General features: G+C 41.5%; 2 protein-coding genes across 2 annotated transcripts; one reads left to right on the forward strand and one right to left on the reverse strand.

Annotated features, from left to right (window-relative positions):
- Window positions 1–2,779: 2,779 nt before the first annotated feature.
- Window positions 2,780–33,508, forward strand: RASGRP3 (RAS guanyl releasing protein 3). Its single transcript, XM_009980218.2, has 16 exons — window positions 2,780–2,849; window positions 4,382–4,484; window positions 5,120–5,182; window positions 6,346–6,477; window positions 7,767–7,914; window positions 10,302–10,475; window positions 10,897–11,013; window positions 11,318–11,593; window positions 18,418–18,495; window positions 22,537–22,653; window positions 24,928–25,043; window positions 25,832–25,979; window positions 29,463–29,499; window positions 31,955–32,080; window positions 32,618–32,979; window positions 33,500–33,508. Exons 1-16 carry the CDS (start codon window positions 2,780–2,782, stop codon window positions 33,506–33,508), a joined length of 2,076 nt encoding a protein of 691 aa, XP_009978520.1.
- Window positions 33,509–43,061: 9,553 nt separating this feature from the next.
- Window positions 43,062–62,822, reverse strand: TSLIG3A (tRNA splicing ligase complex subunit 3A). Its single transcript, XM_086631643.1, has 9 exons — window positions 62,791–62,822; window positions 62,506–62,584; window positions 59,359–59,507; window positions 57,610–57,744; window positions 54,525–54,709; window positions 52,055–52,135; window positions 50,576–50,692; window positions 47,736–47,903; window positions 43,062–44,970 (listed from the first exon to the last, which is right to left on the reverse strand). Exons 2-9 carry the CDS (start codon window positions 62,556–62,558, stop codon window positions 44,188–44,190), a joined length of 1,671 nt encoding a protein of 556 aa, XP_086487769.1. The 5' UTR covers window positions 62,559–62,584; window positions 62,791–62,822; the 3' UTR covers window positions 43,062–44,187.
- Between the last annotated feature and the right edge of the window lie 8,705 nt (window positions 62,823–71,527).

Consider the following 71,527-nt stretch of genomic DNA (forward strand, 5'->3'; position numbering starts at 1 on the left):
CTTAGCAATTTTCAAGGGTTAGGCAGAAAATGCAGTAGCTTTTCTCAAGTCTATTTTTTTGAAGAACTGGCTAAAAAGATTTTGAAATAGCCAGTGTAAAATGTATTTTATTTTTCTCCTCTTGAAAAAAAAAAAAACTAAGTCAGATGAAGTTGGAAGAGCTATATATCTGGCTCTGTGAAAATTAAGCCAGTAATTTAAGCACTTAGAGAAGGATTTTGGGATGGTCTAAAAGGACAAACATGCTCAAAGTGGGATTCTAGCAAAAGTTAGGTGCCAAAGTACAAACTTGTGATCTTGAAAAACGCTGCTCAGCTGCTGGCTAAATACATAAACAGTCTTGGGAAGAAAAAGTCAACCTAGGGTAACCCTGGCTCCTGTGTGGCCTGACCAGCAGGTTAGAGAGCCATGTATCTCCCTGTGTTCTCTCTCTGGTCCACTTCAGACAACTCTGGTTTTTGCATGATGGCACAGCTCTAGCAGGAAGGGTTGAGGCCGCCCAGCCCATCCCCAGAGCTGCCTGTTAGAACACCTTCTGCTACAATGCCAAGCATGTGTTCAAAGCCAAGGAGCACTGTGGACCTATCTTCTCTCTTTTTGTAGGTGAGTGCTCTGACTGCTTACTGCTGTGTGAGAGGAATAGTTTTCCCCTGACTTGTTACAAATAGATGCTCTGTGCAATTCCTGGAAAAACAGACGTGTGTTCATTCAAGAGGCGGTTCTGCAGCAGCAAATTCAAACAGAGGAAAGTGCTTTCTTCTGGCTGGGAGGAAGGCACCGATGGGGCAGGATTGAGTGCTTACACCTCTCTGCTCACGTTTCCGGTTGGCTGACCTGGGCTGCAGCATCGTGTGTGCACTGACTTGTGGAAACTCCTTGCTTTGTGAGCTGTGCTTATTTCCTGCAGGGTCCTTCGCTCAGCTTCAGGGAAAAGTGTGTCATGTCTAAATCCATTGTTGGATGTGACCACAAAGAACCTGGCTGTAGGAACCCATCTAAAAATAATAGTATCTTTGGCTGAATGGTATGTTTTGAAGGCCTTCCAAGCAAAACACTGCTGCATGCTCAGAGCAGTTTGAGCCCCTCAGGACTCTGAAGCTGAGTCTACAGAGAAGTATCCAATGCAGGACACTTTTCCAGGTGCTGGGATGCAATGTGCTGTGCTTCTAGAGGGTCCTTCACCAGTCAATGGATCTCCTAAGTGGATCTGAGGTGCAGGTGGGAGTTAGGCCTGCAACAAGCAGCTTGCATGTGCCAACTCTGGGAGTCTTCACTGATGTAGATACACGCCAGCCTCTGCTGGCTGGCATCAGCACCTGGGAGGTCTGGGCATTTTCACTTCTTTCTGGGAAGTGAGAGTTGTGTCAGTATATATTGGCCTTGCCTTTTCCTGAGGAAGAAGCATACCTGCCCACACCATGAGTGTCAGCTGGCTGCCTGAGGTGGCACCAGCACTGCCTGGCGTCCTTTGGGTGGCTGGACCGCAGTGATGTCTGCAGGGCTGCAAGCTCACAGGGACCGAGCTCAGAGCACTCTGTGCTCGTTGTAACTGTGGGTTTTGGGAGGAGGTCGGGGTGAGTTAGTAAAAAGGATGAACAATGCCAGTCCTACCAGGACTGTGTTTGCAGTAAGAGGTCTGTGATATGGTAGGTTTGAAAAACTTGGTATTCGTGGGTGAGTTAAAGCAGGTGTATAGTACATCAGTGCTTTGCATGACCAACGTTAAAAAGTAATGTTACGTGCAACAACTTCTGAAAAGAAATTACCTAAATTCCTGCCTTGTTTCGCTTCAAAGACTGTTTTAGCTCTACTCTTTTTTTTTTCTAGAAGAGTTGCTGAATGTACTTTTTTATTGTTTGTCACATTTCAAACACTTGTTATACTCAAGTAGTAGTGGGGCTGAGTCAAAGATAGACAATAAAATCCTGATTTCTTCTTTAAATATAACCTGTAAAATTATTTCTGAAAACTTAGCGTATTTTGTTCATCTTTCAGGTAAATGAATGATTGATAATTACATGTATAGTAGATGTATGGTACAATTTAGAAGTTTCTGTAGGAGTTCAGCTTTCGGTGACTGTTCAGCTACCACGGGAAGATTTATTTTAAAAAGCTGTAGGGACTGATCTTAAGGTCGTTTGAAAAATTGCCTCTTAGTTTAATGTTTGCTGTGAACTTCATTAAACATTTTATGCAGTCTGTGCCAATTAAGACCATTAGCATTACTGTGAACCAGTAACCTTAGGAAAAAAAAGGTTATGCTTAAAAACATAAAAGCAGGGTTATTAACAAAAAGTGACTTATCAAGTGTAAATAAAATTATCTGAACAAAATGTGCGTCATTGTACATGCATGCCCTCATTTACCATCTGGTTTCTGTTTTATGACCCGAGCTATGGATTTATTTTGTGCTAGTGGACGAACAATTGGACAACCGCTTAAAAAAAAAAAAAAAAAAAACAAAAAAAACCAAAACACAAAACCAAAACCAACCAAACCCAAGCTGGAATGTAGGGAAATCTTACAGCAGTCTTTCACATGCTCTATATTGTGTGGGGAAAAAACAGTTTCTAGAAAAGATGAGTGGTACTATAAACACTGCATCCTGATAAGTCTTCTGTATAGTCATAGAATTACGATTTCTTTTACTTTCTTTAGATTTTCCTTGAAGTTCAGCTAAGAATGCAACCAACAATAAAGTGAAAAAGCTGTGCAGCTGAAGAAGCATCCTTCTACTTGGTGAAAATGTCTCTTATTTTTTGACAACGATTAAAAGACAATGGGGTCTAACACACTTGGGAAGGCTGCAACGTTAGATGAGCTTTTGAACACTTGTATTGAAATGTTTGGTATGCTTTTTCAGTACTTTACTTTGCTGTTCTTGAAATTAATCTTATATTATAACCCCTGCTGTTCTCTGTTTTAGCCAATCTCTTTCCCTTGGCAAACAACATTTCTGTTCTGTAAAGTTTTCCATGTTTTGTTTTGGCCCAGAATCACATAGGCCAGAATTTTAATCACATGCATACTGTATTAAACTTTCTTAATACAGATAATGCACAATGGTGGGTATAGTGGTTTTTAAAATGCTGGCTTTCACCAAGAAAGGTTTTTAGTTGAATTATTCAAGGAGTTATTTCTGGCATTGATCCTTGTCTTGAGTGGTTACACAGCTGCATTTCTGACCAGTCATTTTTTTGAAAGGTTTTCCGAATCATCATGCAATAATTGGCAAGAATATGACTTAAGGCTCATATAATCTTTAGTCTTATTAAAGTGTGATGTACCAGGTCTGAGGAAAAGAAGTGATGAAATAGACCTTGATCCATAACACCATTAATCATGACATATGTCACATTGCAGTCAGATGAGTTCATGGATGGGCTTAAATGCTTTGAAATGGGGCCTTAATTCACCAAGCTGCATTTAGATTCTCTTGAAATGTGGGACAGCTTTTGATTGGAATGAGGTATTAATTTTTTTTTCCCTTGTAGAGAGAAACAAGTATCTGAAGGTAAGAGACATTAAATAACTGAGGGATGGACAGATCTTGTGCTGACTGTAGTGAATCCCCATATATCCATTTTTGTAGACCACTATCAAATCTGTCATTCTAAAACCTAATGAAAGTATTAGCAGAGCTCATATACTTGCTGTCTGTTGGATTCCTTTTGTATGCACGCTCTCTTGTCAAGTGTAGTCCATGTGTGGTTCCTATTTCAATCATGAGTATCATCTACTGTCTTTTAAAAGAGTGACAGAGAATAATCTTAAGATTGCAGATGTTGAGGAAGACTGATGGTCAGACAGCCTGCCAGGGAATAACTCTTTCTGTAGTTCCAGCAGCTACATTGCAAAGACACAAGGGTCTGTAAGGCAGCTGGGGATGGGACCCGGGGCATAGATGTGAGGTGCTACTTTGACACTGAATTCCCTGAGGCAGATCCCATTTTTAACAATCTAATTGTTAACATAAAGCTGTAAAGCTTCAATAAAACAAATATTGGAAGTGGTTGTACATAAATCATCTCACCACCCTTTTGATGGACTAATTTTAGTTTTGTTCTTCAGATCACTGGCAGTCTCTTTGTATAACCTTTAGCATTGTGCTGTCCATGCACTATTTTTTTTTTTTTTAGGTATGGCCTGTTATCTACACTGGTTTGAGGGTTTTTTTTTCCCTTTAAATACCTAGCACTACAATCTAGCAATAAATATCATTAGAGGAGCATTTTTGGGCTTTGGTTTTGTTTCCTACCTATTTGGTATATAACAAGCCAACATTTCCACTTTTGATCCTTTCTGTCTCACTCCACTTGAAGAATAAAAGCTCCTCTGTGTCCATGAGTAATGTGGTTAACTCACTGTTTCTGTTTCGCAGATGACAAAGGAAATCAGTGCTCCAGCCATTTGCCAAGAACTTTTCTTTTAATGCACCGGTGGTATCTGCCTTCCACAGAGCTAGCTGGCAAGCTTCTGTCCACATATCTTTTCACAAAGTCTTGCAAATCAACTTTACAATGTCAAAAGCAGATCGTTTCTGTCTCTGTGTGTAAAAATGTGTCAATTAGTGACAAACAAGATTTAGAGGTAAATTTTCTTCAACCTAAAAGATAGAAATCTGTGAGCTTATTTGTGCCACTGCTTGTGGACTTTTTCCATGTATGCAGGCATACTGAGGCATACTTTGCATTTATTTTGAATAAGTGGAAATATGTGGCCAAGCTAACTTTTCAAATGTATCATGGCAGGCTAGCCTTTGACTGCTATGAACTCTCAGTGGTAGCTAAGCACCTACTTGTCATTTATACATCTTAAAGAATTCAGTTATCATAAGTATTTGGCTAGCTAGAGCTGGCAAGAAACTGTTGAGCAGAATATTCAGAATAGTATAGTAGAAGCATTTTTGCTAGGGCAAAAACCAAAGTGGCAGCCAGAAAATGGTCTTTGTTCCCTAAGATGGCGTGAAAGTGAACTAAGTATCAGAGCATACTGTGGTTATTTCTAGAAGAAAAGTTTGATACTGTTTTTTATTCAGCTGGTCTAGTGTTAAAGTCTTCTGTGGATAAAACCAACATTACCAAACCAAGGCACACAAAGCTTTCTTTAACTAGCACACGTATAGAGAAGCCAATGGTGAGGACTGCAATGAATTCAGATTAAAAATCTGCTATTTCATGAGGTAAGCATGCTTCTGGTCCTCTAGCATTTTGGTTTTATGCTTCTGTGAATACTATCAGTGTAACTTCTTTTTGTAAAGATTAAAACTAAACCGTGGGAAATATATAAAGCTTTTTTTTGTTTTTTGAAGAGTGGATTTCTGTGCTTTGAAAACAATTGTTTATGTTGAGTCATCCAGCCTTTAAGACACTTAACTGCATTGAGCTAAAAAGCTGATTGAAAACTTGTGTTATGATTTACCTGGTGTTTGAGTGAGACACTTCTTAGAGGGAGACTGGGTCAGTGCCACACAGAGGAGAGACACATTTTGCTTCAAGATGTAATTTAGTGTGGTAGAGGAAGATTGTCTCTGGGCTATTGACTTCAGTTCACGAAATCCCTACGTAATTCATGATGACAGGAGTGTGTTAGTGATGCCAAAGCTATTATTACAGGTCGGATATGTTCTGATCCCTGCACCGAGTGTCTCTGACCTTGTTTCTATGGGAAAGCTTTCACATGTTAGGCTCTGCTTGTGTAGGAACATTTCTCTGTAAAAGAGAGAGCATGAATTTTTAAGTTAACTCAATATAACTTGCTTCCTTCAAACAAATGTGTTTTTTTTTCTCCTTCCTCTGGGCTGTTACATCATTGTGAAGAAAGGCAAGAGGGGTTACTGAAAGCAGGACTGATAAAGCCTTTTCCATACCCCCTTAAATAGCAGAGGAGACATCTCATTTATGTGGTTATCATGGTAGAACTGCCACTCAATTTTATGTTTTCATTGAAAAATCTTTTCTGAGCAGACGAAGTGTCTCACTTGGACGAGGGCCAAGTGCAAGTGTCATTTGGGTGTCCTGACAGCAGTGAGTCAGGACACTGTGTGTGTGCCTTTTGTGTGTCACCTGAGGCATCACTGTAATTTTGCATTTCAATAGAGTGCTTCTGTGTTGTGCTGTGGTGAATTAATCAAAGGAAATTATATGATAAAGTGGCTTGCCCCTTCAGTGTCACAGATAGTTACAGAAGCAACAGGTTGAGGTAGTCCACACTCTCTGCCCAAAGACCAGTGGATCTGAAATGTTTGTTAGGTCCTAAAGAATAAAATGTGTTGACATATATGCAGCCACTGACTATTACACCTGAATCCTTGGGCATCTCTTAACCACGGTCTGGGGATTTCAGATACTGGATTTTGGAATTTCCTGCGGAGTTTAACTTGGATCTTGGGCTGATTCGTCTGACTGAAGAGTTTCGAGAAGTAGCCAGCCAGCTCGGATATGAGGATCACATCCATCTCATTGATATCTCCAGCATGTAAGGATTTCATGAGCTTCGACATCTTTGTCTCTGTCACAGCAGAATTCTAGTTCTGTGCAAATTTAAAAATATTAAGGGCCATCTTGATCCAGAGAAAGCAAAAAAGCAGTTACAAAAAGCTTATATTGTCTTCTAGATTCGAAGTTACTAAAAATTTGAAATTCTAGTTGTAGTGTCACACTAAAGAGAATATTCTTATCTGTATGTAAGTTTTCAATATAAACGGAAAAGAAATAATCTTCCTGACAAAGCTAGTGCCAATTAAGTGATTAATATTACTTTTTTCCTATAATTTTTCTTACAGAATGACAAGCAGTGACTGGCACGTTGTGTAAATCTTGCATTTTCTCAAGGAAACTTTTTGGTTCTCCCATCAGTAACCTGTTAATTTTTTCTAATGGCTTTTTGTGTACTTCTTGTCTATGATTTAACTGGATAATCTTTAACATGCACACTGGTACTTTTATTGCATCAAAATGATTACACTACTATTTCCTTGACACACTGAAATGAAAGTTACCTTTTAAACATCATCACACAGGCTCTTGTATCTCATCTGATATTGTAGATTTTCTTTTAAAATATGGCGTATGCATAGTGATTTTTTTCCTCATTTAAAAATGGCATAGTAACCTGGAAGGACAGCACTACTAATTTCAATTAAAGTTGCAAGACTTCTTCCTGCAAGAAGAAATGCAGTGAAATGACACGAATATTGCCTCTTAAATCCTCATTTTAAAATATTGTTAGCAACCTCTTTCTGCTCTCTGAAGTGCTTTTTCTGTATAGGAGTAGGAATTATTCCATTGCTTTCAAGCAAATGATTTGCCTTTCTTTCCACCCACTTCTTATTGTTAGCTGTTTGACTGACTGTTTCTGTTGTTCCGTTATTTCACGGACCTGTGGTCTTACAGAGTAAAAAATAAACCTTGATGTTATTCAAGTCTTCTTTTATTCTGTATCAGAATTTGGTGTAACCTGTTCTTCTTGTATTTCCAAAGCATTCTTTAATTATGGCTTCCTGTATTGTAGGGAATAATACGCTGTCCTCTTGTTCTGATAGAAACCAGCTATTATTTATCATTTGCAGTAGCACCTCCGAAGCTCTTATCTTCTGTTATGCACCTGAACAGGTCTTACTCTGAGTGTTTGTTATGTGCTGGATGTTGCAGGTCAGAAAGCTCATGGTCTGTCTCTTGGTAATTTTATATTATGTGTGGAAACTGTGTGCTGCGCTCGTCTATACCCAAATAGAATTTAGAATTATATGTATTTTTTTGTTGCAGTCCTTCCTATGACTGGATGAGAAGAGTTACACAGAGGAAGAAGATTTCCAAGAAAGGAAAAGCCTGCCTGCTGTTTGATCATCTGGAGCCCATTGAGCTAGCTGAACATCTCACTTTTCTGGAGCATAAATCTTTTAGGCGAATTTCTGTAAGAAGTCTACAGCTTTGTCATTTGCAGTTAGGAGCTTGTCCTTAAAGAGCATTCACATGGCTTAACATTTATGACGTTTTACCCTTGGCATTTCAGTGTAGTAAATCTTCGTAATCCTTCATATGATGTACATAGCCATGGCTGCACCAGCATTTCCTTGATCTTTTTCATGACTGATTCTTTTAGTATCAGAAGTTAATTTTATGGAGAAGTTCTGGGCAAAAATTACTGCTAAAAGCTAGCAGTCATGTGTTGCAGCAATTGATTAAACTAATAATCTTCAGATGTTTGGGCTTTTTTCCTCTGGGGAAAATAGTTATACATTTCAGAAAACATCAGAGTCTTTGCAATGAACAATTTTTGAAATTATTGAAATATGTATAGTCCTTCTGTAGTCTCCATTTGCTCCCAACCACTTCTTCAGAAACTGTCCTTTCATTTGCCAACTTAGGATCAGAAGATAATTCAGGTTGGAAGAGATCTCAGGAGGCCTCTAGGCTAACTCCCTGCCCAAAGCAGGGTCAGCTCTGAGATCAATCGTGCTCCTCAGGGACTTAGACAGTTGAGTCTTGAAAACCTGCAAGAATAGAGACTGCACAACTTCTTTCCTCCTTCTCCCATATTGGCACTGAGAAAAATTAAGAGATACAGTTGCTTCTTTTCACACAGGATTGTACATGAACAAGAGGCAAAAATGGATGAAAATGAAAGTAGAAACTAAAGCAAAACAAATGAGTAACCCAAATGCCAAAAGTAATGCTGATTTCTGTGGGCATATATCCGTATGAAAAAGTCACATGATGCCACTGTATCTGATGGCAAATGGAAGCAGCAAGTTTTCAAGATGACAAGTTCTCTTCAGAAAAAAAATTGAGACTTTTTTAAAGTGTTTTGGAGCATAAAAGAAATCAAACTCCAAAACTAAGAAAAATATAGGAATTTTTTTGCTTGTTTCAAGAGAGGAAGGAAAAAGAGATCAATGAGGACCTGAGATCAGTCTAAATAGAATTGCTTTTGATGTAATTTAACAATGTTCAAAGGCTTATTACTCTAGACTTCAAATCATGGGAAAACACCCTACCGTGATCTGTGCAATGCTAACCTCAAAGAAGGAGGGAAGGACAAGAAAAAAGGCATGGATTTGTAACTACTTAAGTTAGTTACAATCTTAATCTTAAGTCAAAAGACTTAAGATATATTTTAATTCCTCTGGGAATTCCAGAAAGGAAACTCAGACCTGCAGTGAATTTTCTTTTTTCTTTGTTGATTCTAATTTACCTGTTAATTCTTCGGCTTGACTTTTGCAATCTCAGATCTTTCTCTGCAACAAATTAGAGTTAATTAATCTTGTTATCTCAAAGCTATATAATTGTAGAAGATCATTAGTCTGAATCCTGTCTTTGCTTATACCTATTTAAAAAAAAAATCTAGGAGCGAAGGAAGGGCAGTGTTAACTATAACAGAAAACATTTAAAAGTGTCTGAATGCTGAAATACAGTTTATCTGCAGCTCTGAGACGAGCATCTGCTGTGTAAGAGTATATGCCATCGTATGGCCTGCTAGCAGGCAATTTTTGATCAGCTAAGACCAAGAAACTAGTGTTGGCTGGCATTGCTAGCAACTCCCTAAACAAGCTAAACTTATGTCATAAGCTTCTGAAAATCTGTCTTTAAAGGACAGCTGACAAATGTTTTCTAAGCATTTAGGAAAAATCTAATTCTTGGGAGATGTAGCTTTCCCATGTAGAACCATATCCATGAACACACAAGGATTGAACAGTAACGTAAAAAGGAGCAAGATGTATCAGAAGTAGCTCCTTGTGCAACACAATTTTTTTTGACATAGGAGGAAGAAAACGAGTGTGTAGTTAGCATCTTGGGATGCAGTTCAAGCTCCCGTGAAGAGTGACAGAGCTCCTATTGATTTCAGTGGGGCCAAGATTTCCCTCTTTACATCAACAATGGAGTTGGTCAGGATATTGGAGTGGGATGAAAGCTCTTATTTATATGCTTCTTGCTTGTAGCACTAGATAATTCCTATAGAGTATCAGGCCATGAGAATGTCAAGTAAAACTACATGTAATAAAATCTTGTAAGTGTTGAGTAAATTATGGGAAAGATAATTCCATGGAAGTAGTAATTATGCTCATCATGCAGGCTCCTGTATTACCTGACACACAAACACCAAAGCTTTAACTTGACATCCAAGTTTAAAAAAAACCCCAGAACTTTAAAGAAAGAATTGATGTGCAGCAGGGTCTGTTGACCCTGTGTGTCTTGGTCGCTTCCTAAACCAGAGGAGCTTTAAAAAGAAAAAATGATCCAAGTTTCAACTTGATTCTTAACTTGCCCACTGTTTTACTGAAAATGTTTTTCTTCTGTTAGTTCACAGACTACCAAAGCTATGTGATCCATGGCTGCTTGGAGAACAATCCTACTTTGGAGAGATCTATTGCCTTATTTAATGGTATCTCCAAATGGGTCCAGCTCATGGTTCTCAGCAAACCAACACCCCAGCAAAGGGCAGAAGTAATCACAAAGTTTATCAATGTTGCGCAGGTAAGTCTTGCAAATGAGTCTTTTTCTTCCAGTATAAAGCAATAATACAAATAAAGAATCTAGTAAACAAATGAAGTGGATGCTCTTTGTGCTATTTCCTCAGTGAATAACCTGTTCAACATCACTGCAGGTTATTTGTTCAGGTGTGGTTTGTCTGCATTTTTTAGCTAGCAGACATAACTATAAAATAAGTTTTCTTTGTTTTATTCTAGCTGACAACTGTCACTATTGTTTGTTTCTTGTGGGGCTAAGCTAGTTTAAAAAAAGAAATGCTGAAGCGTTCTGTTATGTCCCCTGGTTTAGTGATTGCTGCTTTAGCAGTGATAGATTGTTTCCTTTAGCTTGTCCAGTATATGACACTGGATAGCTGCCACATGTATTTCCTTGATTTTTAATTATGCATGATCAATCTCTCCTGCAGAAGCTCCTTCACCTCCAGAACTTCAACACACTGATGGCAGTTGTGGGAGGTCTAAGCCACAGCTCTATTTCTCGCCTGAAAGAAACTCATTCTCATCTGTCTTCAGAAGTCACAAAGGTATGATGGACTCCAGAATATAGACGTGCTGAGCAGAACATCACTTCTTTGAGGTCTAATGGGTTCTGCAGTGCAGGTGTTTCACCAGCACTATACTTGGATCGTGGCAGGGCATCCTAAAAGGCACTTTGGTTGCATTCCTCTCAATGGAGAAGGATTAGCTTATGGAGATCCTCTGCTTGATTGCCTGTGCCAGAGAGGAGATTAACACTGTCAACACCCTCACATGAGTTGTGCTCCTTTAAAACAGATTAAGGAAATGCTATGAATGCTTTCACAGACTTGCTTCTCTGGCTATTTGTAGGACTGGAATGAAATGACAGAGCTGGTCTCTTCTAATGGAAACTACTGCAACTACCGCAAGGCTTTTGCTGACTGTATTGGCTTCAAAATCCCTATTTTAGGAGTTCATTTGAAAGACTTGATTGCTGTCCATGTCATTTTTCCTGACTGGATAGATGAGAACAAAGTTAACATAGTGAAAATGCAGCAGCTTTCCATCACCTTGAGTGAACTGGTTTCCCTGCAAACTGCCTCTCACCATTTAGAGCCTAATATGGATTTAATTAACCTGCTAACTGTAAGTACTGAGCATGTTTCAATTCACTTCCATTATTCAGATGTTGAATGCCAATAGGAATATTCATATCTATAGAGATAAGTGCACATCGTTATCCCAGTTTTGTAAAAGAAAAGGGAGAGAATATAAAACTGAAACAAGTTCACGTGAAGTGTGAATAAAGTCAGAGGGTTTCATTACTGTGGTATGTGATGGCTGGAAGCAGCAACAGGATTGTTATTTATTAATTATTTTAAGGATGACAGAAAGAGGGGTCTATCTGTGTTAGGAGAACCAAAAATGGAGTTCTGACTACTTAAAATTGATGCTTACATCTCCAGCACAAAGATCAGGTGACACGTTGACATGGACACAGAAGTGAAATTCCAACTTGGGCATCACTCTGTTCTCGCTCCCCTTTGCTTTGTGTGCAACACAGTACCCTTCCTGTCCAGTAAATAAAAATACTCTTGAATGTCATTAAACAGCCTCTGCAAACTCTGCTCCTTCCTTCTCCTTTCCTCTTGGCAGTGGCTACATTTGGGGAGGTTTGAAACTTACACACACAAATTGCAGATAAGGATTTGAATGTCCCATTTAAAACAAAGGAAAGTAAGATTTCAAAAAGACTAAATAAAACATTTATTTTTTTAAAAAGCTGCAACTGACAATGCTAAAACGAATTTGTTTTCAGTCCCCTTTTTGACATGTAGACAATTAATGTCATTTTAATAAATACTATACTTTATTTCAAAACATACTGAAGCATGGGGCCTGAACCATCAGGCCAAATCCTGTTTCTGTTGAAATGTAGTCATTTTAGCACTGATCTCAACTGCAGCAGTGTTTGACCCAGCACCACAGTTTGTTCAGGTCATGGGCAAAACCCAGTGTCTTGGAATTAGAGATAGAACCTGTGAAACTTGAGGGGAAAAAAAGCATATTGTTTGTTATAAAACAGTTGGTGTTGCAAGCAAATAAAAGTCACCTACTCGCCTGGGAGTAGGCTGAAACATGTCATGTTAGGTGAAGGGCTCTCTTGATATGTAATCATTTTATGCTTTTTCTGTTCTTGTTATTTAACTTTGTCTTTCAGATCTCTAATCCAGCTGAAAGAGAACCTCTTTGCTCTCCTTAAATCAATAGAGTTATTTTAAAAATAAACTTAGAACTAAACAAGACCTGTGTGTAAATAGGACAAATTTGGTAATTTTTCCAGTGTTTGTTTTGTTAGGTAGCAAGAACTTCTTGATGTTTTTCTCAAAATCTCTTTTTTTTTTTTTTTTTAATTTAGATGACAGTAAAAATCTAGATCAAAAGCCAGGGAGATAACGTGGCTATCTCCAAATAGCTGTGTCCAGAACAGGCAATGTCTCAACATTGTCCCTCACTCCCTGGGGAGGTGGGAATCAAATTCCAGTTTTTCCTCAGTCAGGTCACAGACTTGAGGTAACGCTCATAACCTACCTTGTTCTAGGTAAATACTTGAACTGGAGGGCTGTTGGGCAGGAGCCTTGGATTTTTTTTCCTTACATGCTTTACTTTAAAATGCTCAAAAATGTGCATATCTAGAAAGTAAGCAGAGGTTGTAGTTTGTGATGGATTTATGCTAGGACTGATCAGGTGCAGAGCTTTACACTACAAAGGCTGACAGCTATGAGCCTGAGCTTGGAGCTACCAAGCTGGTGTGAATATACCTGTGGCTTCATTGTAATGAGGAATGGGAAAGATTGGGGAAATAGGAAAACCTTCTGCTGTTATACCTTGCATGGAACAATCTGGGAACAAGTCCTAATCCTGGATAGTGGAACAGGGAAGAGAAGGGACTATGTGTTGCCCACTGCAACACCCCTTTAATTTAAAAATGAGACTATAAAGGCAGATATTTATTATCTTGTTTTGGTTTTGTAGGGATTGGGAGTTGCTTTCTTACCTCATGCTACTCCTTCCCTCCCTGGCGGTTTCTGAAAGTTCAGTTTCTTACAAGCTTGGCTGTGAGTAGGGGGAAGTGGAACCTCAGGCTTTAGGGAACTGAGCAATAAGAATCTGAGCACAAAAGTGCAGAAATTAGACAATGTGAAGTGAGAGATGGAAGCTGAACTGCCGCTGACGTTTTCATTAGCTGTTCTTCTCTCTTTTGGGTCACAGCCTGCTTTCCAAAAGGAGTAGAACACTTCAGATTTTTCTAAGACCTTGTAGGTTCATATCCATCATTGTATTGACCTGAGTTTATAGTGTGCCTGTTTTTCCTTTAAAAAAAATAAATCCTAGTTTTGTTTGTTTTCAGCAAAATGATACAGATTTTATTTATATTTTTGTATTTAATTTGGTATATTTCATTCACCAGGAGAAGTAATTGAGTACATGATGGGTACTGTTTACTTATGCTGCTCTGATGTATTCATTCCTAATATAATTCTGCTGACTTTGGTTATAGTTGAGCCAATCTGATTGCAAATAAATGAAGTTACACGCTTGATTCCAGACCTGATGACAGGTTAAAATTAGCTTATGCTGCTTTTTACCTGTTGGCATGATCCCATGGTAGTACTTTTTAGTAATGATGGAGACAGCCATGGGCATCCTAGATAGACAGCTGTAGGTATCCTAAAACCTTTCCAGGGTAATTCTGTCTTCGTAATAGTCACTGGAAGTGTAGTTGTGGTTCAAGTACATTAGATAGTGTGGGAGTCTTGATTTAAGACAGTGACACCTGGAAAGAAAAATACAAACATTTCTACAAAAAGTTCCTGGACCAGAATTTTGGTACATATTGTAATATGAATATTCTCACTTTTCTTCCAGTACATAGGTTTTGTCCTCATCTCTACATATGAATACAATACTTTTTAACGATGTTAAATAGTAATAATGAACCTATATAGTACGTGAAATGTTTCTGTCAATCTTTTTGTTAGTAAGAAAGTTTTAAATTATAGGCTATGGTCAGAGAAAGAGGAGAAGAAAAGCTGGGATTGCAGCCCAAAGCTGACAAGAACTGCTAACTAAAAATAGTTGACCTTGCTACGTGCAAATGGTCTTTTAGCAGATTTAGCCTCCCTTGCTGCCAAAGTATTCCTCAGTTTTCAGACCCTGACGAAATAACTATTCTATTTATTGCTAGGTCTTCCCTCACAACTGTAAACTGTAAACATTTTTCTCATCTTTAACTTACTTAGAGAAAGTCCCTTTCAAAACTAGTACACTTGCATAAATATGTAAAGTTCTTTTCATTTGCTTATTAACCAGCTGACGCAACTATTTGTTCACTTCTGTTTTCCCATTAAGCCACTTCTATCCAGGCAAGCTTTTAGTAGGTGCTTTGTCCTGATAAGCAATGTGTAAATCTCTTGCCTGGCCTCCATACCTTGTAGTGTCGCCTTTTACGCTACACTTAGCAAGCGCTAACAGCCTGGCCTGTGCTTCCTTGACAAATGAATCACGGGATGCTGGTTTGCTAGTCCAACAACTTGCACAGAAATATAAAATGGGTAATTCATGGGCATGTGGGAATTTGCCCTGCTTTTTCTTTTCCTCGGTGGTGGAGCCCTGTCTGCTCTGGGGTAACTGATAACTTTCAAGTGGTATGGAAATGGTGACTTTGGGGAGACCGTGTTAAGAGCTATGAAGTGAGAGCTTGGTTTAAAAGCTGGGGCGAGGGCTTGGTAGTAAGCTTCAGGCTACCTGGTCAAGGGTCTTACAGGCGTTTTTCAGATGCTGTTGTGCGTATAGACCGAAAGAGTGGGTGGGAAACAAGAGAACTTAAATCTCTCTGGCTTCAGTGGTAGCTGCTGAACCATCAGCATTTTGGAAAGTTGGTCTCGCTCTTGCTTTGAATGTCTGCACACAAACTTAGAAGTCTGCTTTCCCCTCCATCTTATTGTCAGCATAAAACATCAGTTTTTAGCTCACAGAATTTTAGCTTTGAACAAGTACCTTCCATTTTGTATGGAAGTTAGCAAACCACAAATGAGGAAAAGGTTTGCTGTATGGAGGCCAGTGAGACAAAAGCCAAGTTTACCTGCATAGGACACTGCCAAAGCTGAGAGGGAACTCTAGTGATGCAAGTCCTCTCATCATGTGTAAATGAGTCTGAGTTATATAGGCAAGAGAAGTAAATGTGCCACGACTCAGCTGCAGGTGAGCCAGAGTGTGTTACACTAAGATGGACTCACTTCTTAGCGCATGCTTGTTCAGTCTGCGTGGTTTTTCCTCCTTTCCTGCCTTATTGGCCACGCTCACTCCATCTGCACTGACTCTGTACCCAGTTCTGTACCCTGGCATCTGGAACCTGGAGCTAAGAAGTAGAAGTAATAAAAGAGGACCGAAGTACAAGCTTGGCAATGCACCAAAGAGGAATAATAGCTCTAATAACATTTTCGTCTTTAGAAAACTTACATTTGGTAAGGATCCTTAAGGGATTTCCTTACCTGCTGTGCACTATTTCCACATTGTTCTTATTTCACAATGTGAATAAAAGCCTATGGGTAAACGTTTCATCACTTTCTGCGGATTGGAAGTGGATCTCGGTCTCTCAACTAGACTACAGTGCATTTATACTAACTGCGTTAGAACTTATTTGGTGCCACCATTTTTCCCCCGCTATTTTTAGGTCTCAACAGCTATTTATCTAACCTGTTCTGAGACTATATGCAAATGACTGGAAAGTCCCAGTCATTTGTACAGTCTAGTGAAGAGAATGAGAAATATCTAAACAATCAAATTGAAAGTTACCCTCCCTAACTTATGTTCAGTGAGTTCCACTTAGCAACAAAAAAAAAAAAGTCACTCCCCACTCTCCTCAGTCCCCTCAAAATTGCTTGGAAAAATAGGACAGCAATGAAAGTCAAATTAGAATGGAAACTGCTACTTGCTGTAAAGATCGTCCTAGGAAAACTCTTATTACACTTTATCTGTAACAACAAAACTGTGAATAAAATAAAAAAAATAGGGTTTATGTAACTGCATAGTCATCATGCTTGTCATTTTTTGCTAGTATTTGAAACTTCTGTACTAGACAATACCTTACGCACTGTATGCTTAACACATTGCGCCTAATGAAGTTATAACTGCTGCTTATGATAAGGTCAGATAATTCAGAGAGGGGAAGATAGAAACTTGCTCAGTAAAGGCTAATGCATTTCCATCACCGAATCCACACCCTGCTCATCTGGCCTGCTGAGAAAATCATGCTCTTCAGTAGGAACAGGGCAAGGCTCTTCGAACTAGCAGATCTGCTATCAGTCCCAGCCTGACCTGATAATATGATATGCTCCAGCTGAGTTCTACTTATTTTATACTACCAAGGAACCTAAGAGTACAGTCACTGAATAACTAAGTACATGAACAATATTTGTTACAGCGGTTACTAGATCTACGTTATTTTTAGGACAGGTCCTTGCATTCCTGTGTGACAGCAGCATGCTGGCTGGGTGAAGGAACCTGCAGAATGCTCAAGCTTTCACTGGTGCCCATAACCAAGTTACAAAGCACAAAAATCAGCACAGTGTTACAGCTAGACAAAATTAATAATGCAGTATTGGGGCATATATAAAGCTATGTGTTCATTTTGGAATGTGTACCTGTCTTGGGAAAGGTACAACTTCTGTCTTACTCATGGCACAAAATTCTGCCTAAAAGAAGGTGGTTCCTAGAGGTGGTTCTGCAGTATGGTGTAGCTTGTCCTGCTTGTTACTAATTCAGCATTTCAGGTTCTCTAAAAATAACCTTCTGTCACAGTCATTTAATCAGTAGTAATTCTGTCTGCCTGCTGGGAAACATCCGTTTAACTCAATCTTAGCTTAATTGGGGATTTGCACAGTAGATAACTTCAAATCATGTCAACTACTCCAAAGCCAATTAATGTAGGGATATGATCACAGGAAACATGCAATGTTCATTTCCTCTCATTGCAAAATATTAGCGACAACATTGATTACTTTTCTCCTTCATCACTCGAAAAGAGGAGGAATTTACTGCAGATCTGCATCAGTGCAAGACCCCAGATGCCAAAGTAAAAACAAACAGACTCCTCTTACTTTAAACGTATTTATGCCCCTCCTTTTTCCTCAATAAATCCTCTAGGGAAAAGAATGAGAACTTCGAAGAAAAATCTTTCATTTATCTAAAAACAGAAGCTGAAAGGGAATTTGCCTTACTTGCTGAAAGGGGATTGAGAACAGGCCAAGCTGAGCTAAAGTAGCTGGGATTGCTCCTCGTGGCTTGCTTTGCTGCATCAACAGCGGTGCCAAGCCTGGCCTGTGTCTCCTGGGCCCGTGTCAGTGCCCAGGGCTATCCACAAAGGCTTTTGCTGCACAAGCTGATCTCTGAAGAAGAGCTGCAGTACTCTGACCCTTCTTCAGGAACAAAATTTGACCAAAACGCAATCTGAAGTCCTTCTAGCCTAGCCCCTTTACAACTTCTTTCCTGCAGTTTTTGTATTCACCAGGTTATTTTTCTGTGATCTCTCATGACCATTGAGGTGCTAGAAGAAAGTGTTTTGCATAAGGGTGGTCTTCAGTGCCAATGTCCCTCTTTGGAGAAGGTCAGCACGCAGCCCCTCACATTGAGTGAGCTGGGATGCAGGTTGTGACAGCCCTCGAGTACAGCGCCTGTTCAGCTCAGTACAGGTGCGAACAGCAATGTGTGCTCACCAGCGTGGGTTATGTTGGCTCCATAAAAAGCTGCTTTCCCAGCAGCTGCACACAGCTTTGGCGTGTATCCTGAGCTCTGAGTCGCAAAACTTTTTGTTTAGCCTCAGTGGGAGGTATATCTCTGCTTACAAGCCTGTCATATCCAACTCAGTCTAATAAATATTACTGGTTTTCCCTCTTTCTTACATATAGCTGTCCCTGGACCTTTATCACACTGAGGATGATATCTACAAGCTCTCGCTGGTGCTGGAACCAAGGAACTCCAAATCTGTAGGTCACCTTTTACTGCATTTTGACATATTGCTTATTTTGTCTGCGTGCAGTTGATTAAATTACTAAATGACAGTTAATGTGTTTCCTTATTTGTATTCACATAAAGCTTTTTAGTGTTATGCTTGTGTAGTAAACACAGTCACTAATTATAGTTTTCAGTGCATGTTGGGAGAAGTAAATAGTGAAACATACCAGACTTCATTATTAATTATTTTTCAACAAAACCTCTTCAAGTACTGGAAAACGCAGTTCTGCTTTATATGAAGATGTCCTTTGTAAGTGATCATTACTTCATTTTCTGGATGCTGTTGCAGTTATATAAAAACAATTCTGAGTCCAAAGATCTGTTTTAGGTAAGGCACAGCATTAGCCGTGGTGTTTTAGAAACTGTTTATTCATATAGAATTGGCTGTATCTTGGGCTCTCAAGCAATGTTTAAACACTTCAGAGCAGTTACTACTTTTTTTAGGATGTGCAACTAAATATAATGCTGCATTGATGCATTTTTCGTTATGCTTCGCGAGTCTGAGGACACAGATAAATCTCCTAATTAATAATTGAATTTCCTTTAAAGTATTACTCTCTTTTCTGTCACCAAAGTTTGAGGACTCCTTTTCCCTCTGAGCATTTCATCAATGCATTAACATTCTTATTACCTGTCATATCCAACACTTGATGCTCTCAGGCTGAGCCCTCTCAAGCCTGACACCAGCAGAAACTAATGGTCGCTGGAAATGCATAGCAGGGTGTGAGAGCAGAGTTCAGTAGTCTGAGGTAATTCATTCCAGTACTTTCGATGTCTATGAAGTATTCTTAAAAGCAACCAAAGAAGCAGAACCCCTTAATTTCCAAGTATAGGGCTTCTTTGGGTTTTAAGATAGTTTATCACTCTTGGAGTCTGAGGACTATATGTGTGTGCTTTCAATGATAGATAACGAGCAATAGTGAGGAAGCTATTGAATACTTCCATCAACACTAACTCAGTTCAAACACCTAGAATTTCATTACTGACTCTCCAGTCCTTGCTGGATATGATTTGACCACAACAGCTCCCATTCATCGCAGTCATTCTGGCTCCCTCACGCTCCCATTACTTCCAGGAAAGTTGAACTGTTACAGCTCTGTGCTGTGGAAGGACTAATGGACCACTACTGTAAATGAAGAAAATTATCACATTGCTGCTGTGATCTCCAGCCTGAGCATTAAGAAGGGCAAAAGCAATATAAACAGTGCTGTGCACTTTAATGGTGCCTTGCAATTGTGGGAGGCCTCTGCATAACGATCAATGAATGAATAACCAGTGACATTGAGCCGTGGCAGCACCCTGATGGGTAAAAAGCTACAGCTGAATCGACAGAAGCTGGACTATTTGAAACATACTTCTCTTTGATGAAGTGCCAAAGCACACACGCAATATTAGAGGGGAAAGAATCTGTAGAGCTTTTGTAAGTGGAAAAACTTGTCAAAGGCAGTGTGGCAACCTAGTTACATCATTCCAACTGCTCTTTGATTTATTGTTGTATGGATACAACTCCCATGCAGGTGCACTGCAGAGGAAGTGCCTCACGCTGCTGCAGTCGTTTTCGAGGCAAAAGTGGAGCTGATCTGTTAGCATACGAGCCTGCTGTTAACAGGGACTGGAGCAAGACTTTCATTCTGCCAAAACTGGGAGGAGACTCTTCAGTCAGTGTAGCAGCCTAAAAAAATACTAAAGACTGACTGCCAGTATAGCATCTCCCTGTCACACTGTCCTTCTTTGACCTGTGTGTTAGTTATCTCCTTGTCGAGAGTTTTTACTACTCTAGCTATTGGCTAGAAGACAACTCTGCCTGGTGCAGTTATGCTACTGAAGACACACTTACATAAATTTGAGTAGAATTTATTTCAATGCCAAAAATACGCAGATGTTTGCATCCGTCTGAAAGTGCTTTTTCAGTTTACAATACTGTTATCCCTGTGCTGGTGAAACAGACTGGAGATACAGGCTGAATCACAAACAGCAGGACCAAGTACAGTGTTCCTGAATGTTCAATAAATTCAGCTAGGTAGTCTCTGGGCATTGGTTAGCACCTTTCCTCATAGCCCGCATTTCAAATACATAAATAAAATTATGGTTGTTCATAAGAGTTATGAGTGAAATAGAATGAACCAACATTTCCCTTTGGCTAGTGGGCAGTAACATGAAGGTTTTGCTGCAACTTGCCAAAAAAAAAACATAAAAATTGAATGAGGCTTCAGATGAAATAGTCCAGAAGAAAGATGAAGGCTCCAGTGGATTCAGTCTCTTCCTGCCATTGTGCACTTGGACCAGCAGAAATTAAAAGCTCTTTGTGAGGATTTGGTGGTCTAGCACCACTCTGATACTTTGATACTGATGCTTTGAGTCCCTTTAGTCTAAGATCTTTCTTTTTAAGGGAAGACACATTTCAAATTTCTTCTCTGACTACAGCTGTAAGAACATCACAATACTGGCAGGTTCCATGTTATCATGTAACATGTCATCTTTAAGATTGCTGTATTTCTGCGTATTTTTAGATCAAAAACACTTGCCAGCATGTTGGTCCATCACTGCGTGGTGACAATTTTTAGGATTAAAACATTCTCTAAAGTGCTTTTGGCATACAAAGCTGGGATGTCCAGGTTCACTGTATTGTTGAAATTGAATTCTGTGGGTATAGGGATTTTTTTCTTCCTAAACTGACTTATGCAGATTTGTATGATGAGTCAAGAGCCATTGAGGGACTAATAAAAGCTCTTCTGACAATTGAATAAGGAAAGGCCAAATTAATAAAGCAACCCACTAACACATCCTTCTTTTTTTTTTTTCTTTCTCCTACCAAACACGGTAGAATATGACCTTGTGACTATTTTTCATCTCAATGTCAAAGTCTATACTACCTTTGTTATACACAATAATAACTGTAACATTTTTACATGGCATAATTATCTCCCCCTCAACTCGCACCAGCTTAAAGGGAGACAGAGAAGACCCAGGTTTCTTGCTCATCAGCTAATACAGGGATGTTATGAGACTGTGGGTCATCTTCCTTCTGATACAAACCACGCTGAATTTTTTTCTGCTCAACACTTTTTCACCTGCTTGCAGTCCAGTGGCAGATGCAGGAGAAGGCCCATACGCCTTGCAGAATTTTGCATACTAACTGGTGATTTTTGAAGACTCACCTGAAACTCTGTTCAGGTTTGTCCTATATTTTCTACTTGAACAAGCTGAGCTGAGTGCCAGAGCTTCTCCCAAAGCACCGTAGTGGCGTGGAGGGAGTTGGGCTGCATGTTCTGTGCATCAGGTGAGCTGTCAGCTACTGTTTTGTCAAGACTGAGCTGTTTTCAAAACAAAATAGTCTGGCTGGTGTTATCTACATAGCAAGTCAAAGGCCAGCCCCTTTCTGCTCAGGCTGCCTAGATGAGTTAAGCTGTTCATCCTGGCACATCTCAGCTGTAAACCAGTGAGTGGGATTGCTGAGCGCAGTTCTGCCCTTGCTTCTGCATCCTGCTCTCTTCCTGGTGCTGTATGGAGTAGGAACGTCTACTTCTTCAGGCTGCTGCAGTCCCTCCTGTGGCTCCTGGGCACAGTCCCTCTGGCAGGGAGTTGGAGCCAGGCTGTGTTGTGGTGGAGAGTTCCTCGAGTCTTTACCGGAAAGGAGAAAAGCAGATTTCTGGGTTTACCTGTTTCTGATGTCCCCTGTGTCCAGAGACCCTCCTTCCTTCCCTCTTCCTCTGAGTCTCGTTGCTGTTGAACCCTCTGGAGATGGCAGTGAGGAAAGTCTGCCTGGTTTTGCTTCTGAGCTCGCTGGATGCTGCCGGCATAGCTACGAGGTGCTGCAAAGAGCCCAACTGAAGCTATGAGCGGAGGCAAGCAAACCTTCAAAACCTTGCCTGATGTTTTGCTAAGCACATTTTTATAGCACGGGGAATCCAGGACTTTCTGCTTGTAGCTCTGACATATAGAGCTGCTTTTAATGGGAGATTCAACTTCATAATTCAGATTTGAAAATCTTTGTGTTTTGATCCATCTTTCAGCAGCCTACCTCCCCGACGACCCCTAACAAGCCAGTAGTACCACTGGAGTGGGCATCTGGAGTGGTACCAAAACCTGACCCTACTGTCATTAACAAGCACATACGAAAGTTGGTGGACGTGAGTGTTTGGAAGAATATACTGGTCAAAGAGAATGATAGCTTTGATTGTCATAATTATAACTAATTTCAAGCTTTTCCATAGATTGTTATGGTTGGGATGAGTTTCAGCGGTAACAAAGTTGAGCCTTTACTGGTAGGTAGAGAAATAATTATTTTATTCTTGCCATCAGTGATGGGATCAGTAAGCAGGTTTCTGGATGCAAAGGAGCAAACTTTCAGGAACATCCAAAGCCTGGCTGCTATTCAATAGGTTTGATGAGCAAATCTGAATTCAGAAGGCAAAGTTGCATTTTTGCAGCTCTAGCCACCCAGTTGATGTCTGGTAACAGACAGCTGGAAACAAAAATACTCAGAAACAAGGACTCGCGCATTATTAGGTCCAGAGAAGTTTTCTGGAAACCCTATTTCTGTTTTTCAACTTGCTGTCATTTGACTGTCTAGAGCATATTATGTATCATAGACTGTTTTGATATCACTTTTTAAGAACGTGGGCATGAGTTCATGGAGAATTATAGCTGGGATCTTCCATCTTCAGTTTGGAAGGTGATATGTTGGATAATGCAAAAAAAAACAAACACTACCAGGTGTCTTTGGAGAGACTGAGCCCTGTTGTGCTGGTGTGTAGGGGACTTTTAGTGATGTGAGCAGAGTGCAGAGGAACCAGGAATGTGTTGTAGATAATGAAGTAAGATTTCCTTCTGCATTTTACAAATTAATAACTAAGCCTGGGAGGAACTATTAAATTCTGACCTTGTCTATGTTACAGTCATTAATTGGGGTTATGTTGTTAAGATAACTTAAACAGCCTTCAGTTCTCTCACTCAGGCTTCAAATACATCTTGTGGTTTAGTTTTTGTACATGCTCTTTTTTCAAAAAAGTTTCATTTTTCTTTTAATGTGGGATGCCAGAACTGCACATGCTGTTCCTGTATTGCTTTTGTCAGTGCCATATGTGTTGATAAAAATCACTCCACATCCAAAACTCTCTTTGATAGTTTGTTTAAATAGGAAGTCTGTCACAACTCCTTAATCTTTCCAGAATGTGCTGGTGGTGAGTTGTTCTTGTTTCTGCGGGTGGGGGAGATGCAATTCCCAATTCTGTGATTTTGGCCTGGCTCAGGATATATGATCTTGAGTTTGACAGGATTAAAACATGGTTTGGGGCTGTTATGGGTACAGCTTACCAAGAGACCCACACCACTCTGCACAGCTGTCTTTGTTTTGCCAGCCTTTGTCATTTACTAGTTGCTTTGAGCTGTGCTTTAAGGCATTGTTTTTATTGCTGAAAGCATTGGATACTACTTGGGTTTGCATCTTGGTTCCTTCTTGATGATTCATTTTTGAGGTCTGCCGGTAATCAATTACAGATCGTTTGACAGGTGCTCAGAAATTGGCTTCATCGCATTTTCATTAAAGTAAGGACAATGCAAACACCTTTCAGAGGTCTCAGTATATTAAATTCTTGTCTTTATCAACCAAATCTCAATCGAATGAGAGAGTTTGTGCTTGTCTATCAGATAATCAGGTTGACTTTGACACTCATGTTTTTCCCATCAGCATCACACACGGTTGCAACATCCTTTGCATATCTCTGCAACCAGTAAGACAGAATGTAGTAAATCCTTAGCAGCTAAGGAGAGCTTCCATCACTTTATGTGACCTTTTAAATTTGACCCCATGTATGTTTTTACTTAGTGGTGAGTTGGGGTGGGTTAGTGAGAGGGAACCATTGTTACATACAAAGTGCTTGTGATTTGGATGTCAAAGTATTAGTAAACTAATCAGTTTGAAACAGTACTATGGCAGAGCAGAAGTGACCAACTAAAAGAGAAGTGAAGCCAAAAATATCCAAAATATTCATGGGAAAGCTGCTGTTGAGTTGTTTTTGGTTTATTTCCTTTTTTTTTTGTGATTAAAAAACATACTTAATGAAGCAAAGGGAATATGTCACACTGGACAGAATTTTAGTGATGCTTCCAGTAAAGAAGAAGAATAAAGCAAGAATAATTATGTCTGAAGAGGTGTGGAGGACCCTTGCTAGATAAATACTGAGGTCAAGTTTTCTTTAAAAATTAGCCATTTTTTCCCTTACAGTCCAATAAATATGCATATTGAAGTACCAAGTAAGACTAGAAGGAATAAAACAAGGCAGCAGAGCATCTGGTTAGTAAGGTTGAATATTAAGTTACCTGTAATTATAAGATTGAACAGCTGGTATAGATTCAGAATAGGCTAGATATTAGGACAATAATTTTTTTTTTTTTTTTCCCAGTCTGTCTTTAGGAATTACGATCATGACCATGATGGCTATATTTCTCAGGAAGACTTCGAAAGTATAGCTGCCAACTTCCCCTTTTTGGACTCTTTCTGTGTGCTGGATAAAGACCAGTAAGTTTGCAGATTTCTTTGTGGTGGTGGGTTTTTTTTCTTTTCCTCAATTTAAAAACTCGTGAAAACCAAATATTGAAGAAACAGTGTCTCAATCTTCTTGTGTCTGACATTTCACTTAAGGAACTGAAGATCACTGAAGGCTGAATTCTGTTCTCATTTAACTTCTTATGCTGTAGCTGGTTCTATAAGCCCACCTAGACTGGAGTCCTGCTTTACCTGGTACTTTAAAAATCAGTTATGTAATAGCTTAATGAGGAATTCCTGCCAGGACTGAGTCAAAACCCTTAGAGTACCGTCAAATTACAGTGGAGATGCTGTATCCAGACCAGGCATCAGACTGATGAAACAAATAAGTTGTGTACAGGACAGGGGAAATCAGTGTATGTAGCAGAGAGAGAGTAACAAATATTCTAGGAGGTATATATATTTCCTAGCCAGTTGGGCTCAATATTTCTTGTTGTCCAGAATCTCTTTAGCTGCTAAGGCTGACAGTCAGCCAAGAGCAAAACCGCTTGGTCTGCGTGAGCAGTAAGTCAGGATCCTTCACTTAATGGCCTGGCCTGTGCTCTGATACCATGAACCGGTGAGAAACCCAGGTCGATGCTGTGAGTTCAGTGCTTGCTGTTTAATGAGGGATAAGAACCACAAAGTCTCTAAGGGTTTTTTTTTCTGCCAGGACTCTTGCAGCTCTTTCGAAGAACGTGCTTTTCGCAATGAGAAAATTGAATTGTTCAGTGCTGTGAGCAGTGAGAGATCTACTCTACTTTTTTTTTTTTCTCTAATAGAGATGGTCTTATAAGCAAAGAAGAAATGATGGCTTACTTTCTGAGAGCTAAATCACAGTTCCAGTGTAAAATGGGACCAGGGTTTATTCATAACTTTCAGGAGATGACCTATCTTAAACCAACTTTCTGCGAGCACTGTGCAGGATTTGTAAGTATGTTTTTAATAATAGTATATCTTAAACACAGTTTTTTACCCTTTAAGATAGACAGGGTGAAACTGGCTCCACACATTGCTAAAGTCTCTTTGCCAAATATCTCATTGCATTCAGAAGCACAGAACATTTACTTGTGTTGTAGCTGTGCTATCCAGTTTTCTTAGTAGTTCCTGAATACTAGCATTTGTAGGAATTACTGCTACAGGGGGAAAAAAAATAAAATTGTGCTAGCGTAAGGATATTAGAGACTATATGAATGGCTTTACTTGGTTTATCTTAAGTTCTTTAATTTGGCTTGATTTCCCATGTAAACAAGCTCAAGGGAAAATGGGTGTCTGGAACAGAGGATGTAGATGAAGCAAAAGCTGTTCTTTCTCAGGAAATTGCACATGGTAACATAGCTATGTTCATAATTCTCTGAATGGCCATAACAGCCGTAATCCTTTCTCTATTGAATTAACAGATCTTCTCATTTGGTCAAGAAATCAAAAGTGCTTCCAGCAGTTCTGTACAATAAGAATTTTTTTTATTTATTTGTTGGTCTTTTTTAATTTGCTTTTTCTCTCAGCCATAACTTAGCAGATGCCACTTATTAGAGTGCTCTGTACATAGCTGGGAAATGATTGGTTTTGTGAACATTTGTGTTGCTTGTAAACCTCTAACTTCTCCACTTCAAACCAAGTATAGTAAAGAAAAAGGAATTACTATGATTTAAAATTTACTTTAATGCACACACTCCGCTGAAATCAAACGTCCACATTTAGACAAGTAAAGGAATAAGGGCAGAGGGTCATGTCCTCTGCTTACGTGTGGCCTATGTACAGAGTGTAAACTCAGACCGTCGTCCGTGCTCGCCAGCAGAGATCTGCCTCTTCTGTTGGCAGAAAAATCTCCAGCTTGTACTACGTGAACTTTTCCCCTAAGTAACATTTCTTTGTGGTTGAAAGTAACTAACAGCACTGCTAAGTGCAAAAACGTGCCTGTTTTCAGACCAGCTCTGGTGTTCCTGCTCTTGTCCATGCTCCCATCTTCCACCTGCCTCTTTGGCGACACGTTGGTCTTGTTCAGATGCTTGTGGTCCTAATCACAACCGCTGACCAAGGCCACGGGGAAGAAGGAATTCCACCTATTTCCGCTAGAACTGCAAAAACCTCAGCGACGACATGGTCAGTGCTGATTCAGGAGCGTGCTGGCAGGCTCTTGAGCTGACAGCTCCAGCAGACTGATGGGGCAGGGACGGTCACTGGCCTGAGCCTATTGTTTCAGGCTGTCTGCAGCCTCAGGAAGACATCATTGCATTTGTGACACTCAGTTCGTGTTTGGAAGGCTTCCATAGCAAAGCAAGGCCTGAGGGCTGCCCTGCAATGTCCTCTCCACCAGATATTTTTCTCCTGCATCAATTTGCTAATTGGCCATTGTTGGATTTTTCACATCTCCCTGATTACATCCAGTGCAGGAGTACAGATGAGTAAGGGGTTGTACAGGAAATGGAATTAAGGTCATTTTTCCTCTTAACTCACTGAAGGCATTGGCATTGTCCTGTGGATGAGTTGGGCTGATAGGACAGGAACCAACTACAAAATCTGCTGCGTATTTGTTCTGCCTTTCAGTGCTGCTCGTCAACGGGTGGAAACCTAATTTCAAGCTGATGCACTGATTCACAGTCAAAATAATGTGCTCTGACAGTGCAGCAGGATGAATTGACATGACAGTGCAATGCACACAGTATTCAATAAAATAACTATTATTAAAACGATACAAACTTTAAAGATCAAGCTAAAACCTAATGCCGTTAAGCAGCATGAAATTGGTATGCCCATGGCCGGCCACGATTCCGTCCCACAGCTTGACTTGCACTGCGTGGCAGGGTAGGAGACCAGCCATCCTGCAGAGCTTTGTAATCTGAATTTGCACAGATCCTCTTACCTTGGAGCGGGCTCAAACCAGCTTTGCAGCAAAGCCGTGTCGGACAGATTCAAAGCTTTAGGTCAGAATTCGTGGCATGGCACTTCAGCTAAGCTTTCACTGCTGAGTGTTACCACAACAGTGCTGTCAAATTTGAGTAGGAGGAAGGTTCTAAGCTAAGAAGCTGAGGAGAAAGCTCTGCAGTGGGAACAAGCTAGAGCTTAAATGAAAGAAATAAAAATCCATGTCGCTTACAGTGATCCTGGCAAAAAGACCTGGGGGAAAAAAAAAGTCATTGCTGCTTTTCTGAGAGGGAATGGGGGGCTCCACTGTCACTGCCTGACCACAGCAACTGCGTTCACTGTGCATATATACAACAGTAGCAGAAAAAGAGCAAGCAGCAGGCTTTCTATGGACCCTTCTTGTCCCTTCTGTTCTTTTATTCACTGTTCTTCCACCTTGTCTAATCTATTTTGCTTCCTCCAAGCCCCCATTTTTCCTTGCAAATTCTTTTGTGCAGTGTATAGGATTTTTTTTCCCCCAGAATCTTCCTATTCTTTTTATTTTACTCTTTGTTTTGTATTCTGAATGTTTTCCAGCTCTTCCTTTTGAACGTTTCTTTAATGACTATATTCATTCCCTGCACACTGTGCATGGATTCTTATAAATAGGGTGAGGAGCCACATGCAGTTTCAACTGTCTGGATGTGCTCACCCTCCTTGATAATGTTTCAGATGAATTCAGGATAAATAAACACTGAAGTCACTGATTTTTTTCTGTTAATGCTAGAGCTAGAAAAACTGCCCCTTCCTCTCTCTGCCTTTCAGAGTGAAAATGCTTGGTTTTATAATGCCATGTCTGAGTGTATAGACAACAATTTGCTAGGGAATTTTCCTACTTTCAAGCAATCCTGCTCACGTTGCAGTGAAAGCTTCCCAAAAGTGGGCCTGTGCACGCTGCCTCCTGGAAGCTGAGCATTTGATTGTTATGTACGTCACAAGGACAGCTTCTGAGAGGAGGCAAAGATGGAATTTAGTGACTTTTCTGCCTGTTTTGTTCTTCAGCTTTTTTTTTTAAGGGAAAAAGTTAGGTGAACAAATCAGCTTGCTGTGACTAGATGTGCTGGGGACAAGTATGGGAACCAAGAACATAATATTTATCCCCAGTGGTGTTTTCTGCTGCGTTTAAACGGCATGGATCATTCATGTGTCTGGAGAATGGCTGTACATTGGAAAATCCCCCGCAGATAACATTAAGTGAGCCTAGAAGCAGAATGTGCTCTGCTGGTGTCAGTAAGCTTGATATGATGGCAATTTTTCACCCGTTCCTGGAAGCAAATGTCATCTGCATCTCCCCTTCTCTAGTAGTCCCACTGTAAGTAGCAGAAATAAGGGGGAAGCCACACAAGCCTTATCACAATTAGAGGGGGAGGTCTGCCTAACAGGAAGGGTGTTAAGAGCAGTTGTATCCTGTTTGTGCTTTTGTAGCCATTGGTACTTCCTCATTGTGACCTTGTTTTCCTTCCGGCTTTCTTTTCTGATTCCTTGACGTTCTTTTGTCTTTCTTTGCAGCTCTGGGGTATAATCAAACAAGGCTACAAATGCAAAGGTAAATAAATGTTGCATGTATTTTTCAAGCTGTACGTGTTGGGTTTTAGCACAAGTAGGTCAATTGTATTTTTTTGCTAAAATGACATCCGTTCATCCAAATTTTGCTTTTACACTTGGTGCTGTTCTCAAACAGTGACTGCTGGTACACTATGAAGTCTCACTGTGTTAGAAGAGGGAGCGTCTGGTAGGAGCCCACAGGTTCTGTGAGCTAAAGGTCCAAAGCAGCCACTGACTCCATGAGGTATTACTTTCTACCAGCAAAGACCTTGCATCTTGGGCAACCAAGTGTCCTCATCCTAACACCAAGACATCCTGAAATGTATCTCCTGAGACTTGGGGTCAGGAAAAGGTCTGCTGGCAATGCCATCTGTCATGTACATCAACATGCCTGTAGTGAAGCCTAACTGGCCTTGCAATGCAATAGTGGCTAAGCTGGAAATAGAGAAATATTTAATTCCTAGACTGCTCAGCAGATGTCATTGCCAAATCTGCAGACATTCAACTTAACTTAAAAAAAAAAAATCCTAGAGCTCTTACAGCCCTCTCTGTTGCTTTCATAAAAATGTTTAATTTCTTATGCAATACTTGCACCATATTGAGCAGGTTAGACCAAGAATGACATTATAGTGGTCCTCATTGGCTTTAAAGTCCTGGACCTGTTTATTTCTCAAGCAGCCCTGGCTGAAGGGCACTGTTGATTTTCACAGTTGTAGTTGCATCTCAGTTATTCATAGGGAAACATTCATGCTGGGGCTTCATAGTTGTATTTATATGCACTCTTTTCCCTTAATCTTACAATGGCTTCCAGGAGAAGAGCGAAGAATTGGCAGGATTGGTTTTTAGGATAGTTCGTATTCCTGTCTCCCTCTCCACCCATGAACACCTCGTGCTCAGAAAGGGGTGGGGAAAATGTCCATGGCTAAAGCAATGTATGTAATTTAGCTATTCCTGATTACTGTCATCTGAGCAGCTGCAAAAGGGCTATTTGTAGTCTATATTTTTAATGGTAGGATGAGGGAAGGAAGACAGGGTTTTGTTACAGCAGCCCTGTAAACTCGAGATCTGAAAGCTGAGCTCTGTCCTGCATCGTTGCTTGTAACAGTGGCCCAGGAGAGAGAGAGAGCAAAAGGGGTTGTGTAGAGTAAAAATTATAGGCAACGGAGCATCAGAGTAAGAGAGCAGAGCTGCTTGCTCAGACCTTAAAGTGGTCAACAAGTGTAATTATTGCCTGCCCTTTGTCACAGCAGCTGCCATATGGCTGGCATCGCTAGAGTCCTGCACCTATTATGGATGATCTCCGCCTTTGAGCACAGAGCTGTCATCTTGTTGTGAACCTCTGACACTGCCCTAGAAGGGGGAGGGAGGGATGTCATCTGTACAGGTCTGCTGCTTACCCCAGCAATGTGGATAATGAGATAAAGCTAGAGTGTGTGGTCTGCAAGTGATGAAAGAGGTTCTCCCCTTTCATCTTTATGTCAAGACAGATCTCTATTGTGTTGGGGAGGAGGGGGGGAGCATGTTACCCTTAGGGCAGCCAAAACCACAGCTGGGCAGGTACTTCTGTATTATTAGTCATATGAACAAGGTGATGGGAGAAACCAGAACTCTCACCTGTCATGCTAGATGTGCTGCCCTACACAGAATGGTTCTTTTAGCAGAGAGTTATAAAAACAGCACTTTGGCAATGGCTCACCTCGAACAAAACGTTAGGTCATGGAGCAGCAACAGAGAAACAAGGGAGATGGATATTTTCAAATGAGAGTAAGGGACACAGAGGAGAGAGAGCCTGTATTGGGGGCACACATCCTCCACCTTTTAGCCCTTTCTTGCAGACAAGATCCCTGCTGCAGTCACACTTGAGATACACTAATCACTAGGTACATTTGTTTGCAGTGAGATGCAAAGCTCAACAGAGGCTAGGTGTGCAGGCACTCAGCCAGTTTCATCCAGGTGGATGATACACATCCACAGAGCTTACTGTGTGCCGATGTTGCTTGCTGAGCTATTTAGACTACAGTGGTCTATGTTAACCCCTAGCTGTTCTTCTAGAGGCTCAGAGTATGGATGCTTCAGTGTCTTCTGACCAAGTGTGTTTACTATAATGGGCCCTGCTGGGTCAAATAAAAAAAAAGTCAACACCTTTTTTTTGGAGACGCTTACCGTGGAGCAGAAGCTTCATGTATGGCATATGCAGGTTCATACCAGTAATTTCAGTTCTCTTCCTTGAGACCAATTTCTGATGATAGTATCATCCCCCTCTTCCCTTCTGCTGCCAGATTTCTATTAATGGCTGCCATGAAAAGTATCCATTTTTTTGTAACTCCCTTCACACCTCTGTCAAAATATTTGTTCCTTCAGAGTACCTCCTGGTATCTGTCTGCTTATAGCCCTGAGGGGATTACCAGGTAGTTGTGGCTTTCCATTTGGTGACTTGACAATTCCTTTCTTCACAGATTGCGGTGCCAACTGTCACAAGCAATGCAGAGACCTGCTTGTGCTGGCATGCAGGAAATTTTCCAGAGGAACCTCAGTAGGCAGCAACCATGGCTCTCTGCCTAGCAGTCCATCTCTGCCTCCAGGTGAGAGCACTTTTGTTCCTATTTTACACCATCTCTGGAATCCTCTTTAACAGCCAGTGTCCTTGCTGCCATTTTTAATTTTTCCTTTGTACCAGCAAACAGAGCAGCACGTGTACTTTCCAATGCACTGTGGCTTGTACTTAGTGCTTGGATTACAACATTCCTTTCTGCAGCAATGGCGTTAATCTCCTGCCTGAGGCTCCCTGTCCTCTGTACTGGCACCCCTAGCCCAGCTGAGAAGAAATAAAATTATAATTTAGGAAATTGTACTTCTCCTTATAAGGCACATATGGGCAGGGACTGGGAGAGATAGGGCACAATTTTAGCTCACCTTATCCCCTGAGCATGCAGATGGAGGGAGAAGGAAATGTGCACACACAAGGCCAGACTCAGTTTCCAAGCAGCACATGGATATTGCTAATTATACCACTGCTTCATATAGGAGGTTACCTCCTCCCCACCCCAGGCTTAAGTCATCTTTTTGTAAAGACCGTGAAGTAGAATATTTAAAATAAACAATTCCACCCTCTCTTTCAGTCCAAAATGAAGTATTTGAATTTCCCAGTGTTGCTGCAGAACACCAGGACCTTGATGGCAGAGCTATCACTCTCGTCACTGGTTCTTCACGGAAAATTTCAGTGCGGCTGCAGAGGGCGACCACCAGCCAAGCAACACAGACAGAACCACTGTGGCACGAGCCGGGCTGGAATGATTCAGGTTCCCATACTTTTCCCAAAATGAAGTCCAAGTTCCATGGTAAAGCTGGGAAGAACAAAGGCTTTGCAAAGTGGGAGAATGAAAAGCCCAACATGCAGGCTGATATAGAGCTAGAAGCTGAGGCCCAACACCTACAGGATCACAACGGAATAGAAACCCTCCTAGAAAGACAAGAATCTGAGGTGAGTTGCAGAAGAAGGCAAGACAGTTCAAAACCTGCTACAATCTGAGGTTATGTACCCGCTACAATAAGGTTATTTTATGAATTTCAATATGCTTTTCCATTCAGATTTGTCATTGCTTCTTGCACAAGAGCTACTTTCAGAAGCATGCCAAATCATCCACAGATACCGATTTTCTACACTGCAGTGTGCATTTACTGTAATGCTGTAACTGGGGGTTTGGCTTTTGGTGTCAGTACGTGCTTTTAGGAGTTGGGCACTTTTCTTTTTGAAAGCCACTGAAATAGCCTGGTGGATATCTGACCAAATTCGGTGCTGTTGTACCCTTGCAAGGCGCACAGCTCAGTGCTCCATGTTAGATTCACAAGAACTACCATTCTGATAAATATGCGAGTCCAGGCTAGGGCAGGATATTGGTCTGATTTTTGATGCTGTCATACAAAGTTTATATTTCCAAAGCTGCATGCTTTTATTCACCATCTTTGCTAGCATATAAGTGCCTTTTTTCTTTTGGTTACAGGACAGCTGATTGCTCACCCTGAAACACAGGAAAAATGAAGATGACAACTGTAATATAGCAAGCATTCATGGACTGTCACAGACCACATTTGGCCACGAGACATTTTCCTGTACCTCATACTTTTAAATTCAACCATTGCCCTCTTTTCTTAGATAAAAGGTGTTAGAAAGCACTATTTATTTTCTCATGAGTAAGCCATTTGAATGAACATTGCACAGACACAGCAGAACGGATCTCTGTGCTCAGTGTATTCTCCTGTGTGACTTTTGTGGAAACATCCTCTACATGGCAGTGAGGATATATTTGGCCTCCTTTAAACATACTGCATCATTTCAGTATGTCTGCCAGCAACAACAATGGTGAGGACAGAAGCCAAGCATCTAAGTTTGTTCAGTAACACTCCTTTTCCAGAGGCTCGTAACAATGTTTTAAGGAAAGAAGTAGGTGTGTATGTTGATTAAATCTCAAACAAAAACCTTTCACGAAGTCATCTATGCTGAAATTCTTTGCACACCTGGGGTTTTGAATTTTGGCCGTGTTTATATTGCTACAGTGAGAGCATTGGTGTTCACACAGTGATACCAGTTCCCTGACGGGGGATCCTTCAAATAGGCAGCACGTGGCTGAGACTGAAGGAATTCCAAGACACTATGCATATGTCTGGTTACACTGCAATGGAGAGGGTCCTCTCTGCCAGCACTGATTATGGTAAAATTAGCATGTAATAAACACCTTAGTTTTATGTGTACGTGATATGTTTTTCTCTGGTTAGCAGCCTGCGCATGTTAAGACTAAACGTACTGAAAAGCAACCTCCAAATTAGCAGTTTGCTAATGTAGGATACAGCACCTGAGTCTGTAATGGCCTGAGAAGCAGGTTTGAAGTGGCATTTCTCAGCAGCATTAAGTTACTTAAGGAGCACAGCCCTCATCTGGAAAAAAGAGGAAAAACAAAACAGCACAAAGCTCAAACCTGAAAGGTGTGTTCCAAATCGGCATACATGTATTATTCTTCTTACCCCATCTCCCCACAAAAATAGGTGTGTATAGAGAGCACACACACTGAATTAAAGCAACTCGATTGTAAGATTTCCTACAAAATTCAAGTTATTGCACTCTTCTTCACCAAGTTATAAACCCTGAAGACCAGAGAGTACTTTCATGGACTTCCCTAACCAAAACTGACAGCTGCACTGCTCTGTGGTAACTCTGCTGTAGCCTGCACTGTGACTACATGATGACTGCTCAGGTTTGCATCTTGAATCCTGCAGGTTTCCTTTGTTTTCCAACACAACTAGTAACAATGGTAAATCTGGGGAGGAAAAAAAAAAAGAGCATGCTCTTATTGTTTTAAACTCAGAGAAATAAGCACTGCAGGGAGCGCTGATTTCTAAGCTAGGATAAGGGCCAGAAGCACCCTTCTCTTACTGCTGTGGGCAAAGCACAGGCATTAGCAAAAATACCGTCTTTATTTCCTGTGGTGGGTCAGGTGACAGGTCACAACAGGCTGACCACACAGCTACCGTTACAGCACACAGCTTGCACACAATGAAAATGATGTGGTAGAGAATTTGAATAGAGAAATTTGGTTATGATCCAGGCTGTTGATGGATCTGTTGAGATAAGCCTTTTAACGCTTTATAATGAAATGCTCACATGCAACTTCATTCTTAACATCTTGTAAGTTTTAAACAGGGTTTAATCTGCAGACTTCAGCCTATTTCTTGCAGGCTTTTAAAAGTTGTTTGTAACTCTTGCTTTGAAAGGTACCTGCTTTCCTATTTCTATCAGGCCCACAACCCATACCCATCTTCGTTACATTGTTGGATAAGACTGTTTCTCGTACGTAATCTTATCTTCTGACTTACCTACTCCCCAAGATACTTGCAAACTTCTTGCCTAAACTGTTTAAAAGGGTAGCTGCTCTATGTTCTTCAGAGGAAAGCCTTTTCTAGGACACATTTTTTCACATGTATACTGTCATGAAGGCATAGACTCACATTTAAGCAAGAAAAATAACAGAAATATCTACAGAAGCAGCTCCCACTTTCTGGGGGACCATTCTACTAGCAATCAGGCTGCTTCAGTTTCAACCCACTCTAGAGATTTCATCAACACATCTCTTGCAAACCTGGTAGCTTTAGTCAGTTAAGTGCTTACCTCAGTAGCAGCAGATCAAGCATAGACTGCAGGCTCACATGGCAGATCCTTCTAAGCAAAATGTTGCAGCATCCAAGGAGGACGCATACTAGGTGAAAATTTCAAGCGCTTGCTCTTACTGGAAACCCTTTACTTTAGGCATTTCAAGAAGAGGAACACTGAGAGCATGTCGTTGGCAGTATGTGTTCATGGCCCGTGGAAAACTTGAGAAAAAGACACTGGGTAGAAATACAGCCTTTTTTTCACTCCCCCACCCCCCAAAAAGGAATAGACTCATGATAGAAAATGTAATAATTAAAAAAAAAAAAAAAAGCATTAACAGGCTGTTTGCAGCTTGCTATTTCCACAGCAAGCATCTGAGTGGGGAGAGCTGACAGGGCATGAACAACCATTTTAAGACGTTGGTATAAGATTGGATCTTTACCTTGGAGGAGGCCTGAATACATGAAATTAAAAAGTCTTTTCCTCTGTTTACTTCAATTTGATATCTTTTTCTGAACAGGGGCAAGACTTTTCCTCACCTCAAGAAATCAATTTAATTTTAGTTCCCCAATCTGGGCAAAGCAACAAAGAATTTCTTCTTCGCCTCACCTGACTGAACAAAAGGCAGAACCTATCAGCCATCAGTTCCTGATTGAGCTACGTGCCTCTGCTGGTCTTGGTGAAATCTGCCTGCTAAAAGTTGAGCAATTCCAGGAGAATGTTCAGGAGAAAGAGTCATAACGACAAGAGTACTGGATTAATGAAGTAGCTAGTGAGATATAATCCCAGATGATGCTGCATATTTTCATCACATCCATTCTTCCCTGTCTCAGGATCTTTTTAAGAAACTGGGAGGAGAAAGAGAGGTGTTTAAAAAAAAATACACAAAAACACACCGCACAGTGGAAAGAAGGAGATTATATTAAACCCTATTTACAGCCTGATCTGCAAATGCCAAAGAATACAAGCAACAAGAGTTGGTGAAAAATGCAAGTGCTTGGATAGACCCTGTAAGACATGACTTGGCTGTTTGAGCTAAAGCCACTAGGACTTTCTGTGCTTGAGTAAAACCCCTGCAAAGCCTCGTGTTGCAAATGAGTGAGCTTCAGCCTAACTGTCAACTTTACAGAGTAGCCCCGAGCGGTACGCAAGGAGTCAAGGGGACATCTGGCTCCCTCAGAGTGAAATGCAAAACCAGGTTTGAACTGCAGCTCTCTCCTTCACTCTAGATCTCCGCAGAGTCTTACCCAGCTTTTGGGCTTGAAAAGAGTAATTCCAGCTCTACAAAGAAACTTTTTCCAAGACACAAGCTATCATCTCAGAGGAGCCTTCCTCAGGCAGGTGAAGCCTGACACAGGGGAAGTGGGGTGGATAGACGACAGTAACATGCTTGCTGATCAGAGCTAGTCTGAAGCATGGATTTTACCCAGCTGAGAAAGGTAAGCCTTTCTCTTTTTAATGCAGAAGAATATAAAGAGCTGAGCTGCAGAGCAAGTTTAGGGGCAGCTGCTGCCTAAAATTATACATTTTCCAAAACGGAATGCAATGGCTGCTGTCACCTCTATGGGCTGCTGCTCAGGGACTCCTCTGTGGAAGCCAAAGTGAAAGCATGCCCTAAAACAGTTCCCAAAGTCTTCCTAATGGGGAGCCTGGAAGCCTTTGGCTAAACAGCCTGAGCAGCCGCAGGAGGGTCCTCGCAGCCTGGGACACTAGTCCCAGAAGCTTTAGGCATCCATATGGGAAATAGGTGCATGTAAAGGATCCTGGACACAGCAGGGGAACAACAAAAAACAACAAACAAAAAACCCCAACCAAACCACAAAAAAAAAAAAACCACACACACAAAAAAACATAGAATAAATAACAGACAGATGGGGAGTAAGCGTGGGAAGAAGCATGCTAAGAGAGCTCTCCCTTTCTATGTGACACCAAGAATGGAAGGGGATCCCAGTGGAGACTGAGCAGAGGGAGAAGGAAGGAAGGAAGGAAGGAGATCTGAATGCAGATTTTGTGGAGACACAAGAGGCAGGAGAAACAAGGGCTTGTTTTATGATCATCATAGCCAAAAAAAATCTAACCAAGGTTTGCTTCGTTTAGCATGAGCCTGCTAACTGATGGGCCTCTGTACAGCACAAAAAATAGCTCCAAGTACTTTTTAAGAGAGGCTTGACAACAGAGTTGGCCCACCTAGGGACAGTGAAGAAATAGATGTAACTTTGGAACAAGTTTTTGAGTTATCAGCACTGATCTGAACTGGACTTTCAAAATAAGCACTGCAGCCAAGAGGGTAAACTCATTGGAAAATTCGTGTGCTGAACTCTAAAGTGCTGTTTACAGCTGCTGACAATCTAGTCCTAGGAGACAGAGAAGTCATCAGCAAAAGGCTACCACTGGGGCAGCATGAAATTTAGCCAAAAAGTCTGCTTTTTCCATGAGTTAAGCCAATGCCGGAAAGTTTAGAGAGTCCTTATCATCTTCATCTCTGCTTCATGTGTGAAAACGAGTTATGACCTTCCACCTGCCCACAGCAGAGGCAGACTCCCTCTTTCTTTGGTTTTACAATAGTGTTTTTCTACTTTTTGTACTTGTTTTTCTCTCCTCTGTTGTGGGAAAGACCCACGTGGACAAGAGGGGAAATTACTGGACAATAAAGGGGAAACAATGACACTGACAGCACTCAGAGCTGTAAAAAGCATGAAGTAAACACAAGAGAAAAATATTTTTTCCCTTCTAGCCTTGTTTGCTAAGCCATTAGAGGTGCAACTTATTTTCAGTCAAAGAAGGGAGAAGGCAATGTTTACAGCTGGTAATAGCACTTGCTTTTCAGTTTGTGTCCCTTTGAAAAGGCATAACCTGAAACAAACAAGCACATGAGTATTTTGAGAGCCTACACAGGGAAGAGAGAACTTCACATCCACCTCGGTGTACTGCTCGCCCCAATCACAACACTGGTGTGATTCTAACCTAAGGGTATGCGAGGAGGCTGATAAAGCAAGCTTGCCCTTTAGCATTGGCCAGTTTGTTTGGGGCTGCTAAATCACGCTCAACACTTTATTAAACACCTACTTACTTCTGTAGCATCCCTGTCAGAAATTCAGAGAGGAAGCAGGATCACAAGCCTGATGGTCTTTAGCAGCAACAACACTGAGACTCTCTCTTGCACTGTTAAATATGGAAGAATTAAGAATAAACCATGTGTGATGAGCAGACAGTTGAGGGCTTTTGTGTGCTGGCCTTCATTAACCTAACAGAGAGCTGAATTAACTCCCAGTACTCTAAGAATCCACACGAGCCTTTTGGACACCCAAAAGAGTCACTAGATCTTAGCGAGAATCCTCTTACTATTCAACTCTTCCCACTTCAGCACAGTTTAATTTTCATTTCCCAGATGCATAACCCATTACAGGGAATACTCTCATGCCACAGTACTTTTCCAGCTCCAGCCACTTCTCATAACTATCTATTGACATGAATCGTGCTTCCCCTCTTCCCAGTTCTATCTTAAGTATTTGACTGGTAAGTGTCTAGTTTCTAATTAGGCCAGAGGTTGGTTGAGGCACTTGTCACTTTCATTAATTCAGATGCAAACAGCAGTTTAATGGAGACACATACCCAAAGACCCCACTATGTTAAAGCAGGTTATCCACAATGCTCTGGCCGAGAAGTCTAACCCGTAGCTAGAGGAGCCTCTCTGGGGGCCACCAGCTGTAATGGCATGTCATCATGAAGCTGCACACTTCAGGGGTTTGACTAGAGAAGCAGAGTAATCTCATCAAGCAAGCTAGGCATTACCAGCCAACAGCAATCCTGAAGCTGGTAAACCACTCAGAGAACAGCTACAAGCAAAAAGGCTTCCTGGGCTGAGTGACACATGGTAAAAGCTCAGCTTGATGCCCTTTCCCTTGTTGCATTACTGGTTTGCAGCCAGTAAAGAATCCTTATCCATTCCTTAGAGCCGCAAGAAAAACCCAACAGTGACCACAGTGCATACAGATCATGGTATTCTAAGTCACAACTAACGTGCCTGATACAGGAAGCAAGTGCGTGTCCTACTCCCCATAGTTCTTTTACTGCACAATGACGACACTTCAGAGAGGGTTATTCTCATGGATGGAACGGAAGGGCAATGCAAGTGAAGCCTTTAGGAAACAGAAGCTGTTAGAGAAAGAAAAGCAGAGGGGAAAACAGAACAAGATGCCGAAAGCTTGTGGGAGAAGAGTGGCAAGAACAACTGCGGTTAAGAGGAGGAACACTTTGTTCCCCTGTATAAATGCTTGCTTGCTTAATTGCCTTCTTGATCTGGTACAGTTCTGCTTTCCATCATGATGCACGATGAAATCGAGCACATATATCCAATCCACCACAACCTTAACAATCTCCACAACCCATGTCTCCTTTCCCAGCTTCTAGTTTAGAGAATCCTTCCAGTGCAGAATGAATCATGTTTGGAAAACAGCAAGTATCAGAGCATCATACAGAAAAGAACAAAGCAATGACTGTTTGCTTTCATTAATCAAAGCTGCTCTCTCCACATATACAAAGCTTGTTTTCTCTGGAGAACAAAGAAGTCACAGCACACTAGGAGGAAACAATAGAGTAAGGAAAAACAACAACAGCTGGCAGAAGCAAAGCGTTTTCTTTCCTGTTGGAAGAGTAAAGCCTCCTGTTTTGCCTTCTGATTATTTGAAAAAAAACCCAAACACAACAACTTTCCCCCTCAAACAGCAATAAAGTAGAACTCATCTTACCCTTAGTCCTGGAAGAGGGAGGAGGAGAAGCAACATATTTTGAGGAGAAAACACTAGTTGGAATAAGGAGGAAGGGGAAGCTCTGTGCTCCTACCCCACTCCAGTATCATTTCACCATGTCATAGTGTGCAAAAATGAGACTATCCACTGCAGCAAAAGTCAGAGCTTTGAAGAGAAACTGGCAGCTCCAGCACAGAAAGAAGTCTCTGACGATGCTGATGCAACTCAATCAGAGGCTCCCTGAAGAGCCTCCTGGGTTCCCCCTTGCTAGGAGCAAGTCTGCAGCACTCTAATGCACTGACAGAAACCACCAACCTCTTTACAGTGAGGAGTGGTGCGAAATAAAGCAGAAGCTGTCAACTTGAAGATACTACATTCCCAGCAAAAGGTTCTTGAACTCTGTCCATCTCTCTACCTTTACCAGTTCAGCACTGACCCAGTTGTAGGAATCTGTTAGTTGTGGAAAAAAAAACCTACTAATTATTTTTGCATGAATGCAACTAGTCACCAGCTAATGCTCACAACAAGGTATTACTCTCCCACAAGGGAGAGAGATCTCTGGAGCATCCCACTGCAACAAACTATCAATACCTTTGTGAAGCAGCAACATTCATTGAATATCAGATGTTCGTAATTTTAACTGTATTACGCTGAGATAGCTCTGTATCTGTGACCCTCAAAGACATGGATTCAATATGGAAACTTTTCCCTCGTTAGGCTTGTTAAATTTGTTTGAAACACTAAAAAACAAGACGAGACATGAAGTCACGTTCCCAAGTGCCTTTCAGAGACCTTCGCTTCCGATCTGTGAATCACCAGCAGCACCTAGTGGCCACAATAAATTAAACAGGAGATTTTCAGGTTGGTGATGGAAGGAAATACAGGGAAATCAGTCCTAAACAATGTTTATCAGGTTATTTATATGATTAGCTTCAATTACAGCAACACCGGTGTTACGCAGATTCTCTCAAATGCTCGTGTTATTTCCATAATCCAAGGAACTCCTCCTGCTTGAATCAACCTGGATTCAGCCTCAATGGCACTTCAGGTACCCAGAGATTCTGCCATCAGCACAGCCTCTGCTACAGCAATCTGAGCACAGTAGCAGGAGCTCACATTTTCCACAAGGCGGGTGTCGTGGTTTTAGGCTGATCCAGCAACTAAAACTCACACAGTCTCTCCTTCTCCAGTAAAGTAGACAGGAGAGAAAAAAACCAAAGGGACTGAGGGTTGAGACAAGAACAGAGGGAGCACCCACCAACCATGGTCCCGGGCAAAACAGGCAGAGCTTTTCTCAAAGCAAAACAGTTTATTAATGATTACTTAGAAGGACAAAGGGAAACAAAAACCGATTACTTGAGAGGACAGAAAGAAAAAAAACCAGATCTTAAAACCGACACCTTCCCCCTCCCCCTTCCTTTTCCTCCCAGCTCTACCTCCTCCCCCCAGCAGCACAGGGGGCAGGGACTGGGGGAGTGCAGGTCAGTTCATTCTGTGCTGTTACCGCTGCTTCTTTCTTAAAGGAGAAGGAGTCCTTACACCCTTTTCCCCTGCTCCAATGGATCCCCTACCCACGAGGAAAAATCCACAAACTTCTCCAGCGTGAGTCCAGCCCACTGGAAACAATCCTTCCCCACAGATTGCTCCGGTGTGGGCTTTACCACAGTCTCGGGTACTTAGGGAGCTGTAGCCACTCACTCCGGCGTGGGTCGTCACGCAGACTCCAGATGCCTCTCTGCCTTGTCGTGCACCCCAACACGACCATCCTCAGGCTCAGGCATCTTCTCCCCACGGGCTGCGAGTGGGTCTCTGCTCCACCGAGGCCGTCCTGGTTGCAGGGGGGCCGCCTGCTATCTCACCATCAGCCGCAGGGGAAACTCGGCTCCAGCACACCTCCTCCCGCTCCATCCTCACTGACCTGCTGTCGATGCGGCTGTTTCTCTCAGATCTCAGTCCTCTCCAGGTGAACTCAGCCCAGTGGGCACCCCGGGAGTGGGGTGCCCCCGAGTTCCCCAGCTGGCTCCGCCGCCACCATTCTCCGTGGGCGGCGCCGGCCCGATGCAGGCAGCTGCCCGGCCGGGAGCCAGGGAGCGGGGGCAGTGCCCTCCTCCCTTCTCTGCTCGATCCTGGACGAAGCACCTTTTCCGGTTCCTTTGTCCTGACTTAAATAGGGCAATTCGCAGAGGCGCCCTATTGGCTCAACCCCGAGGGGGATGGCAGTCTGATCTGGTGGCCAGAACTAAGCCTAACCCGGTTCCAAAACCGGGGAGGTCGCAGGGAGCAAAACCCCTCTCCTGCCACCAGAACCACCCCCCCTCCACATCAAACCATGACAGCGGGAGAGCATCAGGAGAGTTCCCAGAAGCAGCATACCATGTTCATATGCTCACATAGCTCAAAAATAACTTTACACCTGAGAGACTGACCGTGCTGCTACATCAGTTCAGAGGGAGGAATAGAACAAAACTCTGAGCAACTGAAGATTAATTCCTCCCATCCGCTCCTGTTCTGACAGCTTCTCAGGGGGTAGAATGCATGGTATGGCTGAGACAACTAGAATATATAAAGTAGATTAAAATGTAAAATAGATGAAGCAGAAATCCCCATGAATTCCCAGCTAGTGTAGCAACTGCTTTTTACTACCAAGAAGGAAAAAAAAGCCTAAAGCAAAGGGAACATACAGATACTTTTATTGCTCACCTTTTATACAACAGCACACCTTCAGCCATTTTCTTTCACAGCTTGACAATGTTTATGTACACAAAAAACCCAGCAAGAAGCATTATGTGGCTTTCAGTAAAGGAAAAAACAAAACAAAACAAAACACATTAGAACATCAAACTCAGCCAGGCTTTGTTTTCTGCAGCAATAATAAAAGGGCTTCCTCCAGGCAGGAACTAATCTTCCCAGGCCGTAGTGCATTTCTTTAAAAAGGCAACCCCCAAAACAAATTGCCCTAGATTTGCTGAGCCAGTGGTATCAACTTGAAAATAAAATAAATTTCAGTTTGTCATTTCTTCTAGCTGATTTCAAGTAAAAATCAGGTTTGGAGGAAGAGCAACTTGTTTTGGATGGATGCAAGTCAGTTTGAATTGCTACACCTAACTACAGGCCTACATACACTATCAGTTCACAATTTAGCTTAGTTTTAAATGATCTTTGCAGATTTTGGCGGCAGTCAGTCTTCAGAGTTGAGCAGGTGGAAAAACTTTGTTTAGCGGGAGATAAGGCTACGGAACATGGCATCCACAGTAGAGCTCATATAACAGACGAAAAACCTGTCTGTCAGAGGGAGTTCACTGTTCGTTTGCAACATCTTCATGACCAAAACGAGAGGCCAGCAAGCCTAAAAGCAATACTCAGAACTGATTTTAGAACGTGTAACTGAACAATGATAAGGGGGAAAAATACGGAAGTTCTGGTGTGTACTATAATAGACAAATTTCACCAGTCAGGTCTTGATAATTCTCTAAGTCAAAGCAGAAGGCAAACAGAGCAGGTAGCTTCAGAACAAAAGTGTTTTGAGCAGAGGGAACCAGTCCAACATTTAATAAGCATGGCTACTAGTTAATGTTTAGGGTGCAGCGAGTAATGATGATGTGTTTAATTCAGACAGGTTGGGGGTGGGCAGAAGAGACGTCTACAGAAAGTTGTACTTTGTTCCCTCCAAGTCATCCCACCCAAAGAGATTCTACCTGCCACGTACAATCCTGTACTAATTCAAGCAGCAATTAAGCCAGGCCTCTGAAACCAGGTTTCTATTACGTGAGCTCTGCTGAAGCAGAAGTTTTTATCAGCCTCAGCTTGTGAAGTGTCTTCCTTGTCCAAAGCCAGATTGATTATACTGATAACCCCCATGCTGGAAGTGCTGCTCAAACTGCCCCCCTTGATTAAAGTTCTGTCCACCTCTGCCCCCCCAGCCTCCTCCTTGACCTCCGCGGCCACCACGCCCACCACGCCCACCCCTCCCTCCTCCACGCCCACCCCCTCGGTCACTGTGGGACCCACCATCTTGGTATCTGTTGTCTTGCTGGTAGCCACCCCCACCACCCCCTTGGTAGCCACTTCCTGAATATGAAGACGACTGATAGCCACCATAGCCTCCTCCTTGGTAGCCACCACCGCCACCACCACCGTGGTAGCCACCCGTTTGAAAACCTGCATCTCTGTAGTTGCTCTCCCTGTAGCTGCCATCCTGGTAGCCACCACCTCCACCATCTGTCCAACCTCCTTGAAGCTTGTTTCCTCTTCCACCTCCTCTGCCACCATGATCATAGCCACCACGATCATAGCCACCACGTCCTCCACGTCCTCCTCGTCCCCCTTGATCATGGCTTCCTTGTTCATGACCTCCTCGTCCTCCATATGATGAGTCATAGCCTCCTCTTCCTCCTCGGTCATGACCCCCATGGTCATAACCTCCTCGCCCTCCATATGAGGATTCGTAGCCACCTCTTCCTCCTCTGCCACCGCCTTGTTGCGGACCAGCCTCTGGTCTTTTCTGCCACGGTGGCATCTCAGGAGGTGGCGGTTCAATTTCATTGGGCCTTCCTCCCCTGTCAGGCACTCTGCCCATTAGCACCTGCAAAGGGAGAGGGAGAACTGTCATAGTTGTTGTCACATCTCACACAAGAGTCACATTTACTGATACACACCACAAACAGCAGCTGCTCAAGCGTTGTTACATCCAGATGATTTCATCAAGGCAAACTTTTTTCTGTTTGAATGTGACAGACTTTTGTCTCCAGTTAATAAAAATTAAACAAGGATTACCCAGTACTCCAAACACTGCTAACAAGACAAGTCAGGAGGCCTGGGTGTTTTGTTCAAACAGCAGACACACCAGTAAAGGCAATATCAATAGAGTCTTTCACTAAAATGTTTACTAGTGCAAACTGCTAATCTCAAACAACCACAAGTACAGTGCAACACAGTGTCTCTCCTAACTAGTGCTCTGAATTGCTGCAAAAGCCATTGGCTTGGTAAACGAAGCACAAAGATTTTTACTTTTCAGTAAACGCACGCGAAAACACACCGACAAAAAGGTGTCCACGCTGATCAGAGCTGAGCACGACTAGAGGTCTTCAGTTGTTTACGGATGCTGTGACATTAAGAATTTAGCAAGACTTAAAATGGGACAGGATATTTGCATTGCTTCAAGTTTTAAAACGGTATAACAGAAAAACTTCAGTGGAAGCAGGTTACTTTGTTACTTTATGTTACTGTCTTGGAAAACATTTAATATTATAATGGAGATAAGTTAACAGAATACGGATCAGCAGTAGGGCAGTATTGGATTCCTAGTAAAACATATATACAGTCTGACGATATAGTCACACCTGTCTTCCCACTTAATTTCTTACATTCCACTCTCCAACTACACTAAAAAGGTGCAAAGTTACTTGGGGTGGAGGGGGTGTGGTCAAATCAGCAGACCACCATTCTACTCTAAATTAATTAGAACTTTACCTGAAATACAGTTGGTACCCAGAAGGCAGAAAAGCATGCATGTACACCCACAAATTTTAAAGTACCAGGCGCACTGCTCTACATAGCTACTGAGCTTCAAAGTTCAGCACATGTACTTTTACTATTACTCCTGTAAAATCATAGTTTTTGAAACAAGGTAAATCGCTTAGTATAAATCATAGAATCATAGAATGGTTAGGGCTGGAAGGGACCTTCAAAGGTCATCTAGTCCAACCCCCCTGCAAGGAACAGGGATATCTCCAACTAGATCAGGTTGCTCAGGGCCTCGTCCAACCTGGCCTTGAACATCTCCAGGGATGGAGCATCCACCACCTCTCTGGGCAACCTGTTCCAGTGTTCTACAACTCTCATGGTAAAAAATTTTTTCCTAATATCTAATCTGAATCTACCTCCCTCTATTTTAAAACCATTACCCCTTGTCCTATCACAACAGGCCCTCCTGAACAGCCTCTCCCCATCTTTCCTGTAGGCCCCCTTGAGGTACTGGAAGACCGCTATAAGGTCACCCCGGAGCCTCCTCTTCTCCAGGCTGAACAGCCCCAACTCTTTCAGCCTGTCCTCATAGGAAAGGTGCTCCAGCCCTCTTATCATCTTCGTGGCCCTCCTCTGGACCCTCTCCAACTGGTCCATGTCCTTCTTATGTTGAGGGCTCCAGAACTGGATGCAGTACTCCAGGTGAGGTCTCACGAGGGCAGAGTAGAGGGGAAGAATCACCTCTCTCGACCTGCTGGCCACGCTCCTCTTGATGCAGCCCAGGACGCGGTTGGCCTTCTGGGCCGCAAGAGCACATTGCCGGCTCATATTGAGCTTCTCGTCCACCAGTACTCCCAAGTCCTTCTCCTCAGGGCTGCTCTCGATCCATTCACCACCCAGTCTGTATTTGTGCCTGGGATTGCCACGACCCAGATGTAGGACCTTGCATTTGGCCTGGTTGAACTTCATGAGGTTGACACGGGCCCACCTCTCCAGCCTGTTGAGGTCCCTCTGGATGGCATCCCTCCCTTCCAGCGCGTCGACGGCACCACACAGCTTGGTGTCATCGGCGAACTTGCTGAGGGTGCACTCCATGCCACTGTCCACGTCACCGACAAAGATGTTGAAGAGGGCCGGGCCCAACACAGACCCCTGAGGGACGCCACTCGTGACCGGTCTCCACTTGGGCATGGAGCCGTTGACCACTACTCTCCGAGTGCGGCCATTGAGCCAATTCCTTATCCACCGAGTGGTCCACCCATCAAACCCATGCCTCTCTAGTTTAGAGAGAAGAATGTCGTGCAGGACAGTGTCAAAAGCTTTGCACAAGTCCAGGTAGATGATATCCATTGGTCGACCCTTGTCCACCGACGCTGTCACCCCATCATAAAATCATGTTCCTGCTATGTCATTACTAAAACCACACACTTGACTATAACCTCCTTTATTTGTGTACACAGGGGAATCTAACCTGTGAGATTCTTGCTTTGTGAACTTAATAGATTAATAGATTCTATGTACATAGACCAGAAACACCTACGGTTACTGTGTAGGTGTTATTATAGACACGGTGACAGAATTAGGTAGCAGCAGTGTAATGACATCAGTAATTCTAGTAAGACAGAGCAGACCTACTCCCACTGAAAGTAATCAAAGATATTTCAGCAATTTTTTACTGGCCCTAAGAAGAGGCTCTACGAACCTAAGCAGGTGAAACTGCAGTTCCCATAATGCACTCACGCATAATCGGGAGTACATAAACACCAAGTTTCTTATTCTATATTTCCAAATTCCACTTACAATCCTAAAAAAAGTAGGATTCATTACTACACTCAAATTACTGAACTATTTACAACAGAACAAGCCATTTGTCACCAAAGGTACCTTATTAATGGCACATGCAGTCTTCTCTCGGATGGACCCACTGCTTGTTCTCATAATCTTTGACAGATCCTGCCGAGCTGCCAAGAGATTTGCAACGGAAATAGTGCACTTAGTAGACAAGAGGGCACGTTTTGGCTGGTAGACTTTAGCCAGTTTTTCTGTTTGACTCTGTTGGAGAAAAGAAACACAAAATCCAGTCAGCTAAAGTAATAGGAAAGCAATGGGGCACCTCACCAAAAGAATCAAATCAACACTGAAGAACAAGACACTAATGCAAGTAGAACAAATATTAATATAGAAACACTTTGTAACTAAGAATCACTGCAACAGAGCCAGCATTTGTCAAATGAATATATCTTAAGCAATATAGGAAATGCTACTCTGACTGAACTGACAAGACACTGGAACTGGTCTTCTGACAATTTTAAGATTAATAATATATACACGCAGACCATTTACTTTCAAGCAGTCAAACACGGAACAGAAGGGTGTCATATAGTTATACAAATTACTGCTAATGTCTAAAAGATACTGAAACGTGTCTGTGTCCAGCCTCCAGACCTCCTTCTGCAGCTGCACCCTGACCCATGCGCATTCCAGTTAGGCTAGCATCACCTCTCTCCAACACCGTGTCAGCAGAAAAAGGCTGTTAACTCTTTCACACTCTTCATTCCAGTCAGCTTCTTCACAAAGGCAAGCCATCAAGAGCTACTGGCAGAACTAACACACTCAAGTGCTTGTTCTAATTCAGTCCTTTGTAAGCCAGAAATGAGATCCCACCTGTCATCAACTTTGCCTTGTATGAAATCTCTCGTCCTCTACTGCCTTTTGGCATTAACCATACTGGCTTTTTTGAACACCTCAAAAGTAAGACAGCAGTTTTCCGACTGACAGACACAACAGAAATCTGTGCTAACAACCATGAGTTAACACACGAGTTAGATATAACCCAGTTATCAGCAGAGGATAATGTGTGATGCGGTTAGGATAAACCAGATTGCAATCTGCACACAGACAAAAGGGCTGCTTTCTGTCTGGACCCCACATGGCAGCAGTGGGGACAGGCAAACCAGGTTTTCCAACAAATCTCTTGACAGGCCAAGAACTTAAGAGCAAATTTGAAAATTTTTAAATCCTATTTTCCATCTAAAGGCAGAAAACTGGAACTGGGAAGAACTGAGAGTATGTATTTCCAAGAGACTCAGTGATAAGTTTTCAGAACCAAAAGCTTCTATTTTTATATCACAAGTTGAACAGGTTTTATTCAAAATGAAGGAAAACATGCACATCATTTACCTGACACTAGCTAAAGACAGGAGACTCAACAGTATTCACCAGAGCAGTAGCATGTTTCCCCCTGGTGAGTTTGACTGAGCTCTGAGAACAGTATTTTGGTGCTGCGATGTTATTCTTTTAGGTGAAACTTGACGTTTTTGAACTTAAAATTCCCTAATAATAAAGTTTTTACCGATGTTTTTGTAGGAGAAATAACTACTTAGTTACATTGCTGTATTCTGGTACTTTTTGAATTTTAAAATAAATAAAAAAATAAATCGCCATCACACATTGTTAAAAGTTACTGTTAAAACAAACTGTATCACATGCCTGGAATACTATAGCCACATTCTCCAATTTCCTATTGTTATGGTCCTAAAAAATTTAGATTTGCATTTCAATAGACAGAAAAGCGTATAAATGATTTGTGTCTTTTGTGAAAGGATTTCATGTAGCTATTCAAGTTCAAAAACATCTGAGAATTCTAGAAAAAAACCACACACACATGGATTTGAATGTCAAAGCTATAACACCATTAGAAGTCCTTGGTTTTTAATCTAATTCGCACTGTTGCGCATTTTCATTCACTATTAACGTATTCAAACAATCAGATAGTTCCTCAATCATCTACCAAAAAATCTGAAGAATACAAGGTTTAAGAGATAGGACAACAGTAGAAGTCCCGCTCAGGTGATGAAACAGAAAAGAGGAGAGGTCACAACTTATTACTAAAATACACTTGCTTTTTGAATAAATGATTTATCAAGATAAAAGACACTTGATGATTCATGTGTCACAGTTTATCACTAATAACTGTCTCAGACACTGCCAGCAGCATAATTCACACAATGTCAGCAGATCTGGTTTAGTCTTAGAAAATAAATAAGATGTACTTTTTTTTAAAAAAAAAATATTATTCCTTTTTCACTATGAAAATGAATTATAGAAAATAGAGAAACCATGTAATTATTTTTAAAAGCAGAATATGTATCATACTCAGAGAGAACAGACGTCATGTCACAGCCACTTGCACGGTTCAAAGACAAAATAAGCACATAAAAATATTACCCTGTCTATGAGGTAAGAACAAGTAGTGCCTTAGCAGCTTTTCTCATGTGCATCTGTGGAGTTGTGCTTGCAGACACACTTTGAGTTAAGGAAATCTGATCACTGTGGACAGCATAAAGTAAGTTAAGGGATGGTCAACAGGAAGATGCTTTTCTACCATCACACAGACACAGCACTTAATGATTCACATTATGGTACTCTGAAGCAAATGGTCAGATCAGTAATCTCCTCTATTTTCTTCTAGCGGCCTATTTAACTGTATGTTTTTGCTTTGGTGTACAGTCACACGTGGTCTATCTCCTCATATTATATACTGTTTTAAAATCCAGCAAATCAGTTTTAAGCCATCTTACATTGTCATGTCTTCTTAAACCCAAACCAGACAACTCCTGTGGTTATTTCTTACTCATGAAGGATGAAACAATGAAGCAGTTTTCCAGAGATACTTATTATAAAGCATTAGCATCAACCAGGACTTCACAGCAAGCTGTTTGTACCTTAGCTCTGTCTGACCAGCCAAAGGACTGCACAGTAACATCCAAGCGTTTGACTAACAGTTTTCTTCGGACTTCGTATTCGTTGACTATGGCTTGATTAATTGCTTCAATTTTTTCCTGAAACAAAAATTTGCAAACATAACCTATAGATTATAGATAAAATGTTTCTACTTAAGATAATAAACTACGTGGATGGAAGAGAGTAAGACACACAGGATACCAAGTAGGCCTTCAGCCCGCAATTATCGACCATTAACACGTGGGCTCATAGCAAGCTACGCCTGCTGACACTATTTTCCTGAAGGCTTCAAAGGCTCTGTTATCCTCACATTCAGCCTTCTACCATTTCTAACAGCACAGCTATCTGTTTTTCAGAAGAGACATAAAAACTGCACGCACTGCTGAGACATTTCTGAATACCCACCAGGACAGAGAGGCAAAAGTGAGAGAATACCACATGCAACAAGCTGAAGGAGATGCAAGGACAGATGTAAGTCAGAGGGACGAGGGTGTCCTTGCCTTCTTAAAAAGTAGTAAGCTTAAGGACAAAGATAAGAGACTAAAAGTAAGTAAAGTACTGTAAGAGGATCTTGATTAAAGCACGATCTGCATACGGACAAGACAACAAAGTGTCCTACGGGAAAAGTCATCACTAGAAACACACCTGGTAGAAGACAGTGGTCTAGTCAGAGCAACAGTTGAGATATGCACCATTAAGGAAATCATTTATGTATTGACTGAAGCCTGGATGGATTGGGGTGGTGGCCACTTTCAGGCTCAACAATACAAGCATTGAAGGAATCAGACTGTTGGGAGATGAGCTTCAACCTTAAGCAAGAGACACGAGAGACAGACTCTCAGTCTTGCAGCAGTAGCCATAGCTTTGTGCTGGTGCAGCAGCAGTATCTAACTCAGGCATCATCCTTCTAGAACAGCAGGTGACAAAACTCAGCTGAAGATGAGCTTGGCTCTGCCACCTGGGTGTACAGCTGCTCCCAGATTCCACCTGCACGCTCACTGCCTCTTAGAGAAGAGGCTATGAAGGAAGCACATTATTCCCAACAGGACAGAAAGAGAGAAGGAGAAGATGGGAAGACCCACAGGTTAGCTGCTAAGAAGCACAGGAAGGGATGTGACACCATCTCAACAAGGCTAGGTCACACAGACAATGCTGGTAAGGGGCAGGAGAGGAAGGCTTAAGCTACTGCACAAGCATGCAGGCAAGTACCACCACTGTAAATCTCCTTTATTTTGGAAAACTTTTGCCTGCATCTGGACATACAGATTCATAAGCCTAAGATCTTATCAGCTGCTGAACATTTATTGTACCAACATATATGTAAAATACTGCAAGAAACTGTCTTCTCATCTTCAGAAAGAGACGAGAAAAATAATTTTGCAACATTACACATGGAATCAAGATCAACACTTTATATATCTGAAAAATAGAAATGGGCTCTCATACCTGCAACTACTTACCCAGTGAGCTGGTCCCAGTTGTTTCTTCAATAAAGGCTTTCCAACGTGATTAGGTGGAACCTTTGCTAGGGTTTCCTTCAGCTGTTAGGAAACATATAAAAATATAAGCATTGGATAAAAAAAAAAATAGCTTTTCAAGATTCAAATTACAGGAGAGGACTCTTGGACAGTCATAAGCATGACAGAGCAATCTCTAAATCAAGTTGTTTTCTCTGGGACAGAGAACCAAGCATATTTTTTTGGAAGGCAACTATTTTTACATTTCTAGCAGTCTTGGGTATAATTAAGAAAAGAATTTCAAAATTAAGAGAAGGGACTATAGAGTAGGTCTACAGTTAAAATAGAAAGATTCCATGAGGTACAGCTCCCATTGAAGACAGAGGGATTATTCTACACATCAATTCTTCAATTCAGAAAAAAAAACCCACACTTATATCAAACAGGTTGTGTTAAGACTATGTGAAATATAACACAACCTAAAGAAGGACTTCTCTTTACAATCAAAAGGAGAAAATCTTCAATGTGAAAATTTTAATTTAACTTGCATTTAAAAGTTTGAGCATAACTTAGGTGATCTTTCCCATCTCAAATTTCTGAGGACGTCGGGGGAAGAAATGGAGTAGCAGTGACAAAAACTTGAATCAAAGCAGGCTGGAGTTATTAAACTTCACTTTTCCACTGCCGCAAACCACATTTTTCAACTTCCTTGGCTGTTCATTCCAGCAGTTGATTTAACACATTCAGTGACCTGGTTTTCCAAAGGTGCTGTGCCCAATTCATTCAACTTGAAGATTTTAAAGTCAAGTGCTTTCAGAATAGCAGAAGTAGCAGTTCATTCAAGTATCAGCAGTTTCTTTTTTTAATATGGTGGATCATTAACAAAGAGGGTCAATTATAGAAAGACTCTACTCCAAACTGTACTATGTACATGTGAAGAAAAAGGGAGCTTGATTTTCACATGCTAGATCACAATACTGTCATTCTAAGACATGCTTTTTAAAAACAAGAAAACTTTAGGGTGATCTCTTGCGATAGCTATCATCTTACAGTCAAGAGTAAAATTTTCACTCTATGTTATTTAAGTTTTCACATTTTGGTCAACTTTGTGATGTAATTCAACTTACAAAGTGAAATAAGTTTTTCAGTTATTAGTCAGCTTTCCTTTCTCCTTCTTAAATACTACCAATATCTGAAGTGTTCGTACTGTAAGCACCACAGCTACATATGATTTCTAAAAAACTCTGTAGGTTAATAAAATACATCAGGAATTTCTAAGATATAAGGACTGTTCACGGTTGTTTTTTTTAGTGTAACTACCTATGGATATAAATCATCAAGATAACATTAATTTAACCTTTTAAGACAATGTAAAAAAGTCAATTAGTAAAACACAACGGAATTCCCAGATTAAAAAGATTTTGACCTACTTTGTATTCTGTATTTTTAGAGTCTCTCACCAAAGCTTGCTAGCATTGTTCATCATTATGAATATTTTCTATCTTTTACAGAAAATGGAAGCACAGATTTCTATGTATCTAACTATTTAAAGCCCATGACAACACCAAAATCAGAAAACAGCTTCCATTTTACACCTTGGACTTCTGCTGGAAAACCATTCTCCTCTTAAACAAGTCAATCCAAAGTGATTTCTTGCAAAGAAATACAGCGCTATTTTCAGTTGCTTGGATTTGCTTAAGTACAATGCAACTAACAGGTTAGTCAAAAAACTCTGAAAGTGTTCTGGGGACCTTAGTAATCATACCTGTTCTTTAAAGTTCACAAAGGTTCCCTTATGCTGTTCTGCTCTCCCCCGTCCTGCAAGTTAAGTTACTTAATGTAACTCTAAAACTTTCTGTCCCCCATCTTTGGTCTGCACACTGGACACTCCATTCCACTTAATTTCTCTGCTTTATCATAATTACTCAAACAGAAGTAAATTTCTTTTAAAAAACAAACCTCAACAACCTGAAGAACACATAAATGTAAAGGAACAAAAATAAATGGAACCACAAGAACTGATGAAGCCTTAGGGAAAAGGTGTAAACTTGACTTTAGTTACAACACCTTTTAACCTAAACATGTTTAAAACAGTAGGTCCCAGTAAAAATTTGTTTAGGTGTATTTCTTGGAATACTTTTCTCCTTTATGTTCTTCCTGAAGCCTAAGCTCAGCATTTTTCATGTCCTCTGCAATAGGTGATGAAATTAAAACCTAGAGCAGAGTACGAAATACCTCACCCCAGAAAGCAATGATAGCAGAAGTCCCTGACCTCATGCCTTGGCGTGGAAAAAGCCTTTAAGTTAATTTTCAAAATTCTGACTCTTGGCATACTCCGTAAACTGTGTTAACTCTCCTCCACAATTCAAACACTGGAGTTTCACAAGAGGCAACTCTCTCCCTGGTAGCAGAACTATTTTCCTTCAAAACAGTAACATCACAAATATTCTGGTTTGGTTCCTTTGGATCTTACTTTTTTTTCAATTCCACTGAAGAACTGGAACATCGTTATGTTGGCTGGAGGCTTGGACATGCCTAAAGCAATACATATGCCTTTTAGCTCCTGAAAGACTTCACTGCCACCTCCTTCCTGTGCTTTTTTAGGAGGGGCGTTCACACACAGCATTCTGGCAGCTTCCAGTTCTGAGATGAGGTATGCTGGGGTAAGAAAAATTAGATTTCAGCATCACATATAGCCGAGGTAAATTATTTTAGAACCAGTGAGAACTCAAGTGCTTACAACCAACAAATGTGCAAATGGACTGGTTTATAAAGTTTTAGAAAGAGTGAGAGCTATAACTTTGGTATCCACAGAACGCTCGTATGTCTAACAATCACTGAGCTCAATGCTAGAAACACAACAAACAGAGGAAAGGTTTAGTACAACCAATTAAAGCCTGGAAAAATCCCTATGATTCCAACAGGTGTTAATCACAGAGTTCAACAGAGCACAGCTCTTCTCCTTCAGGCTTTGCCCAGCAAAGACAAGAGACTAGGAACATGGAAATAAGCAGGATGAGGGACTGGGATATGCACTTTAAGCTAGAGAAGCAAGCACTCCTTGAGGCGCTAGGAAACAAATCAAGGAAACGAGTAGAGAAAAGTGAAATGTTGGATGAATCTCCTCTACTTCCCCAGGCAAGATGCAGAGTGGAAAAATTACCCCGCTTTTAAAAGCACTATTGAGAATTCAGGTTTATAATAATTCCAGAAAATAAGGCAGTAAATGATGAAATTGAAGCTATAATGCCTGCAGTGCTCTTTAATATCAGAACTGCAAGAGCCTACCATTCTATTGTAACTCCCTTATCAAACAAAAAAAATGTTAAAAATCACAATTTTTGAACATGATGTACACCCAAAATTTCAGCATTAGATGTCAGTAACAGTGATATAAATTTAGCACATAGCCTTTGCCTGCAATTACCACAACTTTAAAGTTTGAATTGAAAAAAACCTACAGGTTTAACAATATTTTTATCATGAATCATACTGGGTGACCATAATGGTAACATAATTATTTCTAAAAATAAGGATTGAAAAACAGATACTGCACTGATAAAGACAGACTTGTGAGCAGGGATGTAAACCCATGGCTATACAAAAACAGCTTACTACCTATAAAATTGGGACAGATCAAAAGATTAAGAAAAGAACAAAGAATTTTAATGATCTCTAGAATTTCTTCTAGATCTCTAGAATGTCTTCTGCTAAAGACACAGAACATCTTATAAATGATACAATTCTTAAAATTTATGAAGTAGTGAAGAATTCTTTGTAAGTTTTTTCAACAGTACTTTACAGATTTTTCTTATATTCAACTTTCAATTATTTACACTGTTGGGACCTCCTGAAAAAGAAACTTAGCAGCAGAATTTTATTTCAATAATTCAGAGATCACATTCAAGTTACCTTCCACCTCCTCTGATGAAGACTGAAATTTTTAAGACTATCACCGTAAAACATAAGTGTTCTCCAGACAGTGATTCTTTTTCGCAGACCTTTTCTGAACCAACCTGAAGCTCTTGTACTTTCTATTTTTGCAGATGCCAGTACTCAATATTGTATTCTGGCAATGCTGCACACCAAGACAATCCTAACTACTTACGTTTATTTGGTGCTTTCCTCTCCCAGCAATACTGCTACATCTTCCAATTGACATAAACTGTGCTGCATTCTGTTAAAATGTAAAATACCCTGGCATTCCCTTAAAGAGGGTTATTCTGTTTCTCCTGAAAAAATCTGGTTTTATGGCTCACACACAACAGGATACCTAATAAAGTAGCTTAATGTAGGTAAATAAAGCCATGCAACTATCACAGTACACAAAAAAGGAATTTGGCATCTATTTCAATTCCACATTTGACAGCAAACACAGTATTCCTGCCAGATGGGACACCAGAGTGCAGCTTCTGAACATGACCTTATATTACCAAAATGTACATCACAGAGGACCTCTGGGATAAACCATGTGTCGCAGGCAAGCCAAATTTATTGAATGGCTTGGCTTACAGAGAATAAGCTGAAGGGCAGATTGCTTGAGCTACGAAGTACTTTAAATGCAATAATTACCTCACTTCATCTGATATTTTAGAAAATACTATCAAAACAAATTCAGATTAAGTCTTACTACTCATCTTTCTCCTACCGTTGAGATACAGGAAGCTATTCTGTAATTTACTTCTTACATCTCAGTCAAGGGCAGAATTAAATTTCTGTTTGGAAAAGATACAGAATCAGCAGCAACTGAGGAAGCAAATAAAACAGTAATTTATGTTGAATTTAAGGTCAGATTAAAATTAGTATCACAATTTCTAACTCTGACACTTGTTTGGTTTTGGGTTTTTTTTAATGTGAATCAACATCACACACTTTTTCCAAATTTAAGTACTATTTCTTCTTCTTTCACATTTCCTAAGCAGGAATAAAACCAATTTATGTATTAAGATCTGCTGGGTGGAACAGTAAAGGGAAGACATCACCGTTGTTACTGCTGATATATCTCAACCAGCAGAAAGCAACACTGAAGCAAGCTATTTACTAAGGGAGATGATCAAAAGAACTGGGATTTGGTATAAAACATTTTCTTTTTTTCACAACTCTATTTGTTGTCTGAGTGTAGGAAAATGCAAGTCTTATTGCACCTTGCAAGTCATCACGGTGGGGACTCCAAAATGATGATGCATCTGATGTTAGTGGTCATTTTTACAACCCTTCTAAACAAAGTTCAATGGCTAAATCCTGGCAGAAGTCTTCAAATTATTCCCTCTTTGGAGTACCTTTTGAGAAGTAAAGGCATAGGCTTTCTGCTAATAATAGTGAAAATGGTTAATACTCAGAATATTTTCCATCATATACTGGCTACAGAGTGACTGGTAAGTTTGAGACGCAAAAGTATAATATTCTAACACCGTAAGTTACAGGGAAAATAACTCATAGTTTTAGGTAACTGTTTTTATAAATTGTGGTAAGTAAAACAGTATCTCATTAAGTGTGAGAAACAACACTATGATTCTTACACAAAACCAGATTTGCTTGCAAGCACCCTTTTAACTTACTAAGCAGCAAGAGACAGTTCTTTTGATTATGAAGGCGCTTTGTCACATCTCCCGATGTTAATGATGTATACGGACAGTTCATTTCAGCCAGCAACCCACTCATTTCGAGTTGAAATTCTTCTGCTTCATTTGGACCTTAAAAGGAAAAGAATAATAATTTGTTTACAGCTAATATATCTATCTTTGGCTATGGTTAGAATGAGTTAGCTATTAAAAAAAAAATTAAAAAAAAATTATGCTTTGCTTCAGTTGCTATTTAACATGAAACCCCTGCTTCTAATGGAAGCCAAATGTGTTCTTTGGGTTTCTCAAAGACACAGCATAACCTATTTGGAGCCATGCTATTCCTCATTATTATCAATTTACAATACTAGTTTAACTGACAGCCTTTCCCAGCTACAACAGCCAGCCACTAGCAACTTCTACAATGAAAAGTGACATAAAACATCTCTGTAAAATTTGTGATGTTTTTAAAGTATCAGCTAACTATTCCCACCACAAACATATTAGACAGTTCTCTTAAAGTCATGAATAATATGGTTTATGAGCTCTCATGGTTTTACTACTTCTCCCTGTAAACTCACATTTCTCAATTGATCTTATTTCATATCAATATCCTTTAAAAATAATTAAGTCACGTAAACCAATGCTTAGACTGATACTTGTGTCAGAAATTAGTGAAACTAATCTGAATTTGTTGAGCCAAGTTATGAAAAAAAACAGTGATTAATGAGAGGTAACAGTTTTTCTTCTTTTGAAAAGGGACTTCAACTCAAAGTGTCTGTTATTTATAAACTTAAGTCACACAAATGAAGGTAGGACTTGATGGTACTACAGCTAAAATATTTCTGTCACTGTGTCTGGAGAATCTGAAACAGGTGTTAGAATACTTCTGGATTGTATTTTTACACAAAACATATAGTAGGAATCTTATACTACTAGAAGAGGCAAGATGCTGTATTGTTACAGAGAAAGGGAGTCAAACACGCTCAAAGAAGAGAGGATGGGCACGTCAAAAACAGAGAGAGAGGAAAAGCACAGATGTTGAGGTAAAAGGCAGTAATCTTTGGCCACTGAGTGGACTGAAAGTTAAGCTCACAGAGGCATTACAAGTTAATACATTAGATAATCAGAAGTACAGGTTATCATAACAATTTAACAATTTAATCTGTAGAATGTCATGACTAGTTAACCTTAGTTTTCCAAAAATGTTATTTTTGCTCAACCAAGGTTTGCTTCCTCCACTAAAACAATATAAAAAACATTTTTCAGGCTCCTTCTCACAGCGTGTTTCATAAAGAGGGAAAAATACATAGTAAGCATAGAGTTAAGGTAACCAACAATACAAAGAAAATACGGTTACTATAGTCATGAGAGTGCTTCCTTGAACAGTAGGTATTTCTTACATCAAAATTACAAACAGAAGCGTTGAAATAAAAGTATTCTCAGGATCTAATTAAAAAAACACTAATGTTTCCTTAAATCCATCCAAGAACTTTAACAAAACTCTATGGCTGAACAATTAAAAGAAAAAGCTAATTTCAGAAGAAAGACTGTTTGATCCTCGCTATTATTTCAACCTCTGCTGGCTGTTCATTAGGCAGGTTTGAGGTGGAAAATATCCAAAATCTGACAGCGTGCAGACAATACTCCCTGGTACAACAGATTTAGCAATTGTCAGCCCAAATCTATATGGCATGCAAGAACACACATTAAGTGCACGTTTGTGCTAGAGTTATGGCTACTTACTGTTAGTTGCCTGCACATTTTCCTCTAGTTTACAGAATAGCCGTAACTCAGATACCAACCAAGCACAGAGTTTGGTGAATTCAGGGGAACTGGCTCCACGAGAGACTGCCTGAGCCAGCGCTCCGTCATCTAACAATGGACCTTTGTAACTGACAAGTAAAACAAAAGCACAGTTTATTAACATTTGCTTTGACTGATGTTCTGTGAGAGATTTATTTTATGCTGTATACATATTGAGAGCTACACCCTCGTCATATCTGCAATGCTGAACATCAAAACTGGTAAGATCCCTGCACTGAACTGTAAGAAAAAGCATATTGAAAATGTCTGACTCAACCCAGCATTTTCATGCACATTAGCTTACTGCCAAGGAGACTGTCACAAAATATCATCATCAAAGGTTTCATCCTGGAGAATGTTATCTCATACAGCAGCAACTTCTCTGCCTCTATCTCCTGAAGATGTTACTTACAAAATACCTATCTAGGGCAACTGCAGTTTCAAAATATCATTCTTGAGCACTGCTTTACAGTATGTTGAATAATTACTGCTGAACTAGTGCATCTTCTCTGTCATTTCCTATCATGTGTTAAAGGGTTACCATGCTAAACAAAGCCTTCAATACAAATGTTATGAAAGCGATCAGCAAAACAATATCCTCTTTTGAAAAATTACCTTCTTAAATGGGCACAAGAAAAATAAATAGCATTAGTTCTTGCATAAACAAAGTAAGTTGAAATCAGGCCTAGTGTAAGAAAGTATGAGTCTGAAGATCAGGTCTTACAAGACAGTTTTCAGGACATCTGCGTACTGATACTCTGTCAGGGGGAGGAGGAAGAGTAGCAAGAAGATTGCGTTATTAACCAGGTAGAAGCACAAAGTCAGAGCTTACCAGCGTATTTAAGAAAAAATGCACCATATTCTTTCCATATACTGCATCCAAACCAGAAAGACTTTCAAGAGTGACCATAGTCAACCGAAATCCCTCTTTTGAACTCCCAGCTGAAGTCACCCACTACGTCACAACAACCCAATGAGTCCGGTCAACTCTTGGCAAACCTCAGAAGTAAAAAACCTCTCAAAGAGTAAATTAAAATGTTATTCTCCACACTTTGTTTTTGTGCTTAACATCACATATAAAGGATCTGGTCTTCACTGTAACAGCCTTTTACTTCACCCAACCAAACTGAGGAAGCTACACTCAAAAATAACTTTTACCTCACAAAGCAGCTCGATTAGTGACACTGAGTTAATCTACTAGCAGCTGCTGGGAAGCTGTAATCTGATGTAGTACATCCCTTCTACACTACCACAGTGGGCCAGACAATTCCAACAGGCTAATTAGAGCAAGTTTAAGTCCCATCCCACAGACATGTTGGACCTACACATGTATAGGAACATATGGGACTCAGAATAGAAACATCCAGTGACAGATCAAAGTAGAAGGAAAGTGATGACAAGTCTTTTGCTTTGGCAGGATCTGGATTTAAGTCACTGGTCACATCAGAGGCTCCTTTTCTTGCATTTTTCTTTGACAGATATGACATCTTGACCGTGTTATCAGTGATAATTATGACGACATATATATTTGGGCAGTAATCCAACTTGCAGATTCCTGACTGGAAGCAGCTTTTTACTTCCATTCCTGCCAATGGCACACGTTCTAGAGTTACACTCCTCTTTTGGTAGCATTATGCTGTCCAGCTTGTTTGCTTTTTCAATAGTTCAACAAACTGATTTACAAGGCAAGAAGCTGCTATTTGAGCACCTCGAGCACCAATCCAAAAAGAAACAACTCTTTGACGTGCAATGCTATTAGAAAAAATAATCAAGTAATACGTTAGAAATGTCTTCAGTATCTGGTTATAAAAAAATAAGTTGAACTGTGAGGAATCATGGAGCTACTGCCAAAGCTTAAAACTTCAAACACCCCAGTCTTTCCGGACACAAGGAAAGAGAAGCCATTTAGTCACATGCAGTAGTTTTCCCAGTTGTTACCAATATTGCTGAAGCCCCACGTCTTTCACCCTCCAAATTTTCTGTTGCTAGTCTTGGTTGATATAACTTATTTTTAATCTGCTTTCATTGTTTGCCTTACTTGAAAATGTTAAAAATCAACAGCAACGCTTTCTGCCTATAATTACACAGATAAGGAGCACAAATCACGACTCCCCCAAGCCAGTATGGCAGAAAAAAGGAGTTGATCACGGGATGTGTATCATGGCAGAGACCTTTTCACATTTCATTTGGAGACATACCTGCCAAAACAGGATCCTGTTTGTCAAGCTTTGGAACTATCATCACCAACTTAGCCTGGAAATATAATCTCTGTTGGAGCATAATGACTCTAGCCACAAAGTGATTTATAGAAATGGGGCCAATGTGAGTAAATACAGCTGTTTGCATAGAATCAGCAGCAGTAAAATTGTAACTGCCTCTTGTTTGAACTCGCAACAGTTTACAGACATGCAAGCTTACACAGTAGGGCACGTTCTCCTTGCTCTCCCTTTCATATTTATATAACCTTTACCGACTCTGACAGAGTAACAGGTTTAAACAACAAGCTTCCTGTCCTATGTTATACTGAAAAAAGTAAAGAGAAAAATACTGTCATCTACAAATTTTTTTGCTGCTATTTGTCACTAAATTTGAAGCCTAAAAGTTTTCGTGTCCCCTGACTTCTCTTAAAAGTTTCTTTTTCCCTTCCCCACCCTCAGCCAGGACCCCTCTGTTGAGCAGAGGGGTCGCCGACGAGACGGCATCACAAGAACCAAGGAGAACAGCACGGAGGAAGAGGTATAAAACGTTTGCGAAGGTCGTACAGCTGAAACCCTGCCTGTTCGGCTTGCTGCTTGTCTCCAACCCAACCGGCACCATCACCAGCCCCGCTACGGGGGCGGCACCTCACCTCCGGTTACGCGGCACCGCTTCACGTGCTGCCCTGGCTCGCGGCTCTCCGGGGCGGCACCGGCCTCACGGACCCGGGCCGGACAGCGCCGCTCTCCGCGCCAGTGGCCCGCACCGGGGCCGCCCTCCCGTTCCCGGCCCGCACCGACCGCCTGGGGACGCCGTGGCCCCGCCGAGCGGCCCCCTCCCCCCGCCAGCGCCGACCCCGGCGCAGTGCGTCGCTCGGCCGCGGGCACCTACCCCAGGTCCTCCAGGGACTCCAGCACGTCGCTTTCCAGGAGCTCGAACTCCATCCTGAGGCGGGACACGGAGAGGGAACCTGCGCGACAGTGCGACTTAGCGCCCCCGGCACCCGCAGCCCCGGCACCCGCCGCCTCCCCTCCCTCGGCCGCCCGCCCGCCCCCCTCAGCAGCCCGGCCCCGCGGGGGGGGTTCAACGGCCACACCCCGCCCCCGCCCGCGGCGCGAGGGGAGCGCGGAGCCCCCGGTGCGCGCCCTGCCTGCGCCCCGCGGCGGCCCCACGTACGCCGCTCGCACGCTGCTGCGCCGCCGACTGCCGGGTTGGCATGTCAGGGCGGGGAGGGAGGGAGGAGCAGGTCCCCGGCCTGACCCCTCACCCGGCTTCTCTCGAGCCGCCCCGCCGCCGTGCCTGATCGGCGCGGCCACCTTCCGCGGCAGTCCTCGCCTACCCGCCGCGCTAGGAAGCGTTCCTAAACGGAGACGCGGGTGTGAGGACAGATGCCGGCTATTTCTGTGGGAAGAGAGCCCGGGACTCGCCCAGGATCCCACGCTTGTGTTCAGGCAGCGCTTCGGGCAGACCCAGAGGAAGGACACCACCCCCTCCCCGCCGCGGAACCCACGCTGGAATGTGCTGCGGCCAGCGGCGCCGCGGCAAGCGGCTGAGGGGGACGGGGCGGCAGAAGGGTCAAACTGCGCTAGTACGCGAGCGCTTCCCCGCCCAAGCGGACGCCGCGGTGGCACCGGGACCACAAATCCCAGCATGCCACACGCCCGGCAGGACCCCTCGCGATGGCAGTGGGGCCGCCTCCCGCTGCCGCTGTGGGGCCGGGGCCTCCGGCGGCTGGCGTTGGTGGAGGTGGGGGCGTGTGGCAGATGTTAGCGGTTGCGAGGGGAAATAAAATTAATAAATTGAAATGGCTGCTTCTGCAGGTCGCGTTTGTCCCTAGGCGGGTTTTCGCGAACCGGTCGGTGATGGCGTGTCCCTGTCGAGGCGGCCGAGAGGCGGCGGAGCCGGCGGCCGCCGGGGCTGTGCCCCGTTCCGGGTGCGCTGCTGGCGGTGTGGCCCCTGAGGGTGCCTCAGCAGTGCGGGCCGCAGCAGGGCCTGCCCGACCTGGTGTCGGCAGTGGAACTCCGTACGGCCATGCTCTGGCAGCCTTTTAAAAAGTGTTTTAAACTTGGGAGGCAGGGGAGGGGGATAACACTGTTCACTCTTTTCAGTTGCGCGGTTGCCAGCATCTCCATAAGGAAAGCCATGCGTGTGGATAAAGATGCGTCATTAACAGTGGAAAACACGATTGATGGGGGACAATTTTTCTTGCTCTTTCTAGTTCTCTGAGGCAGTATTGCCATATTGCCTCGGACACAGCAGTCCTGCAGAAAGCACATCACTACTAAAAAGGAAGCATGGATAAGGGAGCAGAGCATGTCGTAATGGCTAGGCTGGGTCAGAGAAAGCCAAAAGCGCTCATGCCAAAAATAATCCCAGTCTGTCAACAGCAGTGAGTTGATGCACCAGCAGAGGAGTCCTGGCTGCCTGTGCTTTATGAAATTTCCCTTGGCAGGCACAAAGAGGAAAAGCTACGGTCAAATGAGGAAGGGATCTTACAGCCTCAAGATAGGTAGGAGGACAAAGAAGCAGTACTTCAAAGTGCTAGAAAGAAGAAATTCCTCACTAACAGACACCTCAGTCACCGGTTCTGCTATGAAAGACAGGTCAATCTACAAATTTAGGGGAAAATTACCTCCTAAAGACTAAAAACTTAACATGAAAGGAATGATACGGGCATTCCTATTTCTTTGTGTATTTGCTTCCAGTCGGGTAGTGGTTACTAAAGAGTAGCCATAGGCTATTTCAATTTTTCAAAAAACAAAAGCAGATTAAGGTTCCTGGCAAGCTGCCTTATCATTGCTGGGCTAAACTTGGCTGTTTAGACTTTCCTGCTTTTCCTTTAGTCCATTCATTTTGGATTTATTCAAAGCATCCTGGGTGTTCTGCCTGGGAGCCTTGCCTGGGTGGACAGTCTAAATTGGGGGTTTGGGGGATTAGGGTTTTTTCCTCCCACATTCAACACTGCAGCTGAAGGCTTACGACACTTTTTTTGACATAACGGTTGCATTCAGCTTGCTCACACAGCTGGAAGTCTACAAAGCAGGGCAGTATGTCTGCAGTCTGCCCCTGCTCCTCAGTTGGGGTCATGATAATGTTTAGCCCTTATTTCTGGACCTTCTGCTTTTTTTCTTGCCCACGGACAAGGACTAAACATAGGGTTTAAAAGCATTCATAGTAGCAAGCAGTACATGAAACAATTCACTTTCTCATATGGAGACTGTTTCTGCATCCATTCGTGAATCTGCATGTGTTGAGAAGCAAGGATTTTGTGCTAATTTCATGGAAACACTTGCTGTCATCTCCTATGTTTACTGCAGGTGAACTCTATATTGACACTACTCAGATGACTCAGGTAAGCACAGGCACAGGAGAAGGGTTGTATTCAATCATATCTTCTAGCAGCCTTCCAGTACTTAAAGGGAGCCTACAGGAAAGCTGGAGAGGGACTTTTTACAAGAGTATAAAGTGATAAGACAAGGGGCAATGGCTTTAAACTGAAAGAGGGGAGATTTAGGTTGGATATAAGGAAGAAATTCTTCACTCTGAGGGTGGTGAGGCACTGGAACAGGTTGCCCAGAGAAGTTGTGGATGTCCCATCCCTGGAAGTGTTCAAGGCCAGGTGGATGAGTCTTTGAGCAATCTGATCTAGGGGAAGGTGTCCCTGCCCATGGCAGAGGGTTGGAACTAGATGATCTTTAAGATCCCTTCCAACCCCAAACATTCTACAATTTTATGATTGGTAGTATTAACTAAAACCAGATACCATGGGAAGATCAAGAGCAGGACAAGCACGTATGACACTTCCCCTAATACTCTTCCAGTCTCCAACTACTTTCAGCTCTCTGGACTTTCTTCAGTCCTTACTGCTGTCCTGTCAGGTCCTGCTTGAGAGGATCAGAGATGAGAGGGCACCAGGGCCAACTAATGGGTGGACTGCCTAAGGCCAGTTACTGAAGGAATCCATAGTCTGTGGACACCTGTGTTGGCGGGTGCAAGGGAGTCCAAGTACCAGCAACCTGAGTGTGGTGGTGGACCTCAGGGGCTTGTATGACCAGGTGTCTTCAGCTGGAGAGAACAAGGATCTGGGGCCAGCTACTGGATAAATGAGCATCTAAAGCCTGTTACTGGAGGGACCCATGTTGTATGTATGTCTGTGTGACCCACTAAGGGCCTTCATTCAGAGGGGAACAGGATGATACTGTTGGTCCTGTTTCCATTTGCAGAAGTGCTGTTTTCTGGTTTTATATGTGTTTATCTGTGTGGCTGGCCAGGTGTATACACATACACGTTTTCGTGTGTGCACGCCTAATGGGAGCGCACACTCAGCCTTGCTCCTGGCTGGACCTGAGGAGACAGAGCTGCAGCCAGCTTCACCTCTGTCAGGCTGCCAGGTTTAGCAACAACAACTAACACTTCCCTCCTACTGCAGGCAGGAGGTAAATTTTGCTGAAGAACAAGGTTAAAATGCAGCCTTTGTGTGGCAGCTGATTTTTTCACTAGCTATACTGTACCATGTTCCTGATTACCGTATCAGTTGAAATACATGCTTACTCTAGTTTCTGGAGTAGCTGGATCTCTGCTACTCTGCTGCTTTGGTTACTGAAGAAAGGGATGAAAATACAGGCAGTCTCTTCTAGATAGAGTGTTCGAATCTATCCCTGGATTACACCTCTATTAGCCAAAGGATGTCAGTGCTACGGTAATTAGTTTACCATTCAGCCTCTGCAGTAGCAAATTAAGGAAGGAGGAGAGTGGATCTATAACACAACAGCAAGCTGAGAGCTGACAATTCAATACTTAAGATTATGCAGATGGGTAAGTCTTACCAGGCACTGCTGCTAGGAAACACACAATCATTCTGTGCAGCTTGTTGGGGGGGGAAATAAACATTTCTGAAGTGCTTTCCTTCCCTGAGCAGCAGCACCAAACCAGTTTGTAGTTTTTCATCACATACAAAGCAGGATGAGCCTATTTACATACTGTAAAGCAAACTCTTACACATTATTTTCCACAATAATTAACAGCTATGATGTATCTATGCAAAAATAGCAGGTTGTCTGTTGTTTGTCTTTATTCTTTTACATGCTTGGTAGCTGCTGTCAGGGACATTTTTGTTGGTGAAACACAGCATCATCTCCCTCAGATGAAATAATTGTAAAAAGAGTTAATAAGGGACGTCTGTGAACATACGACAAAAAAGCTCTATGAATAATTTAACGTGGTAGCTGAATTTAAAAATAGCTGGAAGATTGCAGATCAAGGATAGAGACAGGAGTTTTAAAAAGCCTTTTTTCCTACTGTAAGCAGCTCTTCCAAGAGATACATAAACTACGTAAAAGCCCTATGAATCAAGAAGCTTCAGAATCTAGCACCCTCTCTTGCTACTATTTATACTTTGAAGTAGCCTGCACTTTTCAATTCTCTTTAGAGAATAATTTTTAAACAAACAGTACTCAGGATCCAGTGTTATTTCATAAAAGTTTAATGTTTGTTTTTAAAATAATACTGTTTAATCAAGAGAAAGGAGACATCCACACATACAGAGTCTTCTTGGATGCTGGCAAAAGAACTTACATTACAGACATACCCATGAGTTTAACCGTTAAGAACATAGAAAAAGCCTCATTGATTAATCATATTAATAATAATGAAAAGAACGTGCCCTCATACCAAAGAGAAAGAGGTATCATTCCAGTCATGCAAATCTGCACCCACCTTCTCAGAACAGGGTTCCAGAAGTCCAGCAGTTCCAGATAACGTTTTCTTAGCTCCTGTGGAAATTCACCAAAAGCCAGCAAAGAAAATGGGCTTGTTACAGCAAACTCAATGCTCATTCTGAAATCCTGCTTGCTGAGCATCTGGTGGGTTTGACTGTTACATTCCCGAATCTGAGGCCCTTTTAATTGTGTTCGCCTGTGCATCAAAAGCTTTCAATATCAAAAGCTTTTGATGTAGTCTGGAAGAAATCTGGCAAGCTTAATACAGAGTGAAAACAGCTGGAGTTGCACAGACTGTGAATGTAGGTAGTGTGCTAGGAGGAGAGATTGGTAAGAACTAGGATAACTAAAAGCTATGCAATTGATGCTTTGGTATAGGATGCTAACCTTATAGAGCAGAGGGTTTCATGTTACAAACCTGAAATAAACTTTCAACCTGTAAGCCTTTCTAGGGTTCTGAAACACAAACTCAACTCTCAGAGAATAATCACAGGTCCTTCAGTATCTTGGATGATCTCTCTTCTGTAGACATTGTAGCCAGCTTGAAGCAGGCTGTCCATGCCTCTATCTTCTATCGAATGCCAGATAGATCAATTGTGAGTTACGAAATACTGGAGCAAATGCAGATACAGATTTTTTTCACCCCCTGGCCAAACTGAATCTTTTGCATGAATTCATTGCACTGAATGCAAGAAATACAAGTGCAAATTACTTTTTTTAATCCTATCTTGAATTGTATGGCTAGAGACACAGTCAAGATATACTGGTTTTGAGCCTCTTTCGTACACTTGGTACAGCAATGTAAGCCATGAAACTAACTAGCAGAAGACATAAAGTTCAAACAGTACCTGCAAAGCACCATATTAAATGGGTTTAATTGCATTAAGCCTTCAGTTCTCACGAGAAAAAGCAGTGACTGATACTCCTTTGCTAATGGACTTTGTGTTTTTTTCCTCACTAATCAAGCATTTCTAAATATCCGTCTTTCACGTGCATGCTACATGAGTCCTTCTCTCATCTAATTATTTGGCATTACCTTTAATTTCTGTTTTTTCATATCTGACTGGAGATGAATACAGCCCACTGTGAGTACTGATGTAAGGACCTTCCCTACCATTTCTTTATCAGATAGCTGTTACAGGGCTTTTCATATTCTTCACAGCTATCATCACTCCTAAGTATTAGTTTCTATATTCATCCACCAGAGCAATTCTCACAGCTCTGCTCTCTGCATCCCCAGCTTGACTCTTTTATCAGAGCCCAGAACTGCTAACATATGGTAATCAGCCTTCTCACTGCAAGCAACAAGACAGGCCAAGTGGAGGTGGGACCACAAAACAAAATCCAGAAACTAATACTAAATATCTAACTAATATAATACTAATATCTAACGAATCGGTTTTCTGCTCTAAGGCAGAATGTAACAGTCTGCAGCTGTGTTATTTTGCTCAAGTTGGTTATAGTCAGGAATATATTAACATTGGCTGAAAACAGCTGACAGAAAGGATGGTTTAGCAACCATAACCCTGCATCTCGCTCTCCTTCTTCATGCTACAGGCAGAGGAGTCAAGTAAAAACAGTTTTATGGCTGCTCTGTACTCTTACAGTGGTGGCATATAGGCTGTTTGCACTTACTCTGTGCAGCAGGCAGAAGAGGACTGAATTGTGTCTCAGGGAATAATTTGCTCCCTTTACCTTTCTGTAATGCTCTGAGAGAGTAATAAACCAACAATATTAGATCAAGTGCCACATAAAACCCTATCTCAATGCGATTTCTCTTGCCCTTTGCACTAAACAAATATAGTTTGTCATGCTTTGGGATGCACTAGTTTGGTGGATGGTTGTGGGTTTGTTTTTTTAAGAGACCTATCATCACTTACTTTCACATGCCATCTCTGAAAACTGCTTGGTGTTTACCAGGCTAAAAAAAATAATCTGTCTTTGCTCACTTTCCTACTCTCTGTTTCCGTGGACAAAATTTAAGATCTTTGTGCGCTTCCCTCAGTGTAAGAATTATGCACTTATTCCACCTTTGACAAGATTAAGAAATAGCAGAGACCTTATATCTAATCTACTACTTTTTACCACTAAGACACAAATGCATTTGGAAAAAATTAATAACAGAATGCTGGTTGATATATTTCTTCCCTGCTCACATGCCATTTAATAGTCTAAAACAAAGAAAGAAACAATTTCCCCCCCAAAGCCTATCATCTGCTTCTTAGTTATAACTTAGTCAAAGACAAGACTCCAGCAAGCCAGAAGCAAGATGTGCCCACCCAAAAGACTACTCCAGGAAGAAAATTTACTATATTTTGTCTAAAACATTACTTTTGCTTTAAAGTTTTCTGCCAATTGTAAACATTTGAAGCTGCTTCTCCTTTCCAAATGCAGCCACAGATGTTAAAAGAAACTGGAAGAAATATTAAAAAACCACCTAAACTTACAGTAGACTGATAGAACACCAGCAGCTTTTCCATGGCTCTTCTTCCACTGCCTCTTAATAAAGCTTGGTTTGCAACAAACTTCATCCAGGAGAGAGGCCTTTCTGCCAGCCTCCACCGTGGCAAGTTAAAGGCTGCAGCATCAATGAAGGCTTAGAGTCAACACATTGTCCTTTGAATTAATATTAGTTATTTGTGCCTGGTTTGAAATAGTGTAAAGAAAGAAACATTCAAACTAGGCTTAATTCCTTCCTATCAGCAGCTTTCTAAAAATCAGCAGAAAGGTAATTTCTTATGCCTTATGCAGCTTTAGAGAACTAGGTCGGGAAGGAGAGGTAATGCTGTATTGCACCATTCAAACACACAAGTAAATCCCCTCCATTAACTCACCCCTCCTCCTGAGGATCTGGAGTCAAGAGTCCAAGGCCAGCCTAGAACTTAAGGCTTCTCAGTCAGTCCACTATGCTACAGCTCTGCCAGCACAGGGGACCAGTACAGTGGATAAATCATTTACTGCATGCCTCTGGAAACCACAGCAAAAAAAAAAAAAAAAAAAAAAAAAAAAAAAAGAATACATAAATAAAAATATATGTCATTTCATGAATTTGCAAGACAGTGTTAAAGCCTCTGGCTGCCAATCTGCCTAGATGTCATCATCTACACCACCCATTTTGTTCTTGTCCATTCCAGTGGTTCCATGAGTACCTTTTACTCCTACCTCAGAACAATTAATCTTTCTTCCAGTGTGGAATAGAGAACGCTGCTCCACTCAGAGACAGAAGAACAGTAATTTGACAAAAGGGCATGAAGATAAGTACTATTTAATTTGTACCACAGGAAGGTTCAGCTTCGGGAAAGCTGAAGACAAACACAGGGTAACAATTCTCAGTTTCTCATTTGCGAAGCTCTTGCTTCCCTTGGTGCTACCTGCTCTCCGTTCGTGGCCAGCCATGTTCTGCACTGAACACCACCACTACTGGTAGAAGCACTGTAGGAGAGCGATAACAAGGATATTGGATTTATATTGGTGTCCTTTCCGCAAATAGTTAATCACGAGTATGTCCCACACAGGTAACACAATATTGAACAAGGTTGTCTGAAGAAGACGATTGTCCAAATGATTCTGTTTACCGTTGCGTGCACCGAGACCTTCATGAAAACCAATCTGTAAAAGGAAACTAACCAGAAGCACGTCAGCATTCCAAAAATAGCACCATCTACAATGCACAACTGTGCAAAAAATCAGCCTTCCCTTTAGTATCTCCCTTCCCTGCACTGATACCCCTCAACATAAGGCAGACAAGAAAATCAGTTCCCCTCTTCCTCTGTGGATTTACAAGGGACCAGGCACTTCACTGAAGAAATTGGAGAGAAATGTGGGGGAAAAAATTTAGCTGTCAATTGTAACAAATAAACTCAGACATATAATAATAATTTTTTAAAAATTTACAAAAGAAAACTGAGATGCAACTGCAAAGGACTTTCTTATAAACCAGGTTTTAAGCAATCTCTACTGATTACCCAACTCCAAAGTATCAAAGCATGTCAAATCTTTCTTTCTCTGGTTTTGACAGCAAATGGTTACTTGAAGAAAGTAGGGCTACTACTTTGTTATGATACTAACAAAGACTTCTTACATTCAATGCAGTAACTGCTTAACATCATGAAAACAAGTCAAAGAGCCTTTCTCAATACGCTCTTCCCTTCTTAATTACCTTTTTTTCTGACTTGACCATTTATACTAGATTTTGA

The sequence above is a fragment of the Tauraco erythrolophus genome, chromosome 2, assembly GCF_009769465.1.
Source record: "Tauraco erythrolophus isolate bTauEry1 chromosome 2, bTauEry1.pri, whole genome shotgun sequence".
Taxonomy (NCBI): Eukaryota; Metazoa; Chordata; class Aves; order Musophagiformes; family Musophagidae; genus Tauraco; species Tauraco erythrolophus.

Bases quoted from the DNA above. Each gene is read 5' to 3' on its own strand.
- RASGRP3 (XM_009980218.2), top strand. From the start codon at position 2,780: ATGGGGTCTAACACACTTGGGAAGGCTGCAACGTTAGATGAGCTTTTG. The intron at 10,476-10,896 runs GTAAGTCTTGCA...TCTCTCCTGCAG, and splicing joins AGTTTATCAATGTTGCGCAG to AAGCTCCTTCACCTCCAGAA. The intron at 25,980-29,462 runs GTAAGTATGTTT...CTTTCTTTGCAG, and splicing joins GCGAGCACTGTGCAGGATTT to CTCTGGGGTATAATCAAACA.
- TSLIG3A (XM_086631643.1), bottom strand. From the start codon at position 62,558: ATGGAGTTCGAGCTCCTGGAAAGCGACGTGCTGGAGTCCCTGGAGGAC. The intron at 57,745-59,358 runs GTAAGTAGCCAT...TTTCCTTTTAAG, and splicing joins AAATGTGCAGGCAACTAACA to GTCCAAATGAAGCAGAAGAA. The intron at 47,904-50,575 runs GTACAAACAGCT...TTTCTCCAACAG, and splicing joins GCTGGTCAGACAGAGCTAAG to AGTCAAACAGAAAAACTGGC.